This window comes from Cibotium barometz, chromosome 17 (genome assembly GCF_041138505.1).
Source record: "Cibotium barometz isolate CiBa-2024 chromosome 17, ASM4113850v1, whole genome shotgun sequence".
Lineage (NCBI taxonomy): Eukaryota > Viridiplantae > Streptophyta > Polypodiopsida > Cyatheales > Cibotiaceae > Cibotium > Cibotium barometz.
The window spans coordinates 23436200-23508288 of NC_141062.1; the positions used below are offsets into that span (position 1 = coordinate 23436200).

Here is a 72089-nt window from a genome sequence, read left to right on the forward strand (position 1 = left end):
GAGAAGGGACAAGATAGATACCTAGAAGATTCCTTTTTGCCTAGGAAAGATTCACGTAACGTGAATCTTTCCTAGGCAAAAAGGAATCTTCTAGGTATCTATCTTGTCCCTTCTCCGAACCCTATCGTGTTATATATCAATGGATAGCTTTTGAAGAGTAGAATCTAAATATGTGAGCTCCGACAAATTTGGAGTTCGTTTGCAAAAATTTTATCCAGTGCCCCTTTTTGGAGGGAATATTTCGATCAAACTTCCTTACAGGGCCCCAAACTGAGCTCAAAAATTTCCTAATGCAATGCTCACGCAATCTCAGTAATGTGCTTGTTTTTTCGCTCAGCAACTCCATTTTGCTGCGGAGTGTATCTGCATGTAAACTGTCTCTGAATACCATTCTTCTTCAAAAAATCAGAGAACTCATTGGAGAAGTACTCTCCCCCTCCATCTGACCTTAGACACTTTACATATTTTCCTGTTTGCATTTGAACCAAACTCTGAAATTCTGAAAGTGAGTGAACACCTCACTCTTCTCCTTCATGAAATATACGCACACTTTCCTTGTGTGTCATCAATGAATGTCACATAATACCTGCAGCCTCCCATAGACATGGTCTTCGTAGGACCCCATACATATGAATGCACAATATCTAGTGCATTTCTACTCACATATCTGTTACATGGAAATACATGCTTTGTTTGCTTTCCAAATTGGCATGCTTCACATATTCTTTGAATACCTTCCACTTTAAACTTTGGCAGCCTTGTCATAATTCCTTTAGTTTGCATAGACTTCATTCTCTGCACATTCACATGTCCAATTCTTGTATGCCAAATGTCTGTGTCTGCAACAATTCCTGAACCATTTGCAAACATCGCAGCACTCATTTCAGGCATGTCTACATTCAACGTAAACATTCTGCCCACTCTGTTGCCTTTTGCAACCAACCTGCACTTGTCTTTAAAGTCTTCAACATAACAACCATCAGGGTTAAACCGAACCTACAAACCCTGCTCAATCATCTGGCCAACTGAAACCAGATTCTTTGTTATGTTCAGAATGTGAAGTACATTTGCAAGGTACTTCACTTTGCCACCCTGCATAGACAATGGCACATCTCCAACATGGGCAATTGGATGAGCAGTGTCATCCCCTGTTTCCACAAAACCTGGTCTTTCAAGGTCTTTCATCTCCTTGAACCACTTCCCATGACTTGTCATGTGGTTCGAAGCACCTGAATCCACATACCATACATCATCTTTTTGTGCTGCTTCAACATTTTCAAACATGGCATTCACTAACAAACAACCTTTCATTATCCTCATTGTTTCTGCTTGAGGATGCATAGTTGTTCTGCGCTGCACTTTCCCATTTTGCATGTTAGCCTACTTCTTACAACATTCTGCCTGCACATGTCCAGGCTTACCACAATAAAAGCATTCACGTACATCATTATATTGTCTTTGTCAATTTCCACATCCTCTTTGACTCCCCCTGCCTCTGAATTTGCCTCTTCCACTTGTGTGTTGTTGATGTTGTTGTTGTGTATTCTGGGATTGTTATTGTTGCTGCTGCTGGCCATAATTTTGATTACCTGTTCGGCCACCTCCTTGATTGCGTCCACGGCCTCCTCTACCTCGTCCTCTTCCTAAACTTGTGTAGAAGGCCTGTTGCTCTGAACTGTTTTTGTTTTGTGAAGGCTGTTGGTCTTCACCCAAACTCTTCTCTTCTATAATCAGCATCTATAATCAGCATAGACACCAAATCTGTAAAGTTGGGAATGTTTTCTCGAGTCTGAATAGACATCTTGAACACCTTGTATTGTGGCCTGAGACCATATAGACAGACTTCCACCTTATCATCATCATCTACTGACACACCAAAAGATGCAAGGGATTCCACAATCCCCTTTATCTTCAATGCATAGTCATTCACAGACATGCTCTTTTTCTCCATAGTATGAAGTTCATTCTTCAACTGTATCTTACGTGCCCTGGTATTTGTTTCATAGAGTTTTACCAAGGTGTCCCACGCCTCCTTGGGGGACTTGGCATCCTGAATGTGCCAATCATGGTGTCCTGTATACTAATGGAAAGCCAATACATAACTTTCCTGGCTCCTTGGTTCTAGTCTTTAAACTCTTTCACATCTGCAGCAGTCGGATTTATGTCCGCGGATTTATGTCCGGTATCTCCGGTGCCTCTTCATGCTCACCTTCTATGTAGTCCTAATAGCCCTTTCCCATCAGGAAATTCGTCAACCTGAACCTCCAAGCATGGAAGTTGTTCTTATCAAGCTTCTCAGCCACAATCTGGGTTATGCCATCATTTGACATCTTGCCAGACACACAAATTTACCAAAAACAGCACTCTGGCTTGTCCTGTGCACAAATTGATGTATTTTCTGCAGCGGTACTGTAGTACTCTCAAATGTCACAAACCAGTGACTTCAATATGCATACATACACCCAATGGCAATTGTTGACCTCTTTGCAGCACACACAGTGTTTGCACCAGCCAATCTGTCTTCTTGCAGTTCTTAAAGCAGAGTTCTGCAGAGAATCAATGACTTACCCGTAGTGCTCGAAATCGCCTACTTTTTGAAAAACGGAGGTCCAGACGCGCCCGAAACGCGTTTTCGAGCCAAAAAATCAGTTTGACAAGACAGTATAGTTGCCTTATAGCTTTACTCCCACGAAGAAAGCTCCTCAACTAGAGATCGTTGCCGGTGCCTCCCGTAGAGCTCCCGACAAGGGTGTAGTCACCAACACAAATAGGAAAGAGTAGTTGAAGCTCTTACCCTCGTACCGCTTCCTGTGGTTCTCTTGCTTGCAGCTCAACCCTTAGCATGAACCAGGCTCTGATACCATGAAAAGATGCAGGGGGGAAGAGAGCTTGAGCTCTTGCAAGCACACACACACTCACAAAACCCTAATAGGGAACACACAAGGTGAGAGGTTGAAAATCTTCTTAGTCTTCACTCAACACTCAACACACCATATACAAGATAAGAGTACACACAATATGAAAGGTACTCAACCAAATACATACAAGGGTTCTCTATAGTGTGAACCCAACTAAATGAGCTGGCGCTATAACTATGCCAGTCTCTAGAATGGCTGTCACACAGCTTGTCATCCCACTGGTCGCATATCACCCATGATCTCACCAACCAGGCCAGTGGTGTAAGTGTGGGGCCTATCCCCTAGGCGGGTCATTAGTGTCCACCGCCTCACTAGACGAGCTTGATATCTCAACACCCAAGCCCCCTAAAGCTGGCACTTCAAGCAAACTTCAAGATAGTCACACCACTTACACACCCAATATGAAATTGCTTGTTTCACAGATTCAGCTGACTTTAAAATAATATTTTGATGAAACCATAGTATCACTGATCATAATCATTCAAAATATCTGATTGAATTCTAATTTCGAATCATTCCTTCATCAATGTACCTATGGCATCATTGGCAACTAGAACGCTCACCACCTGTTCACTCTCGGGGGCCTTTTCAATAGTTCCTAGCTCATAGTACCCGGAAATATATTCACTTATAAAAATCCAAATGGACTCTCCATTGAAGATCGGCAAGATCAACCAACAAATCCATATAAAAGAGCCATGAACTCATCCGCCGTTGAGGACCACCAAGGTCAATCAACCAGATCCATGCCTGAGTTTAGAAAACAACTCTAACACCTTGTTCCGTTTTTTTCTTCCTCGACGCACGTGTGGGTATCTTCGACGACCCAGAGCCCCAAGCACCGTATGGTCAGCACCCTCTAGGCTCCTTTGCAAAGTCACCTAGCGCTTCACTCATAGGCCACTTCCTTGGTCCCTCGTCCACCGTACCGGCGGAAGCTCACCATTTAAATCAAACCGAGTCTGGTCAATACCTCAGCCGACCTTGCTACGCGAGATGTCCTCCGTTGACTGTCCGTCAACTATTGCAAGTTTATCACTTAGGTCTCCATGACCTCATTCAAAAGATGGTCAAAATGCTTCCCCATCATTCTTGTCATAAAACAGTCATAACGAACTCTCATCTTTCCACATTGTTCCATATCATTTCTCGTTATTCCACATTCTTCTACATCAATTCACATTGCTTAATCCACATCCAATCATATGTATTCCCATCGTCCTTCATCCATTCTCATCTACTCACATCATATTACATCTCATCACATCTATCCTCATCACATCTCATTCTCATCCATTTACATCACATCACTTCCTTTCACATATCATCACATCTCAATCTCATCTCATCACATCCACATCCACATCCATTTACATCACATCACATCACATCCACATCCACATCCACATCCATTTACATCACATCACATCACATCCCATCCCATCCATTTACATCACATTCACATCTTATCACATTACATTCACATCTTATCACATCACATCACATCACATCACATCACATCACATCACATCCCATCCACATCCATTTACATCACATTCACATCTTATCACATTACATTCACATCTTATCACATCGTATTCTCATCTTGAAACATCGTATTCTCATCTTATTCACATCTATTCACATTTAGTAACATTTTTTACTTTCGATACCGATGGGACTTTTTCTGCCAATTGCTTGGCCTAGTTAAAGGTACTTTTTCTCGATGGATATTTTCATATTCTTTCTCAAATTTCTCAAGTGAAATATATTCAATATTCTTCTTTTGAGTAAAAGATTCATGGGATTTACAAAAATCAATTCTACCCATATTTTCCAATAATGCTCAAAATTCCACTTTTCATAAATACTCATAATTTGAATTATGCTAAAAATTTCTCTTTTTTTATTTAATTTCTTGGATCTCAAATATCATGAAAATTCCTCTTTTTGCATTTTAATGATTGAATTCCAAATGTCATGGGAATTCCTCTTTTATCATAAAATAAATTTATCAAAAATTACTCTTTTACCATTTAAATACTTGATTCTTAAATATCATAGGAATTCCTCTTTTTGCATAAAAATAAATTTACCAAAAATTACTCTTTTAACATTTAATTACTTGATTCTCAAATATCATGGGAATTCCTCTTTTTGCATAAAAATAAATTTACAAAAAACTCATCTTTTACCATTTAAATACTTGATTCTCAAATATCATGGGAATTCCTCTTTTTGCATAAAAATAAATTTACCAAAAATTCCTCTTTTACCATTTAAATACTTGATTCTCAAATACCATGGGAATTCCTCTTTTTGCATAAAAATAAATTTACAAAAAATTACTCTTTTCTTTAATTAATTATTTATGCATACATACTAAAATTTTGTTTCCCATGAATTTGATGATAATCATTCTTTTAGCATAAGATGTCCAATCCTAGAATATGGTAGGAAGTCCTCTTTTCACATTATGCATAAAAATGAGCTATGTATTAATTTCTAAAATTTTTGCCATAGCTTCGCTTGCTATTACTGATAATTTTTAATATTTCTAAGAATAAGACTTTGTATTACAATTATGATAGAATACTATCCTTAGACTTAAATCTAATTTATGGAATTAAATCATAAGTTTACCATAATTTTATTAGCATAAAAAAGTCATTTTCTTAACCTCTAGCTTAACAAGCTTAGAGATTGATTTTGAATTAAGAATTTATCAATGAGAAGCATTCATTTGCTAAAGAATTAGTCATAGGAATGATTGTTCTTTTAGGGAGAGAGAGATATACATAAAAACCTTCCTAATTAAGCATAAAAACTAACTTTTTACCAACTTTTTTGTGATTAATCATTAGAGTTCTTTTAGAAAGCTTGATTTGCATTGAAAACAATTAATTTGAAACTTCTTAAGCTTGAGAGGGGTTGAGAAGTGAATTCTTTTAAGAAGATTAATGAAAACCATGAGATTACTTCTTACCTCTAGATTTGGCTTGCTTCTTTATCTTAGAGGGAAGCCCCCAACCAATCAATTGGTTTAGTATGTTGAGAAGAAAGCTCCAAGGATTGTTGGAGAGAGAGAAGATCCAATCTCTCTAAAAGTAGAGGATTTTTAAGGGATAATAGAAAATATCATTATTTTAATGTAATACTGGCATGGTATAGCTCACAGATGTTTTTACAAATGACTAAGGATCTATTTATAGGTGAGGGAGCCCACTAACCAAGTCCAATTGGGTTCTAGAATTTTCGAGGTTCAGTTTGACTCAATTTGGACAAGATTTGGACCAGTTTGGCCCCCTTCTTGATTTGGTTTGATCCAGGAGGGATAAAAATATCATAATTTTTTTAAATTAAAAACTCATCCACATGTGTGAATTAGGCGCCCACCTCAAGAGTCTCGCCCTCCTTACCAAGGTGTTAAAATTTCATCATTTCTCTAAAATATCTCATTTTTTTAGTAATATCTCTTAATTTTTAACTAATAAACCTTGTACTCAGTCAACTCTTCATCTTACGTGAGTATTTACTCATTTTTGGGTATTTTATTTTATTCTTTGGATTTATCTCATCCCAGCACTTGGATTAATCCTATTGGCCCATAGGAACCTTAATTGGACCATAATCCAAAATTTTTTGAAAATCTAGACCCTTAGGCTAAGGTCCCTTATATCATTTTTGATTGATTCATAATGCACATTGGAAAGTTCATTATGAAGAGCTGTTTCAGGGGAAACCATTTCAGACACTAGGAGGACTTTTATATCCAAAGATATCTCAATTTTTTATTACCTCTCTCTAGGCCAAAACAAGGTAAAACAAGATCTTTCTCCTATTTCAGAGAGGGGAATAATTACAAGAACAGAAGGGGAGGTTCTTACACCTTTACACCTCAAAAGCTGGATGAAGGAATCTTACATGTTAAGCTCAACATGAGAAGGGGAGGTTCTTACACCTTTACACCTCAAAAGCTGGATGGAGGAATCTTACATGTCAAGCTCAACATGAGATGACACTTATGATATACTTGGGTGACCGTTTCCTCCACTTATATCACTAGTGTGTTTGGTACGATGCTCACATGATAAATCTTTGCCAGTGATTCTATAGCTAGACCACACCAACTACTAGTCCACCATTGAGTTATGGCATACTTATTTTGCCAGCTCACTCCCTTAGCGTGTTCACATTATGGACAGCATGTACATAGTACTTTAGTACGTATGTTGCATTTTCCTTATCTTTTGTTAGAAGCTTTTTGTTGAGAAGTAGACGAAGAAGAACAATTTTCAACCTCTCATCTTGTGTGTTCTCTTCTAGGGTTTGTGTGAGTGTGTGTGTGCTTGCAAGAGCTCAAGCTCTCTTCCTCCATGAATCTTTTTGTGGTATCAGAGCTTGGTTCATGCTAAGAAGCTAAGCGGCAAGCAAGAGAAGCACAGGAAGCGGTACAAGAGTAAGAGGTTCATTTACTCTTCCCCCTTTGTGTTGGCTACTACACCCCTGTCGGCGGGAGCTCTTCGGGAGGCTCTGACAAACAAACTCTGATCCACGAGTTGTCTTCACAGGAGCGGAGCTACAAGGCAACCATATTATCCTTTGGATGCCATTTTTTGGGCCAAAAATGCATCATCTTGACCTCTAGTTTTCAGTTGGCAGAGGTGTTCACGTGCACTGGGGTAAGTTTTGATTCTTTGCAGATTTCTAATTTTGAAACGACAGAAAGGAAAATTGGTTGTGCAGACATTATGTGTACTGCAAATAGGTCTTACAATTACCATTGGGTGTATATATGTAAATTAAGGTCGCTGGTTGTGACAGTTTGGGTGTAGTATAGTACCACTGCAGAGAATATAATAGTTTATGTAGGTCAAACAAGAGTGCTATTTTTGGTGAGTTTGTGTTGCACACAAGATAACGAATGATAGAATTAACTAGATTATTTCAAAAAATCTTGACAAGAACAACTTCCATGCTTGGAGGTTTATATTAACAAAAAATCTTGACAAGAACAAATTCCATTCTTGGAGGTTTATATTAACAAATTTCATGATGGGAAAAGGCTATTGGGACTACATTGAAGGTGAACATGAGGAGGCACCAGAGATTAATTCAATCGCTGCAAATGTAAAAGAATACAAGGATTGGAATCAAGAAGCAAGAAAAGTCATGTATTGGCTTTCTATTAACATACATGACACTCTAATTGGGCATATACAGGATGCCAAGCCACGCAGGGAGGCACGGAACGCCTTGGTGAAACTGTATGGAAACTAACACCAAGGCACGAAAGACTTAGTTAAACAATGAGCTTCATACTGTGGAGAAGAAAAATATATCTATGAATGATTATGCCTTGAAGATCAAGGACATTGTGGAATACATTGCATCTATTACTATTTCTATTGATGATGATAAGGTGGAAGTATGTCTATGTGGTCTTGAGCCATAATACAAGGCATTCATGATGTCTATTCAGACTCGGGAGAACATTCCCAACTTTACATATTTGGTGTCAATGATGATCGTTGAAGAAAAGAGTTTGGGAAAAGACCACTCTTGACAAAAAAGAAAAGCAATTCGGAACAACAGGCCTTCTACACAAGTACAGATAGAGGTCGGGGCCATGACCAAGGTGGTGGCCGAACAGGTAATCAAAATTATGGTCAACAACAAGAGTCCCATAAATCACAACAACAACACACACGTGGAAGAGGCCAAGGTTGTGGCCAGATAGGTAATCAAAATTATGGTCAGTAAACAATAGTCCCATGAATCACAACAACAACAAACAGGTGGAAGAGGTCAAGGTTGTGGTCGAATAGATAATCAAGAAAGAGATTATAGCAAAGTGACATAATATGGGTATAGGTCAATCCCAAATCATGCTTAATTAGCTCCAAAATTTGATTCCTAGAATCTAGCCTCCACCTCCCTTGATTTGTGGCTCATAAATGCTCATCATTGGAGACTTTGTGTGGCACCTACTTGTCCACTTGCACAACTTAAGTTACTCTAGGTAGATTTTTGGGGTAGTAAATCTTTACTTACTACCTTTTACAAGCTGATTTGACCTTTCAACCATACAGCATATCATTTATTTGATTTTCCTTTTATCTACTAAAGCATCTACTCCCCCTTTTGATGTACAAAAGTTGCACCCACATCACTTGCCCTCTTAACACTCCCTCTCAATGTGATGAGAGTATGTCACCTTACATGTATACACAAGACCTTCACTCCTAGTCATATGCTAGAGAGGTTTGTCTAAGCTATGAGCTACAAAGGTTGACACTTTACACATGGGAGGTTGGGTTGCACACAAGGTAAGAGTCATGCCCTTTTATAATGCTTAGAAGAGTTGTTTGAGGTTACGTACCTCCTAGAAAGCCTCGTTGCCATTCTCCTCCTTAACCATCATGTTGGCCTCCTTGGCCCACTTCTTATGCTAGCAGTCCTTGTCATATGTCTCCTACTTTGCCATAGTAGTGAAATGTGACCTTGCTCCTAGGTACCTGGTTGGTCCTTGGTTCTTTTGAGAAGAATGCATTCTCCTCAGCCAATGTAGCCATGGTATCCTTTCCTCAAATCCTCTTGTTTTCCTTCAATAGTGCTACTTCTACACCTTCAAGTTTTGGTTTTGGGAGGTTCTTTAAGGTAGATGCCAAAGACTAAAGCCCTCTAAGGTCATGCTATGCCATCCTCTTCTTCAATGAGTGCTCAAATGCCAAAGACTAAAGCCCTCTAAGGTCATGCTATGCCATCCTCTTCTTCAATGAGTGCTCAAATGCCACCCAACTGTTGCATTATGCTTTTCATTTTATTAAGGGGTGCATGGAGACTGATTCACTTTCCTTTATATCTAAGATAAACAATTCTATTTTAGACTTATCTTTAAATTCCTTTATTTTTCCCCAAATAGTTTGTTATCCAATACATCCCAAGCACCCTTAGATGTGTTTTCCAATGGAAGGATAATACCATCTCCCAAACCTAATGCAATTATGGCTAATTATTTCTCATCCTTACTCAACCAAAAGTTCTTTTCATCCCCATCAACTTTTGGACACCTCTCTCCTACTAACAATGGTGCATGATGACTCTCCTCATGAGCATAAACTTTATCTCCACTACCGTATATAAAACCCCTCACTATTGAATCTTTCTATGATAAATGAGGTGGTAATAATAATGATTTGAAATGATATATTCTAACTTGAAATTACAAGTTGAGAGCTCATAGAGGATCAAATACAATCGCATGTATAGTTTTGGCATAATTTAAATGTTAATAATGATTAAGAAAGAGATTAATTGATCACGCAAAACCCAAATCACTTCAAAATTGTAAACTATTGAAAACACCTTGATTTGGAGAGGTCAATTAGGGCACCAAACGAAGGGAAAAAATGAAAATGAGCATATATAAGTGTTTAGAAACTTCCCAATGGTAGAATGATTTAGGAGTTGCTCAAAATACCAAGAGTAATTAACACAAATTACTCTATTAACAGTGGTAGTTTACTATTAGGAAAGTTGAGAGAGGTTTGATTGTTGCATTTCAAATTCTTGATGAAAGGCTCTCGAGCTAAATACATATAATCCTCATTATCTTTATTAAGTGTCCATATTAAGTGTCCATATTCTTGATGAAAGGCTCTCGAGCTAAATACATATAATCCTCATTATCTTTATTAAGTGTCCATATTAAGTGTCCATAAGTTCACTTGCAGGCATAATCAAGGATTTATACAAAAAAGGGGTTGTGTTGTGAACATTGCTACCATCGGCTAGATTTGAATTTTTACCTTAATTTCGATGTTGTTGGAGAGCCTTGATAGTTGATGATCTTTAGAGCTTAGAAAAGCTCCCTATGTGCTCCATTCTTAGTTGAAGACTCCCAAAATCAAGATATAATTATGGGGATAGAAGGGAAAAAAACCAAATTATGTGCCTCATGGTTTTCATAATGTTTGACTAATACAAGGCTCAAGATTGCTAATGGACTAATCCAATTGACTAATCCAAGGCTCAAGATTGATAATGGAGGTGGGGTTGGTTCTAATACACACTTGAAATTACAAGTTGGTAGCTCATGGAGGATTAAACACAATTAGAAGGATGGTTTTAGCATAATCTAAGTGTGAATGATAATTAAGACAATAGATTAGAAAATTGACAAAGTATGGGTATAAATCAAAAGCACATATCTTGCATTAGATTGGGCCTCTTTATGTAGACCAAGTACAAATCAATTAACTCAATGGCATGTCCCAAGTCATACTTAATTAGCTTCCAAATATGATTCCTAGAATAATCTAGCCTCCACCACCCTTGATTTTGTTGAGATTCAAGCTCGATGTCAGTGTGAGCCAGCTATGCTATGTGCTGGCATGTTAGGTAGGAACATGTGTGAGACATAAATGACCGCATGTCCAGCTGGTCATAGTGTGTGGACATTAGCTAGGGTTAGATGAGTGTGGACACAACTCATAGGTGTGTTGTGTGTATTATGGATTATGGCATTATGCATTATGTGAGTAGGGAGATGGCTTCCCTCTATGGTTAGGGTTTGCAAAATACATTAGGGTTTGCTCCTGTGTGTGTGTCTCCTCCCCCTCTATCGTTCTTTCAACATGGTATCAGAGCCTTGTGCTGTTTATTAGGGTTTATGAGTGAGTGAGAGAAGAGGGAGAAGAAGCTGTGAAGAGAAGCTGTGAAGCTTGGAGCACACCAACTTTAATCACATTGGAGCTGTGAAGCTTGGAGCACACCAACTTTAATCACATCTGAGAGCTTGGCCTACCGGGTAAGGTCTTCTAAACATCCTTGAGCGGATTGCAGGTGATTCAGGCAAAAACAAAGCAAGTTAGAGCAAATCAAAGCAAAGAAAATTTTTGGTTTTTGGAAGCTTTCCACCATTAAAGCTTGGAAGCATTGATGTATGGTGGAAATACATGCAAATCTGGCAAAACAAACATGTATCTGACAAGGAGGGATGTATTGGAAACTCCTATGCAAGCCTTAAACTAATTTTGGAGCAATTTGGAAGCATTTGAATGTGTGAAAAACTCTGGTTTTTGAGCTCTCACAAAACAGAGAAAAGGAAGTCCAAAATTAATGCATTTGGAGTGTGTTTTTGGCTAAAATCCAACCATTGATTGGTTGCACACATACCCAAGTGTGTTGGGTATGTGTGCCCAACACACATACCCAAGTGTGTTGGGCACCTATATCCATCTTCAATTAACACTTAAACAACTCCCAAATCCCTCAAATGCAGGCGGCGCAGACTGCACAGAGAAAACAAAGCAAAATTTTGATATAATTGAAGCGAGGAGGTCGATTTCTACTTGGTTGCTTGATACATTTCAAAATTTCTTTAGCAATTGGTTGCTATACACATTGGAGAAGAGGGCTACATGGTTGGTTTGATCAATTATGCTTAATTGAGCTGGGAATGAGCTGATTAAATAGGCTCTCCAAAGAAGAGAAACAGAGCAATTTTAATTGAGCAATTAATCTTTAGTCTTAAACAATTGGACAAATTCCTCTTACATGGAGTTGATGGACACTATTGCTAAGCTAATGAATGCCTGGTTGCTCAATTTGGACAAATATTGAAGAAATTAGAGCCATTTTACTACTGGTTTTTTTGGTTTTTTCCAAAACAGAGAAAGGGGTTTTCAAAAATTGATATGTACACATGTCAGATGGTGTTGATACTCTACATTGAGGTTGTTTAGGTGTCAATACAAGTTGTCCATATTTGATTGCACCACTACATTGTGATTTGGAGCCGTGGAAGTGCATCAAAATAGGGTATCTCGGATTGCGTGAGCTAGTTCATTTTGGATGCATACAGGTTGATTTTCTACATCAAATTTGAAGATTGGTGGTTACTTTGGAGTATCTGGAACACTCATTGGAGTGTGGTTGAGCTGAGGAAGGCTCATTTACAGATTTGGAATTGTACGGAAGGTGTTTTGCATTGAGCAAACATGTCGGATAATCCAGTACAGATTGTTGGTGAAAAGCTGGATAGGAAGAACTTCCAAGCATGGAAGTACAGGATAAAAAGTTTCTTGAAAGGAAAAGGATTTTGGAATCTCATTACACGTGCTGAGCCTGAGCCTGAGCTACCCCGACAACCTACACAGCAGCAGGTTATTGCTCATCATAAGCAATGGTCAGAAAGAGCATTCAAAGTGCTGCATTATCTGTCTATATGTATTTCTGATGCTATGCTCATACACATACAAGATGCTGAGAATCCCAAAGATGCATGGGATACTTTGGTAAAGATGTTTGATACAGACACGAGTGCTCACAAGTCTCGGTTTTTTGCGACAGCAGATACATAATGTGAAGCGGAATAAAAGGAGCATCCATGATTATGTGCAAGAAATAAAGAAGTTTGCAGATGCATTGGCAACAATAAATGCCCCCATGCGTGATGATGATTTGGTGGATATTACCTTGCGTGGTCTTGGCAAGGAATATAAATCTTTTGATACATCTATCTCAGTGAGGAGTACAGGTTTACCGGACTTTGATGAGTTGGTTTCACTCTTACTTGTTGAGGAAATCAAACTCAGTGATTCATTTCTGGATGCATCTACTAGCCATGACGATAATGGCAGAAATCAGGCTTTCTACTCGCAGAGGTTTTAGAGGCAAGGGGAGATTCACATCACGTGGACGTGGTGGTAATGGTCATGGATGGCAGGACAAGTCACCACAACAGAATTTTCAGCCCACATATGGTGCTCGAGGTGGTCGTGGATATACACCTCAGAGAGGTAGAGGTAACCCCCGTGGTTGAGGACGTTGGCAAGGCCAACAAACATCTATGTAAGATGTTGAATGCCATTATTGTGGGAAATATGGTCATATGGCGAGAGATTGTTTCCGCAAACAGAATGATTTGAGAGGGGGTAGAGCACAACGTGGTGGTCATTATGGTGGAAATTATGCACAACATGGTGGAAACTATGCATCAAGCAGTAATGATGGCACTGCAAATCATTTGTTTGCCATGAAGCATGTTGTGGGATCAATGATGACAAATGCTGAGAATGATGACACATGGTATATGGACTCAGGAGCATCAAACCATATGACTTGTCATGGTGAATGGTTTGAGCATATGAAGCCTATGGATGTGAAAGGCTATGTGGAAACTGGAGATAATACTCAGCATGCCATTACACATGTTGGAAGTGTACCATTGGTCATGCACAATGGTCAAACAAAATCTATGTCTGATGTATTGTACGTGCCTTCTATCACAAAAAGCTTGGCCTCAGTTGGTCAAATGGTGGAACAGGGATTACAGGTTCGTTTCAACGAGCATGGTTGCTTCGTTGAGGACTTTAAACATGGATGTAGAGTCATTACTAAAGGCAAGAAAGAAGGCAGATTGTTTAAGTTGGATGCTAGAATTCCTGAGTTAAAATCAGCCATGTTTTCTAAAAGCAAGAATGTGGTATAGGACATTGATATGTGGCATAAGAGGATTAGACATGTCAATATACAGAGATTAAAGAACATGCAATCAAGAGGCATTGTCAGTGGATTGCCTAGATTCAAATATGATGGGAATATGCATGTTTGTGAAGCCTGTCAGTTTGGAAAGTAGGCAAGGTTGAGGTTTCCTAGAGAAGGAAATATGAGTAGCAGGCCACTTGAGATAGTACATAGTGATGTATGGGGTCCTGCACAAAACCCATCTATCAAAGGCAGTTTATACTATGTGACATTCATAGATGATTTCAGCAGGATGACATGGATATACTTTCTCAGAGAGAAGAGTGAAGTGTTGGAAAAGTTCATGGATTTCAAAGCTTTTGCAGAAAAGTAATATGGCTGTTGGATTAAATGTTTGAGGACAGATCGAGGTGGTGAATACACCTCAAAAACTTTTGAGCATTTCTTGAGGAAGCATGGTATAAGAAGACAATTGACTTGCAGAAATACACCTCAGCAGAATGGTGTGGCTGAGAGAAAGAATAGAGTCATATGTGAAGTGGCTAGGGTAATGCTAAATGAAAAGAGCATGCCAGATTATTATTGGGCAGAAGCATGTGCTAATGCAGTGTATATACTGAACAAAACACCTACAGCACCCATTCATGGAAGTATGCCAGAGATGCGGCTTACAGGTTATAGGCCAGACATTGGACACCTCAAAGTTTTTGGAAGCATAGCTTATGTACATGTGCCTGATGAAAGAAGAAGGAAGTTGGATCCTAAGGCAGAGAAATGTGTATTTGTTGGATATGCACAGGATCATAAGGCATACAAATGTTATAATCCACAAACTAGACAAGTGGTCATCTCACGAGATGTGGTGTTTGATGAGCTTGCTAGTTGGTACAAAGCAAAAGATGAGGGTGTCATTGAGTCACTTGAAGCAGATGTGCCTGTGAACTTGCCACAAGCAAGTTCTAGTTCTACTTCTAGGTCTGGGCCAGCACAGTAGAAGCTGAGAGTAGTACTGTACGTCCATGGTCAGGACGTTTGAGGTTGAGAGTGTGAGCGCTGGGAGTAGTGCTATGGATAAAAGCAAAAAGAAAGTCGAAGAAATTGGAAATATAGGTTATGAGTCATCTAGTTCAGAGAGTTTGGATAAGGAGCTTGGCATACCTATTTTACGCACAGCAGGATAGATATGTGCCACCACATGCTAGAGTTACAGGTGTACAGAGTGACCCGCATGCATTGCGGAGATCCTAGAGAGTCAGATATCCAGTTGACAGATTGACATATCGAGATTTTTCTATGCACTATGCATATATGACATCTACTAGGTGAAGCATGTGGAACCTACATGCTATACAGAAGCTATTGGAGAGCATGTATGGGAGAAAGCAATGGATGTTGAGATGGACGCATTGGTTCATAATGATACATGGGACTTGGTTGCATTACCAAAGGACAAGAATGTTATTGGATGTAAATGGGTTTACAAAGTGAAGTGCAAATCTGATGGTTCTATTGAGAGACATAAAGCAAGATTGGTAGCAAATGGTTATGCACACACCCAAGGTTTGGACTATGAAGAAACCTTTAGTCCAGTGGCTAAGATGGGCACAGTGAGAGCAGTCATTGCTATGGCTGCAGCTAATGGCTAGGAAATGCATCAAATGGATGTCAAGAATGCATTTCTAAATGGAGATCTACAAGAGGAAGTGTATATGGCACAACCAGAAGGGTATGTACACCCAAGATATCCCACTCATGTATGCAGATTGAAAAAGGCATTATATGGTTTGAAGCAAGCACCACGTGCTTGGAGTGATAAGATGAGCATATATCTTATCTCTCTTGGTTTTCAGATTTCTACAGCAGATTCTTCACTCTATGTGAAGAAGACAGAGCATGGGATTGTTTTACTTGTCATCTATGTGGATGACTTGATTATCACAGGTGATCATGGTGCAGATGTGATGCATGTCAAGAAAGCATTGAGTGGGCAATTTGACATGAAAGACCTTGGTGAGTTGAGATACTTTCTTGGAATTGAAGTGGTCAAAGATCATGCAGGTACATGGTTAGTACAGCGCCAATATGCATTGGATATGTTGGCAAAGTATGGCATGACAGGGTGTAAGCCTATGAGTACACCTTTGGAGCAAAATGTGAAGTTGCGGGCTGATTATGGTGATGAATTGGATGATCCATCTATGTACAGGAAGATGGTTGGTAGTCTCATATACATGACTATCACACGCCCGGATTTGAGTTATGATGTGGGTATAAATGCGTTCAACATCAGAGAGACTAGCTCAAGATTTCTGGATTATGATTTCATGGAAGAATTCATTGTATTGTATACAAGCTCCTCAATGAAGAATGATATTCTAAATGTAATTTGATGGAGAAAATGTGTTTTTATGAAAAGGTATACTAATTGTGCTTTGATATTAAATGAATGCGTGCATGACTCCAAAATATACTAGAAAAGTTTAAATCTCAAATTAGTCTCAGTATTGTTGTTTTGAATTTTATTTTCAAGTATATTGTTGAAGTTATATTGGAAGAAGCAATTTCTTGTATGGTAGCTAGAATGCTTGAATCAATTCCAATTGCATTACTTTGATCCAAATATTTATCTAAAGTGTTGGATCTTTTGATGTTTTACCACATGGTCAAATATATAGGAAGAATTTTTTTTGTATCATATAGCTACAATGCTTTTGCCAATTGCAATTGCACTACTTTGATTGAAATATTGGTATGACTCATATTATCAAGGGTGTCAAGTTGGTGTCTATTGATATTTGGCCACATGGTCGAATATTTTTCCTCTTAAAATATGTTTTTCTAAGTATGATCTACACATATGTCCTATATGCATATTAATGTGGAAGTGTTGTAGCATGTGTGTATGGAAATATATTCTAAAATGTTCATTGCAACTATATGCATTGTTGCTTCTTAATTCAATAGTCCTATAATATTGTCTTTTGTGATCTTTGGCCACATGGTCAAAAATATACTTTTATGAAGTATCTTGTGGTCATGTAGCTAGACACTTCATTAAAAAACTTTAGAATTTTACCTTCCGCAAAAATGATGTGACAAGGCAACAATACATTCATGTCTCTAACTTATACCTTGGTGTTTATAAATTCTTTCAACATTGGAGACTAGCTCAAGGTTTTTGGGTTGTGATTTCATAGAAGACTTGATTGTTTTGTGAACAAGATCATCGTGGAAGAGTGATATTCTAACTATATTTTGATGGAGAGAACAGGCTTTGATGAAAAAATATACCAACCGTGCTTTGATATTAAATGACTGCAGTATGAATGCAAAGTATACTAGATATATTAAATCTCAAATTAGTCTCATTATTGTTGTTTTGATTTTTATTTTCAAGGGTAATGTAGATATCCTTTTTCCAACTTAGAAACATTCAGCACAAATATAGACAAAAAGAATATAGTGTGCTTTGATCTCAAATAATTCTAAGTAATATTTTTTGGGATTTTCTTTTCGAGACTATTAACCACACATACATATTCTTTCCAACTTACTAGAAAGAGCTAACCAGAATTATAACCATACTATTATATTGTATGGCAACTATGCATATGTAGTCAAAGGTCAAGGGTTGGAGAGAGAGAGAGAGAGAGAGAGAGAGAGAGAGAGAATGCATTGATGTCCAAGCATGTATTAATATAAAGTGAAGTAAAGAAGAAATTCCTTAGGAAAACACACATACTCTATAGTTTTCTAGTTATTTTTTCAACATTTAATTTGCTTTATTCTCATAGATAAGGTAAACTTTGAGGTTTGGCTATAAAAATACAAATATTTCTATACAAAATGCACAAAAAATAGGCCTATTTCTCAAAGTGGGACTTAGGAAATTCCCAAATTCCCCAATATAATGTTATCAGCTGTTGCAACTTTATCAGATAGGTCTCCACGACCTCATTCACAAGACGGTCAAAATGCTTCCCCAGCATTTTTGACATAAAACAGTCATTTGAAAACAGGTCATAAATACGGTTTCTGTAACGAACTCTCGTCTTTCCACATTGTTCCACATCAATCCTCATTTATTTCATATGTATTCCCATTCTCATCACATCATTTGCCATCTCATTACATCTTTTCTCATTTATCCACATCAAATCTCATCCACTCGCATCTACCCATATCCACATCTCATCCACTCACATCTACCCATATCCACATCTCATCACATCATATTCATTCACATCACATATCACATCTATCCCAATTTACATCACATCTCATTCTCTCACATCCCGATTCATATGACATCACATCTCATTCATTCATTCACATCCCGATTCACATCACATCACATCTATTCACATCCATCGCATTCATTTACATCACATCCATTTACATCCATCACATCACATTCATTCATATCCATCACATTCATTCATTCATATCCACCACATTCATTCTCATAACCATCCCATCATATGCATTCTATCCACATTATATCACATCACTTCTATCCACATCATATCTCATTCATACACATCTTATCTCATTCATCCACATCCATCCAATCGTTCACATGTACGACTACTCACATCTATCCATACATTCATATCTATCACTTCACATCCACATATATTCATGTCACATCACATTCTTTCACATACACATCCACATCCATTCTTTCAAATACATCCACATCCATTCTTCACATACACATCCAGATCCATTCTTCACATACACATCCACATTCATTTTTTCACATACACATCCATATCCATTATTCACATACACATTCACATCCATTCTTCACATACACATCCATATCCATTGTTCACATACACATTCACATCCATTTTCATCACATACACATCCGCATCCATTTTTTTTAAATTAGTTATGAATTCCAATGAGGAATAGATAAATCATTTTATCAAAATATTTCGATCTCAATAGATTTCTTGAATTTTCTTTTTACAATCCGATAGAAAATCTCTCTTGGAGTTTTTAATTATTCATTTATCAAATACTCATAGAATTTAAACATAGAATTTAAGAGAATTCTTATTTTGATATAAAAATTCTTTATGCTGCATAAAAATCAACTTCAATGGGAATAACACTTTTATTAAAAAAATCCTTTTATGCATCTATTAATGCATAAAATCAATTTTAAGAGGAATAACACTTTTAAAATAAAAAGGATTTCTTTATGCATCTATTTATGCATAAAAATTAATTTTTATAAGAATAACGCTTTTCTAATAAAAAATTCCTTGATGCATCTTTCTATGCATAGAAATCAATTTTAATGAGAATAACACTTTTGTAATGAAAAAAATTCCTTTATGCATCTTTCTATGCATAAAAATCAAATTTAATGAGAATAACACTTCTGTAATAAAAAAATTCCTTTATGCATCTTTCTATGCATAAAAATTAAATTTAATGAGAATAACACTTTTGTAATTAAAAATATTCCTTTATGTATCTTTCTATGCATAAAAATCAAATTTAATAAGAATAACACTTTTTTATTTAAAAAAATTCTTTTATGCATCTTTCTATGCATAAAATTTAAATTTAATGAGAATAACACTTTTGTAATAAAAAATATTTCTTTTATGCATCTTTCTATGCATAGAAATCAAATTTAATGAGAATAACACTTTTGTAATAAAAAAATTCCTTTATGCATCTTTCTATGCATAGAAATCAAATTTAATGAGAATAACACTTTTGTAATAAAAAAATTCCTTTATGCATCTTTCTATGCATAGAAATCAAATTAAATGAGAATAACACTTTTGTAATTAAAAAAATTCCTTTATGCATCTTTCTATATGCATTGAAATCAAATTTAATGAGAATAACACTTTTGTAATAAGAAAATTCCTTTATGCATCTTTCTATGCATAAAAATCAAATATAATGAGAATAACATTTTTGTAATAAAAAAATTTCTTTATGCATCTTTCTATGCATAAAAATTAAATTTAATAATTAATATCAGTGATATCCATGCATATTCATAGGTGAATACGTACATGGAGTAATTAGAATATTTCTTTTAGATGCAAAAATGGTGGGAATTACTCTTTTGGAATAACATAAAAACAAACTTTCTTTTCCATAAAATTCTAGAAAATTTTACCATAACCTCCTTTCTATGGGTGACTATTTCTCATTTTTATCATTCTTTATTTAGCTTAAATTAACCCAAATTAGATTTATAGAACTCTAATCTTACATAATTTTCTAAATTCAAGAGAGTAAAAAATAAAAAGAGTACTTTAAGTAATCCTTTAGTTAATCTTTCTAGGATTGAGAAAGGTTGGAATGTAAAGAGGGGAAGGGGGTGGTCTTTTTATTAAAGGCATAGCATTTGAATTTAATTCAACATCTGCAAAACATAAACATTAAGAAAACAATAGATTCTTCATTAAACAAGCAAGAAAATTAGCTTACATGGAGCTTGTAAGCTCTTCTTTCGCTTGAGGGATTGAGGGTTCTACTCTTGTTTGAAGCAAGAGTGGCCACCAATTCACTTTGGACAGGATTAGGCCAAAAATAATTGAATTATTAAAAAATTCAATCTAGGTGGCTCAGGACAGGGGCAAAGTAATAGTGCATAAACACCATTAAGCTTTTACAAAGGGGGAGGCTTCTATTTATAGGAAAAAGTGAGCCTCTAAGCAATCAAACTGATTCTAGAATTTTCCAGATCAGTTTGGTCAATTTTTGACCATTTTTAGGTCAGTTCCGCTTACTTTTTGGATCTAGTTTTGAAATAGGAGAGAGGAGAGATAAAAATATCTCATTTTATTGATTAAAAATTGGGGATAATGATGAGAAAAAGGCACCTACTTCATGAGGGGAGATGATCACACTGAGGTGTCAAAATTTATTTTTTTAATTGTTTTCTTTGGTCCTTAGTCCACTCTTCATCTTATGTGAGCATTTACTCATTTTTGGGGTGTTTTTCTTTTATTCTTTAATTTATCTCCTCCCTACAATTGGATTAATCTTATTGGTCCATAAGAACCTTAATTGGACCATAATCTAAATTTTTTTAAAAATCTGAACCCTTAGGCTAAGATCCTTTATACCCTATTTTCAATTAAATCCAATTGCACATTGGAAAGGAAACCATTTTTGACACTAGGAGAATTTTTATATCCAAAAATATCTCAATTTTAAATTACCTCCCTCTAGACATTTTCTCTCTCCAGGCCAAAACAGGATTTTTCTTTTATTTTAGAGAGGGAAATAATTATAAGATCAGAAGGGGAGGTTCTTACACCTGCACACCTCAAAAGCTGGAGGGAGGAATAGGTAAGAGACCCTGTGGATGTTGATAATTACAAGACTATCACGATTGGCCACCCAATGGCCAAGATTTATGGCACTATGCTTGAGGAGATGATAGGCTCTAAACCAGAGAGAATAAGACAGTAGTTTTGGAGGTAGAGGCTCACATAGGCTAGACACTAGTGAACTTATCCCCCCATGGCCACTTGGCCTTGACTTTGTCTCATGAAAAACCACTATTTGTCAAGAAATTACTCTTTTAGTTGCTGGATGCACAAGCCGTACAGTTGAGAAAGGGGGTGGATGTGGCCGTACTCAACTTAGGATAGAGCCAAGCGTTATGCAAGTCAAACACATACCACGACATCATTAGTATGCATGCCATTCATCAAGAAGAAGAAGGGGAGCAAGAAGACACACCTGAGAGGGCGTGGTGCCATAGATGCATGGTGATGTCAACGTGCTACTGCGCGATGCTTCTTTCCCGTGCCTTGGTGGTGTGTTTCTTTTCTTCTTTATATATATCTATATTTGGGTTAGCTTAGGCTTTTATATATATATATATATATATATATATATTAGTGAGGTTATTATAGTACTCAATTTAATTTATCATTTATCATGCTAGTGCTTCCACTCGATTAGGACCTCTTTGGCAATATAATATAATAATATTTATATCATAGTTAAGTTAGCTTAGGTTTGCATGCTTTAGTAAGGCTTTATATATGTATGTATGTATATATATAGAGTAGTCGTGTTAGTTTAGTTAAGTTTAATATCAACTTATATTAGTTAAGCTTGCATTTAATGTGGCTAGTTAGGTTAGCTTGTGTGTGTGTGTGTGTGTGTTAGATATGAAAACAATACGAACTCTACAATATTGGAGGAATCAATTGTGTCCTTGTTAATTTTAGAAGAATGGCTAACTTAAGTATATTGGAACCATAGAACTAGAATCTATTGTTATAGTAAAACTCAATAAGTTGAGAGGGAAGAGCTATACTTGCCACCATCTGCAAAAGAAAATATGTTAGAACAAATTTTAAACTTGTGGGAAGATAGGTGTGAGCATCCTATCCCCACATGTTAATAGTCCTCCCTATGTGGAGATAGTCATGTGGAGGTTGCACGAGAGATGGCAGGGGGAAGGTAACGTGGACTTTTATGATATTAAAGTAACCAATCGATGGCTTTAGGAGACCCGAGCTGCTGACACAGACTTCTGTTGTTGAAGGGAAACGATGGGCTACACACAGAGGATGAGGACATATTGAGACACCCTTGCTCTGATACCAATTGTGAGCAAGTTGAGGCCAGGGTTCCACATGGGGCTATGGAGGCTTGTACTCCATGTTGACATGGATACATAGAGAGAGATAGTGACACATGGTACACGTATCTTCTCCACCCCCTGTAAGGGAGTGTTTACACACTACTAAGACTCTTAGCCGTTTGTAGGCGTTGTTCACACACAAGAAGATTCCAAAGTACCCAAAAGACCTTGGTGTTCAGAGGGGAATTCAAGGCTGGGCTGTAGGGGGGAAACTTGGCCATTCCACTTATGACCATGCTTAATGGGAATTTTATGTGAGGTATGCTTTGTTGGTATGGGATGCTAGAGTGTATTCTCATGTAGGATCTCTTGAGGCTTCGCGGGTTTCTTATCTGGAACACTCTATGCTTTGGCATAGTTAATCTATGGTAGCTGCGAGGAGCAGTGCTGGCCTCTGTGAGAGACAACAAGATAAGGGACTTTCTTGGTTGTATGAAAATGGCATGTTACCCCATGAGTAGACATACTCATGTCGTGGACATGGCAGGTGAGAGACAACAAGATAAGGGACTTTCTTGGTTGTATGAAAATGGCATGTTACCCCATGAGTAGACATACTCATGTCGTGGACATGGCAGGTACATGTGTGGAAGGCTTTCGAGCGGGCTGTGGTGGTATGGGACGTCGGAGTTAGACACGGGCCTATGGGATAATGTTGGAGCCCTAGCCTTGGTTCAAGAGGTCAGTGGATGTTGATTGTGGCTTTCGAGGTGAGTTAGCGTGCTACCTTGGGATTTGATTTGGACTAATATTGTGTTTGTGCAGCTCTAAGTAGGGTAAATTCTTGGAGGGACTTTATACTCCCAGGATTCACATGTGGGCTAAGGACGTTAGGAAGAAGAGGTCTAGATTGGCCCCCGTGAGCTTGTAAATAATAGCCATAGGCTAATAATACTAACTAGGAGCTATTTATGGCTAACAGCTTATAAATAAAGTAGGAAAGCTAAAAGCAGGCCACTGAGCGAGGTTATTACTATATAAGGGAAATTTGGCCACAAGAGGTTAAGTAGTCACACGGTGGCTTGGGGCTACCAAGTAAGTGTGCATGATCTCATTGCTCTGGATCTACACGTGGGTGGTTCTGTAAGCCCAACAGAGCATGCAGTGTGACAGATTCAACCACGTGTCCAAGAGATATAGATAGAGAGAGAAGGGGGAGAGAGAGATGGGTATAGGGGTTTCACATAGTACACCACGCTTAGCGGGGGAACAAGCCCTGCCCCCTTTTCAGGAAAAATCCATGGGCTCTTCTAAGTGCCAGGACCAATACAACAAGAACAAAATATCAAACAAGTGTGCCAATGTCGAGGTCGTGCTGAAGTCGATGTCGAGGCACAAGATCTCTATTGTTGAGCTCACCATGAGGATGACCCACAAGTGTCTCACACCGAGCTAGTACCGACAACCAATGTCTGAACTAAGTTTGTAGCTCTCAAATACTCACAAGTGTCTCTACAAAAACTGGACAAAGAGAATCCCAAAAGGCACACACCAGCATGGTATATGCGGATAAGATAGGAAGAGACTACGGCTCTCTATAGGCAGCAATAGTACCATGTGGGTGACGCTGAGCTGAGGGGGAGAGACAAGAACAGGCGCGCTGATAGGTGGCATGAATGGTGACCGCGGTGCTCTGAGGAGCAAGCGGTGGCAGCGCAAACCTAGCCGAATGTGTGGCGACGAAGCTAGGCTCTGGGGCTCTGGGCAACGATGGAACCGGTGGAGCTGAGCTCTAGGCAGCGGAGATGCCGGCCAAGCTCGCACTACAAGACAATGCTGCCATACACGCGTTTCATACACGCGACAAATTACGAGCACGTGTATGGTCGCGCATGTATTTGAATAGAATCGAGCGCGTGTATTTTGGCATTTAAATTCGCATGTATATTTACATTTATCAACGCGTGTATAAGCGCGTTTATATACACGCAATAATACACACATTAATACACGCTGCCATACACGCATTAATACATGCTTGGTAAAGAAAAACTGAAAAAAAATTGAATTCCTTTAAAAATTAAGAACTATTTTCTTTAAACCATCTCATAGTACATTACAGTATATATCATTACACAATCCCACTAAATGCATTTACAACAATGAAATATATTCAAAAATAAATCATGCATATGAGATGATAATTAAAAGACAACACATACAATAGAAATGTCGTCAATTTAGAATGATACAGTGACGGATTGGTTAGGGTTCGATCTCATCTTCAATAAGATCCATCCTTGCCAAACGATCAACATCAATATCCATTTGATCAATTTGTAAGGCTACGATTAAATTTATTCCACTATCGATATTCTGTACTCCATTGATAATGGTATCGATGTCCTGATCATCCTCATCAACATCACCATCATCCTCAATGGTAGGGTCATTCTCATGATCATGAGAAATGGCACGCTCATCCTCATTATCATGATCATCTCTTATTTCTTGATCATCGATCACAACATCTTCATTGGCATGTTCGAGACATCATCTTCATTGCGGCTTGTTACATCCTCCATATGTTCCATATCAGTGAATGTATTATACATCACTTTGGAACGTGGTGCAATAGGGATGACGTATCACCATTAATGTCATGCACCATTGGTATATAGATAACCTGTACTCAAATACACATAGTACAGTAATTAATTAGCATATTAAAAGTCAAGGGGTACGCGAGCTTAGATATATATGTACATGAAACACATTAGTAAAAAAATGCATACCTGCTCACATTGTTGTGGCAATACGAGCCTATCTTTCTTTGTTTGCCAAAACTTTGTAGAGTCAATAGTTACATAGCCACTTGCATGGCGTTTTATCGTTGCATCAGGCCCTTTTTCCACCACGTTCATTTACCATTTGACATCCAAAACATACACAAAGAAGCGACGAAAGTCAAGCCTAAATATGTCTTGGATTGTGCCACAATAATCATCCATTTTTCCATTAGCTCCCTCAAAGCTACTAATGACACCGCAATCTTGTGTATTCCTCTTTTCATCAATTCTGTGTTCGAAAATGCTTGCCTTCACACCATATAGCATTGAACATAGTGCACTGGACCAAAATAGAAGCAATATTTGTGTAAGCAATGTGAATAAATATTAAAAGCAAATCACTTACAACTAATGCAAAACATTAGTTTTATGTACCTTTAACATGCATCCTCGTGCATACTCCCATTCTTCCGCCGTCATATGCAGCCCCCTTGTCGCTCTCTGCTCTCTCCATCTCCTCATGCAACCAATCAACATGGATATCATTCGGAAGTGTTGCTAGATGCTTAGGGTACACCTTACGAGAGCCATGTTGCCTCCGAAAGAGAGCTCTTTCTACTTGCCTTTTTCTCTTTGCATCCTCATATCTTGTAACCCATCTGCTCATCACATCACTATTAAGGATGCAAGTGAAATTGAGATCATCAATCAATGTTCTGTCAATTACTTTACTCTGTCCTTTTCCTTGAGGCACAATAGAGGTCATCCTCAAGTCCTCTTCATTGCTCCATAGTCGTGGCAAAGAGCTGTCCACCTGACCAAGAAATTCTGAAATATATACAAGAGACTCTTGTATCAACCAACCCTCGGCCATGCTTCCTTCAGGCCTTGCACTTTGCCTCACAAAGTCTTTAAAGGTCTTCATGAAGCGCTCTAGGAAGAACATCCAACATGCATGCACAGTACCACATAAAGCGATTTCGTCCAGTAAATGCACAATGAGATGTAGTTGACTTGTGAGAATGGTTCGCGGAAAAGTCTCCTCTACCAAATAAACCACCTCCACTGCCATAACACGCGCATCATCCAACGTGGCTGGATCAATTGCTTTGGAACTAACATATCTGAAAAATAAATAAATAGTACGTTATACCTCATGCACGTTCATTTTGCAAGGTATAATGAAGGGTGATCTGACATGGGTTTTACATACCTCACAAGCTCGCCCATCTTATAAATACATTTTTTCAAACTCTTATTTGCACAATGGCATCTTCCTCAGAACTGCTTGAGGAGGTTGATGACATCCTATGTACAAACCAAAAAACACAAAATCATAATATGTTTTTAATGAAAGTATGAAAATCGCGTGTATTAATGCGGCTATTTCCTAAAAATTACGTGTATTAACGCGGCTATTTCCTAAAAATTACGTGTATTAACGCGGCTATTTTCTAAAAATCACGTGTATTAACGCGGGTAATTCCTACAAAATGCGTGTATTAACGCGAGTAATTCGTGCAAAACGCGTGTATAAACGCAGCTAAGTTATAATACACGCGAACATACACGCGTTTATAAACGGGACGAATGTTTAAACTAAAAATAGCCCGCCTTCCCCAAATAAAGATTTTGAACTAATATATCTATTCTTTTTCATTTTCGCCTCTTCCAACAGAAACGAAACCTAAGTGCAAGGAGGGAGCAAAGAGCAAAGGAGCACACACGGGAGGAAACCGACCAAGAAAGAAGACTCACTTTTTCAGAGGTGAGTCAGTTTGTCCTTTACCTTGTCTCCTTCCTCAGATTTGTTTATACTATTTTCTCTTTGCTTTTTGTGTTTGTCTCCGTTCTTTTGCTTTTGTGCACACGATTTTGGGTGAACGATTCTGACAGGGGCGACAGTGGGCCTTTTATAAGGACACATTATGGGAGGTCGATCGCTTTCAAAAAAAATTTTGCGCAAGTCATCGCGTGTAGAAACGCGTGTATAAACGCGTGTATCCTGTCTGCACAGACTGTTCACGCGGATATACACGCATTTCTGGACAGGTGTATACACGCATTTTTTGACGGGTGTATACATGCATTTCTGGACGGGTGTATACACGAGGCTGCCTTTCATGTTTCTATGGTTTGCAGGCTGATAGGTGACTTGAATGATGATATTTGTGTGAGTCAAGAGACAGCCTATGATGTACATGAGGATTATTTTTGCAGATTCTTTATGGATATTCCAGGTTCTTCATCCGATCCATTTGCGTACAACAATTAGCTGATGGAGATGCTAAATCATTTTGGGCGCCATCTTGGTCCAGTTGAGCTTACAGAGTACATGTATGCCCATCCCCCTCCTTCCATGCCTGGTGTCTATACCCCTACCGCGAGTATCCAGGGCACTCCAGTGCCGTTTATGCCTACGAGTCCGACGAGACGGCATGCAGCTTCTCCTCTTCCACGTCCACCGAGGAGACATACCTCGTCCCAGACACACTCACGCACACCCTCACAGCCACCATCACGTGCTCCCTCAGAGCCACCGTCTCACGTCAGGGCTCACAGCCACCGTCACGTAGACAATCCCCCAGTCGTCGTGACTCCACCCGCAGCAGTAGGAAGAGTGGGAGTGGAGGATGCGACGGGTGCTTTGGTGGGGGAGGTGGGGGAGGTAGTAGGGCACACGGTGAGAGAGGAGATAGAGGGAGAAGAGTTAGAGGAGACAGTTCGGAAGAGGAGAAGATGAGAGAGGTGGAGAGAGTGATCTGCTATGATGTGACGGATAGGGGCGGGATAGTGATGGATGCGAGGGGGAGGGAGGTAATGGATTACATGCGTGGGGTAGTATCAAACTTGTATAGAAATTATTTTATTAAATTTAAAGATCAAAATAGCCGATTAGTTGGGGAGGTGATAGAGGCTGTACATAGTCGGTACCCCAATCCCCCACATGCTACATTCTCGGATGTATGGGGAAGGACGCGAATAAGGGAGATCTTAAGTAATAAAAGATCTCACCTTAAAAAACTCGCGTACGATGACCGGCTAAATGTAGCTGCGGGTGGCTATCCTGCCGAGAAACCTGCCCACTGCACACAAACGCGAGTGGAAGGAGGCAAAGAAACGAGCAGAGGGTGGTGTGAAGAGCAGGCAGCATGTGGAGGCACGACAGATCCAGATGGAGACCATTGGATCTTCGCATTTTGGATCTGGCGGCGTCGAGTCATGGGAGGCAGAGTTCGTAAGTATCTTGCCACTTTATTTGATTGTTTACTTAATTCATTGATTCTATGATTGTTTTAATCTTACAAATTGTGTTGATTATGATACAGCGACGGGTTACGAGGGAGGAAGCCCATAACCCACGATACTGTGTATGCTCGCCGGCATAGCAGACGTGACACGTGGGCCATCTTCAAAGCCGAGGGACGTATTACGGACGCGCAGTTTGAGATGGCCATGAGACCATACGGTCGACAGGTACTTGAAAACTCTAAACGAATGATTTTGGTTTATTGAATTACATATATATATACTTATATACTATATATTGCTTGAACAGGCACAAGCTGCTGATGATCCACCCGCCGCCACTGTGCAGAGGGTGATGTGAGCACTACTCATCGGACATTCCGACCGATGTGAGCTCATTTGAGCATGGAGGGAGCACCGAGTCATCATCTAGGTCTGAGTAGTACTCAGACTTAAAGTATCACATTCCATATTGAGGATGTGGTTGTATATACTTTTTTGTAAACTGAAGCCATGGGCTACTTCGAGATATGGACTCCCTTGTATATATGTGTGAAATTTTGATAGTAATATTGAATCGTGAATTGATAGTATTACATTCATGTCTGTCTTGAATCGTGTATTGACAATGTATGCATTCATGTCGTTCTTGTCTTAATCTTCCTCGTGGATATTTTCTTCGTGGATGGTCTAATGCACCAAAAAAAAAAATCCAAAGAGTGTTATTGGGTACAGGAATGCTGGAACAGCATTCAGGCACCAAATAGCACTCTCTGGAACGCGTCATTGCTAAAAGTCGCGTGTATATACGCGGATAATCTGTAAAACACGCGTGTATAAACGCGTCAAACCTGAGAAATACGCGTGTATAAGCGTATCTAAAGTAACAAAACGCATGTATAAGCGTATCTAAAGTAACAAAACGCGTGTATAAGCATATCTAAAGTAACAAAACGCGTGTATAGACGCTTGTATCAACGCGTCTAAATGCATCTGAACTGACAGAACGTGTGTATACGCCCGTTTATGAGCGCGTCTAAGCAGTCCTATACACGCGCTTTTACACGCATGTCTCTGGCCGCGATGATACACGCGCTGATACACGGGCCCGCTACTTTTTTTCACAAGTCATTTTTAGCGGCTAGGAGCGCGGGTATGAGCCCGATCCCTTGTAGTGTCGGCTCTAGGTAGAGGCACTCGCAGAGGTGGTGAAACTGGGCTTTGGGTGTGACAGAGGTGGCACCAGAGGCGGTTCTGCAAAGCGCCGCTTTCATAGTGGTGGCTTTGCAATGGTGGCGGTGGCAATGTTGCAGGTAGGGCAGAGGCTAAGGGTGGAGAAGGATATATTGATGATGATGATGATGATGATCAAGCCTTCAAAGATGGATCTCCCAAAAATTTTATACTTCTCCAAGAGGGTACAAGCTTCTTATATACTTGATGGGGGTCCTTGCTTTTGCCATGCTTTGCTTTTACTTTATCTTTTTGCTTTTTCTTTTTCTCTTTTAAATATTATTACTAATAGCCAAAGTTCTTGAGTTATACTTTTTCAGCTTCAAGGCCTTACTTTTTGGCCCTAGAGGTGCTCTTTGGAAAAGTGGCTTTTAGCTTTTTGATCCAGTTGGATGTCCTCTTTCCAATGGTGTCCTCATCTTTTGGTCAACATAGTTTGACTTTTTTCTTTTTCTTGCTTTTTGACCAAGACTTGGTGCTTTGTCCAAAGTCAGCTTTAGGAACCCTGTTTGTATCCATCAACCTATCCATGTGTCTAGGCATGAGTTCCATCATGTGAGAAGAGCTTGGAGGACCAAATAGTTACATTCCCTCCCTCTTATATCACAGTTGTCCTCAACTGTGGGGTACAAATATTTGATATGATGGTCTTTCCTCATGTATGTGGTTCCTTCTACTGATCTCACATCTTCATGTATTTTTTTGACCGATGTCCTTGTTCTTGATGGTCAATGTTATTCATAACCTATTACATGTTTTAGATATAATAAATACATATACTCACCTTCTGCAAAAACTAGACACAAGCTCGTCAACAAACAAGTATGCACAATTCGCATCTATTGGGTATTCCAAGTACTAGTCAGGTAGTCTAGAGCCCAGCGGATTATCACATGCCATAAATCCAAGCATTGTCCATATATCAAAAACAACACAAAAGTCAAAGAAATTCAAACATACATCGGTATGCAACGCACATGTAATGATCCTCCTGTTCATGGATTGTCCTATCTAGTTTCATTGAAATCGTGCTGAGCCAGCTAGCCACTAGGACTGCTCAAACTATCCTCAAGGCCATCTGGTCACTAGGACAGCCTGATAATTCTTCCATAGTCATATGGGCCATCTGGTCACAATGATTGCCCGACTGCAAAATCCAATACAGTCATATGGGCTATTTGGTTGTAATGATCGCCTGAATGCAAAATCCAATACAGTCATTTGGACCATCTGGTCGCAATGACCACCCAACTCTGCAAAGTCCAATACAATCATCTAGGCCATCTAGTCACAACAATGACCACCGGACTACGAAGTCCAATATATCTGGCATCATTGCTATCCAATAGGTCATTTGGCATCGTTGCCTTCCATATATAAATCTCATTCTGGCATTATTGCCGTCAATGGGTCATCTGGCACCATTGCTTCACATATACAAATCTTGCTCCTTGGGCTATCGAGCATCGTTTGCCACCCAACTAGAGCATGTCCAAGTAACCATTATAATCAAAATAATGATCAGTTCTAGTTCAATATATATAGACAATGAAGAGGGCTAGAGGTACAATCTCTCCCTCTTGAATCTTTCTTGATCACAAGACATCCATATCCGTACTTCAAATATGTCTGCCCCTACCACTTCCTCATAAGCTCAAAGTATATGTGGATAGTCTTTGAAGTACTTTTCTGGAATCCATTTTGCATTCAATAGCAAATAATTCTCGAATTCCAAGAGGAACTTTTTGACCACTGTCTTTCTTTTTTTTCTAATAGAATGAAAAATAATTTGTTATGGCTCTTCCACCCCTTGTGGATCCTTCAAAACAGGCTCCTCAGGGGGAGGTAAATACATGGTTTCCATAAACTGTCATGGCTCGAGCATAAATCTTAATGTTCTTTCTGCTAGGTCGATAGTAATAGGTTCTCCCAAGCTTGAGTTGTAGACACTTTTGGTCTTCAAGTCCTTTTTTACGCGTAAATAGGTTTACTTTCTTGATGAGAAAAAAAAGTCACAAAATTTCCATTCTAAAATCTCTTCCAATATAATCCTAGAAATCCTCATCTAAGTCTTTCATAGGCCACAAGATGGCCCTCATGGTACAGGACTGCTCCAATGCAGTCTCCTTTTGACAAACTTCCTGGCAATATGTCAATCTAATGATCTTATGGTCTTGTGAGCTTCTTGTTATGGTAGGTTGGGACAATTTTTAGCCAAGGGTCCCTTCTTTCCACATTGGAAACACTTCCCTTCTTTGGTATATTCCTCAACTTGCTTGAGGGACAATCTTCTTTGAAAGAGTGGGGGTTTCTCCCCACTCCTATCCTTCTTTTCTTGAGACTCGGCTCTTGATGGGGATTCATCTTTAAGCTTCTTCCTTTGAGGTGAATCCCAATTGTCGTTCTTTGTCTTGCCGTCCATCCAAGGCATGTACAAGGCCTTGGCTTGTAAAGCCTTGTCCTGGGCTATTTCCAATGTTTCTAGTCCAGCCATATAAAGTGCTTGCATAAGCTTATGTTGCAATCCATTCACAAACTTTCGCATCACCATTAGTGGTGGAATGGGAGTATATGGAGTAAACTTCAAAGAAACTATTAAAATTTTAAGGTAAGATGCCACATTCTCACCAACTTTTTGCTTTACCTCATCCCATTCCTTCTGCACATATGCTTCAAAGTTTACAGGTAGACACTTCTTGTTGAACAAAGTCTTGAAGTCAGTCCATGTCTTTGGCTCGGTCCCTTCTTGTACTACTTTTAGCCACCAATTCAAAGCATCCTTCAAATGCATACAAAGCTTTGACTCTTCGGAGTAGTCATCACCTCCAAAAGCAACATTAAATTTCTGGACAATACAACAAATGAATACAATATCAAACAAGTGTGCCGATATCGAGGCCGGGCTGAAGTCGATGTTGAGGCACAAGATCCGTGATGCTGAGCTCATCACGAGGATGACCTACAAGTGTCTCACACCGGGCTAGTACCAATAACCAATGTGTGAACCAAGTCTGTAGCTCTCAAATACTCACAAGTGTCTTTACCAAAACTGGACAAAGAGAATCCCAAAAGACACACACTAAGGTGGTATATGCGGATAGGATAGGAAGCGATGGCGGCTCTCTATAAGCAGTAGCAGTACACTATGGGCGTCGCTCAGTTGAGGGGGAGAGACAAGAACAGGCGGCACGAATGGCGACGGTGACACAAACCTGACAAACAGGCAACAACGGAGTTGGGCTCTGGGTGGCGGAGGAACCAGCGAAGCTGAGCTTTGGGCGACAGAGGCAGCAGCGATGAAGCTGGGCTCTGGGCGACGAAGGTGCCAACAGAGGTGGCGGCGACGGTTTTGCAATGGCAACACTTCCACAATGATGGCTCTGCAACGACGGCACTGGCCATGCTCAGGCAAGGCAGAGGCTGAGGGTGGAGAAGGAGATATTGATGATGATGATGATGATCAAGCCTTCAAAGGTGGATCTCCCAAGATGGCTCCCCCAAAATTTTTATGCTTCTCCACCAACAACAGGGTACAAGCTTCTTATATACTTGATGGGGGTCCCTGCTTTTGCTATGCTTTGTTGTTGCTTTATCTTTCTGGTTTTGCATTTTCTCTTTAAATATTATTAATAATAGCCAAAGTTCTTGATTTGTTCTTTTACAGCTTCAAGGCCTTGCTTTTTGGCCTTGGAACTGCTTTTTGGAAAAGTGGCTTTTAGCCTTTTGATCTAGTTCGATGTCCTCTTCCCAATGGTGCCCTCAGTTTTTGGTCAATATAGTTTGACTTTTTGCTTTTTTCTACTTTTTGACCAAGACTTGATGCTTTGTCCAATGTCAGCTTTGGGAAACCTGTTCCTATGTATCCATCAACCTATCCATGTGTCCTGGCATGAGTTCCACCATGTGAAAAAAGCTTGGAGGGCCAAATAGTTACACGTTTAGCCTGGTAGTATAAGAAGCAAACTGTCACTAGGAGCCTAAAATGTTAGCCAATGGGTCAGATGTTGGATCGAAGTCGTGCTGCCATCGTGGCCTGTGCCATACCCAATGCAAGGGGACTCACCTGCATGACTCGGTCTGATGCTGATAGCGAGTCGAACTCCACCTGGTAGTATCCGCGCCGCAAAGGTGAATATCAGTGATCTTTATAGGTTCGCTAATGAGGCTCGCTTGAAAAAGATCCCTGATCTATCCACGTGCAAGGCGGCGCCTTTCCATATGCGAGAGCCAATGATTGTTGCCTTTCGAGGGAGTTGGACAACCTTTGGGGTTTCACGGCGCCCACCGACAATTTTGCACACCAGGGTGGAGGCCTCAAGTGAGGCAACAATAGTGGCAAGAACCTATAGATCCGATTTACAGAAGGAAATGCAAGCAACAGCGGCTTCGGCCGGGATGATGGAGTGGCTGCCATGGAATCCAAGAGTGAAGACCAAAATAGGCCGAAGCTTGCAGAATAAAGTTGTAAACCTCAGAAGCTAGGAATCACCAACGTGCACGGAAGGGGAGAGAGGAGAGGGACAGGGAGGATAGGGGCGGCTCGGAGAAAAAAGGGGGGGATGGGGGGTCTACAAACGAAAGAAGAGAGGGGAGGGGGAGGTACTGAACAGTGCAGAGAGGGAAGGGGGGCGGGGGGGGCGGGCAAAAGAACGGACAGGGGGAGAAAGAGGAGAAGGATCGCACAGAGAGGGGGGGGGGCGCACAAGGCAACGCCAAGCGGGGGGGCGGGGGGGGAGCTTGCGTACGAGCCAACGAGATCACCGAACTTCCTCAAGCTTTCTCTCTGAGAGTCCACGGGCTTTTCATCGAGGCTTTTGATGCCAAAAGCTGAGGGTTGTCTGGACTATTCTGAAGGCTTTGGGAATGACGACTAAATACAATGAGGACTTCAAAGCGCCTTGGACGGACTGAAGACCGGAGACTGACCTTGGCTCGTTGGTTCCAGGTATTTATCACATGTTATCCTTGTTTCTCTTTGCTTGGTATGGTGTGACAAAGGGTGCACCCCGTGAAGCTGTGTGTGGCACAAGGGTGGTGCAAACTCCACTGTGCTAGACACCGAGAGCTAGGGCATGGGCACCGCTCCACCTACTGCGTAGAGAGATTGGGAGTGTGATGGGGAAGTGTAACTTCCCTGAGCCACTGTTTTACATGATTGGAAACTTTCAAGTTCTTGCTTGAGATCTGGCGACCCTTCGGGATATCCCAGTGCTTGTACATTGAACCCCCGAGTAATATATATATTACCAAAGGGGGCGGGACGAGGGTTAGTGTTGTATCCTATTTGATATTTCTTGTGTTTTTCATGTGAATGTTTGAATGGTAAAATAAACTGCTATTTTGCTTTGATATCTTGTTAAACAGTTAAGTTCCTTAAACACCCTACCCGGGTTACATTGGTATCACAGCCAAGCTCCTTTCACTTTGTGATTGGAAGACGGTCCAAAAGGGAATTTTTTCTTCACTATTTTCTAAGAGTTAAGCATTATGGCTAGCCATTTGCCTCACATGTGGTAGGAACACCTCGCGTACAAGCAACCTATCGTGAGGATATGATTGGTGTTTTGGAGGCTTTGCAAAAAGAATTACGAGAGAAAGATCAAATTTTGTAGTCTTCAAACCGATCCAGATGGTAAGAGGCTTTTGGAGGAAAAGCTCATCATAGGGAAGAGGAAAATTTCAGGGATCAAGCTAAGGAACTGGGGTATGATCCTCACTCTCTAGCTAAGATGGGTGAGATCTCCAAGGATAGGGCTGGTGGTTATCTTTTCAAGAAGCCAATACGATCTACTCCTTCAGAAATCCCAAGAGAGGTTTAGATTTGTAGTCTATCGAGAGGAGATCCCTGGAGTTTCCTGTCATGAGTCCTCTGTTCCGGAGTCTCGTTACAGATCTAAGGACCTCTTATGATCGAGATGACTTCCGAGAACCATCCTATAAGTATTCAGGTAGAGACTCCCACCGTTCTCGTGGGGAAAAGTGGAAGACAGATAAAGAGGTCAATTCATCCAAGAAGAAGTCCAAAGAGTTCAAATCTGGAGAGAAGACGATTCGATTTGAGAATTTCATGGGTGAGATTTACACTAACAAAGTTTTGTCATTGACAATTCAGGAGGAGAAAGCCATAGATCTGTCCATCAGTCTTCCTTCACCAACACACATCCTCCGTGGAGGCAAGGTCCAGCAAGCACCGATTCTTGTACGAGAGAAACTCCATCACACCATACTCCCTAAGAACAGAAGTAACCTGAAACTTCCATGATTGAAAGTAACCACCATCCAACTTGGCAGACTCAAAGAACATGTGAAGCACAGTCAAAGCAGTCATCATTATAACTCAGGCTCAATCCTCACAGGAAAAAACACACAACTCAGAAGAAGCAAGTGTCCATCACAAGTACCAACCTGCCACAAAGCTACAATCCACACAAGACCCCCTCTGCAAGTGATGTGTATCCACTGGTGAAGAAAACACTGGCTTTGTACCAACCTGCCACAAAGCCACAATCCACACAAGACCCCCTCTACAAGTGATGTGTATCCACTGGTGAAGAAAACACAGCCAACAAGGGGGCTGCAAACCTGAAAATACAGGTCGACCAGCTTCCACACCTCAGATGAGGAGAAACGCTGAAGAGAAGGTACCTTCAGGCTAAAAACGATGATGCCCAAGTGAAGGTAGAGCGACCAGCAGCTTCTGTCTAGAAAATGCAGCAACTAGATGGCTGCAACCTGAAAAATGCAGAGAAGGTCTGTAGGCATGGCTGAAAATATGGTAGCAGAAAAAACGCTAAAGCCTAGACCAATGATACCATGCTAGAGTATGCACAGAGCGGAAACAAAGGGAGCACAAAGGTGTTGAACTGAGAGTGCAAGAGGAGAGAGATGGAGAGCCCAATAGGCTGAATATATTGCAATGATTACAATCCCGAGCAGGAGACCTTATAGACTCATAAGGGATACAAGAGGGCTAGTGTGTCTACAGAAGAACCACATGAAAGCTGAGAAAATATTTATGAAGGAGGCCAGCCCACACTTATATAGGACATGGGGCTGGCTGTCTTGGCCGCCAACATGTGTTTAACTAGCCGACCAGGTCAAGTAGTACCCGACCATGGAAAAAATGCCAGAAAAATAGGGAAAAAATAGGGGTGGCCAGCCCACAACCAAAGATCCAGAAAACGATCAAATATGGGACCAAAACTAGGACAGCAGATAGGGTGAAATGCTAACATGCCCTTGCTGCCTTAGCAATACCCATACCCATCCCTATAGTAGTCGCTTTGTTATACAAAGGCCTCTCCTAGCATGTCAATTGCCCTTAATTGTGTTTTGAAGCAACTCTTACAATGGTCCCTGCAGACCTTGTTGTCACTACCAAAAGGATGCCCTGAGCCTTCACGAGCCTATGAGACCATAAGTAGTACAATGGTACCATGGATGTCTAGTGCAATGGAAGAACCAGAAAGAACATAACCAACAAATTACCATCTTGGTGGAAGATGGTATTCTGGTGAAGGTATGTCGAATCTCTAGAGAATGCCCTATATCCTTGTCATAGTTGTTATGAGGCGCGCCTCTAATCGTTAGAGGTTGGAGGCGTAAAAGTCTTCCGAGGTGTTCCAGGCTTTGTTTGAGACGTCTCGGCATAGTTGATTTCTTTTTTGGACCATTTCTGGTTTTGTCGGTTTCTACCCGTTTTCGTCCGTTTGAGTCTCTAGACGGGGGCTATAAGGGCCCCTCTAGCCTCTCAAGACTCATACACACTCTCTGTCTCTCTCGTCTCTCCTCTCTCATACACACTCTCTCTCCCTTCCTTAAGGCTTAAACCTTGCTCAAGGCATCCCCTCTCACACACACTCTCTCACTCTCTCTCACACTTACTCTCTCCCCCTCTCATACACACCCTCTCTCTCTCTCTCTCTCTCTCTCTCTCTAATAATCTATCTATCTATCACTGTCTATATGTATATCTATCATTATATATATATATATATATATATATATATATATATATATATATAGACGCCTCTAACGTCTCTAAAAAATACGAGTCTTTTGAGGCGCATACCATACCTGCCTTATACCAAACGCCTCTGATGCCTCTAACAACCCTGATCCTTGTCTAGGTTCCTTGATGCTTTGGGTCTAGGCAATTGGACCATGAAATGGCATCGCTGCTCTCACTCAAGATTCTTGTGGGGCACACATATAGCCTCTGTGTGTGACTGGTTTGTGGTGATATCAAGGTTCTTTTGTAGGTTCGTGTTATTGATGTAGACTCTCGTGCAATGAAGAAGTCAGTGATGGACCCTTTGCACACCATCTTGAGAGAGAAAGATGTATTGAAACCCTAACTGACTGCAGCACAACTCTTTTACACAGACGCTTGACCACACTGGAAAGACGCTGCACAAGTATAGAAAAGGGAATGTCTGTATGACTTAAGTGAAGTACAAAAGATGTTTTAGTTGCTTCTTTTGGATTAAAAAAATGGAATTCCCTTGGGCAAGTGGCGGAACGCTCCACTAAAAGGCAAAGCTTTGCTGAAATCCTCCATTTCATCTGTCTTGTTGTCTGTGGGGACTTGAGGCTTGTCCTGGGTCTGTGGAATCTGTTGGTTTTGGTTCTGCCGGGTCCACTGCTCTGGGGAGATTGAGTCTACGGGATCTGTGGTGTGAGGAAGAACAATTCCCCCACTGGGACGAGACTCTCGTGGAGGATCGATGCCCAACTCTGCAGGGCTGATGCTAGATATCGGGCTGCTGGCTGATGTGGTGCCTATGTGGCACACGTGCCACGGTGGCAGTCAACAGCCGATTGCATGGTATTACTGAGCGTGAAAAAAAAAATCAATCTTCTTAAAATAGAAGCGCCAAATTTGCATGCGGTGGAAAAGCTGCGCTGTTGGAGGAGAAGGGGAAACCCCACGCTTTTCAAACTGAACCTGCTGCTCGGCCGCCTCATCTCTCTCGTCCTACTGCAAACGTGCCGCTGCCATATGTGCATGCGGTGGCAAAGCTGCGCTGTTGGAGGAGAAGGGGAAACCTCACGCTTTTCAAACTGAACCTGCTGCTCGGCCGCCTCATCTCTCTCGTCCTGCTCTGCTGCAAGCGTGCTGCTGCGTGGAGCCCTGCCAGGTAGTCTCTTATCTATTCGATATCTAGCATCAGCTGCTCGGCCGCCTCATCTCTCTCGTCCTGCTGCAAGCATGCTGCTGCGTGGAGCCCTGCCAGGTAGTCTCTTATCTATCTCTCTCTCTCTCTCAATTGGAATATAATTTATATTTGGCTTATGCTTAATTAAAGTGATTTTTAATTAAAGTGATTTGATGCATTGTGTAATTGATGAATCTTTGGCTGCTATTGTGTATGCATGCATGTATGTATTAATTTAGAGGAAAGTATTGTGTATGCATGCATGTATGCTTAATTAAAGTTAGTTTTTACTTAAAGTTATCTTGATGCATGCATGCTTAAAGAATCTTTAACATTTAAATAGGTTAGAGAAAAGTATTGTGTGTGTGTGTGTGTGTGTGTGTGTAACGTCTCATTCTATGTGTGTGTGTGTATGTAACAAAAAGAAACTATTGATAATACAACAATGCATACAAGCTTAATGAAACTTTAACATTTACAGGAAAGTATTGTGTGTGTGTGTAATGTTTAATTCTATATGTGTGTGTGTGTGTGTATGTAACAAAAAAAATATATAAATAACACAACAGACTAGTTTAGAGGAAAGTATTGTATGTGTAACATTAGAGGAAAGTATAGCTTGATGCATCCATGTGTTTAATCCATGTTGTAGTTGTATGCATGCATGTGTACTAATCTTTGTGTGTCCATGCATGCACAACAGATTGCAAATGTAAGTAAGTTAGTCAAATCATGGGCATTCAAGTGTCATATATTACACATATCATGGCCTTATGTTACTTTCATTTTTTATATTTAGCATAAATGACAACTTATATCATTTCAAGCTCCATAAACAATGTGAACTCTCCATCCGTGTTGGGAGCTTTAGAGACGCCAATTAGTGCACCTCATGTTTATCCAAAGCGAGAGGGTACTCCTCCAGTGGGAATAGACGTGCCGACATACAAGAAGCCCACCCATTTCTTTGTGGATGCGAAACGGACGAGGTGCGCTTTGAAGCTCTTGCATGTATTTAGAAGTTTTTAGTCTTTAGTCTCTAATGATTTTCAATATGTTTGAAAGCTTGCGGATTGCCTTAATTTTGTTCTTTTGCATGTTCAAACAATGTATTCACATGTTCAAACCATGTATATTCACATGTTCAAACTTATTTGTTCACAGGTTCAAACAATGTAGAGGGTAGGGATATTTTATACATTCTCATGCTCTTATTGTTTGCTCATAATGCTCATGTTCAAACTCGTGTACAATCAATGATGTTTCTTCAAGATATTCATTTGATTGGACGTATATATGCATGATTGTACTTATTACGCCTTTATGCGTGCAGTTCGTTGAGCATGTTCATGAGGGGGCAAATATTCGACAATTTTTTTGTAAGATTGTTGATTGTCACCATGCAAGGAAACCTTTTCCCTCTAAAGTGCGTATGGAGGCACATCTTCTCAACTGCCATGACATACGTCTTGAAATACCAGACGTACGTAAGGTAATGAAGAAGATGAAGCTCTCTAAAATGCCTGGCCGTGTAGAAGAAGTTTTAAAGCACGAGGCTGGCTACATGCATCGAGCCAACGAGGGGAAGTTTGGTTACTCCAAAAGAGAAGGTATGGGATCATCATGTGTAGCATGATTGTTAAGCTAACACATTTACATTATTGGGTTATATCAAAACTAATTGGTCATGGATGACATGATCTAATTTTGCAGGTTGCTATGAGCAACCCATTGACCTGTGCACCCCAACACCTAAGAAAGCAAGTGAAGGTGAGCAGGAAGAAAATGTAGACGTGGAGGATACAATTGAAGGTGAGGAGAAAGAAAATGTAAACGTGGAGGATACAATTGAAGGTGAGGAGGAGGATACAACTGAAGGTGAGGAGGCCCGATGTTGCAAATGCAGATGTTGACAATACGCATGACATGAGCACACAAGTGATACGTAATGATAGGTTTTGTTTTACACCTTAAGCTAGCATTTGTTGATGGTGATGAATTGAATTGACGCTTTATTTTTTGTTTGTAACAGATCGAAGAGAGTGAGCCTCAGGAAAGGCATGTTCATGGAGTGAAACAACATGCTCCCCTTCGACGTTCTTCGCGTTTGATGGCCAAGAACAACATAGCTTAGCGATATTGTTTTTGGATTTAGTCATGTCAAAGCCTATGTAGCTTCTTTTATGTCCCCTTTTTTGTATGAGTTTACATACACTCTATGTAATAGCCATTGTGGGCAAAAACACTATCATTTTTGATATGGTACATTTGGAATGGTTTCATGACATTCAGCCTCTCTCTCATCTTGTTTTAAATGAAGCTCTTTCTTACAGACATGTTGAATGTTGAATGTTGTTTTAAATGAATGCAGAATTTTGTACACGCTATACACGCTATTGCAAACACGCTATTTCAAAGCTCTGTTGAAGTGTGTTTTTCAATTTTTATATCTGATTTTTGTAAAGACAACCAAGTTTCCATAGCTAAAATTTGAATGTGTAATGTTGAATGTTATTTTAAATGAAGCTCTCTCTCTCTCTCTCTCTCTCTCTCTCTTCTCATACACGCTATTGTGAAGCTCTCTCACACACACACACAATCTTATACACACCAACTGTCTCTCTTACACACGGCAACACACGAACAAAATACGGCTCAAGACGCACAATAATTGGTTGAAGAGTATGAATCAAAAAGCCAATGAAGCATTGGAGAGTTCATTACATAAATTCAAAAGGCTACTTTGAAGCTTTGTCGTCAAGCCTTTTTTGCATTGACACTTTGGTTTTCTTTGCATGGGTCTTGAAGGGGGAGCCAATGGGTGACTCTTTGATGATGTTGATTTCTTCTTGTTGCCCTTCTCAAAGAATGGTTTTGCCCGCTTAAAGGAGTTGCCGAATCCATCTTCCAAGACTTGAAAATTAGCTTGTGTGCTTGTTCTCTCATCCATTCTTGCCTTCATTGTCTTCACATGGCCCAATGTTCTCCTCAATTCATTGCAAGCCTCCTCAATCAAAGCCCGGTCCTGTCCTACAAAACAAGACAACTCTTGCCACAAGCATTGAACTGTCTTCACATTTCCTTCTTGCTCAAGTGCTTCACTATATACATGGTCCCCCCCTAATGCGGCAACATCATCACCATTTGGTTCAAGCACATCAATAGTAGAAACATGTGAGTGAAGTTCGACAGTAGACCTAGAAGCATCTCCCCATGCTTCATACATATGTTGGCATTGCTCCATAAGTGAAGCATGTGAAGCACCCCGCAACAACATCACCTTAATTTGGTGCTTACAAATATTTCCAAGCTCTGCCCATGCACATGTACAACATGCCCATTGGCAATCGAAATTGTAGACTGTGTAAAATGAAGCTTTTGTGTGCATGCTCTCCACTATAGCAACACTACCAACCTGGAATGAGACATTATCATCTGGTATATGAAGTGCTCGTTCATAAGAATTCTCCACTACTCTTTCAATGGCGTTGTTTCTCATAAAACCATTGTTCTTCAACTGTTGAACATACCAATAATATGGCAAGCATGAAGATGTTAACTTGTATAAGAGCCAATCCACCCGCCTCGAACTCATCCTTTTGGAAGAGCCCAAGAACTTATATTTAAGCTACCCATGATATAACTCTATTGCTCCATTAGTGTCTTGTCCTGAATGTGGAAGCAATCAGGAAGCACGCACCCACATTTCTGCACATAAAACAAATGAAGTTAGAAGAGCAAGAAATGAAGTACGAACAAGAAGGAGAGCAAGTGTGCATTATTTTACCTATAAGAAGAGTATGTATAAAGTTTAAAATTCAACCTTACCTAGTTTAGCCTCCCAATAGGTTTTGAAATACTCAATAAAACTCCCCTCATCTCTAAAGTTGGAGTAGAAGGTAGAGATCATAGCCTTTGCATCCTCTTTGATTATATGGTCAGTAGAATTTGCTAACCCTTGCATGTTCATGATATTTCCCAAAGACCAAAACATAGAAGCTCTTTTGGGCCATTCCTTCACCTTCTTAATAAGGTGTCGGAGCCAACAACGTTTGACATGCCACAAGCATAGAAAAATGGGTTGATTGAACACCACCCTACGAAAAATAGAAAGCACACGTCACATAGAACCCAAACACACGGTTCTCATTAGTTTGCACTCAACACATATTAACATATGGTCCTAACCTGAGGGAATTAATCTCCGTTTCGGCATCATCAACCATAAAGGCTCCGGGCTCCCATGATTTATGAAAGTCAAGCATATTATCTCTAAACTTGGTTAACCAAGTGAAAGTACACTCAAATGTAGCTGAAGATGTAAGTACCCAAGCAATGGGCACGCCATTGCGATGACCATCAAAAACAAGGATTGTATATAAATGAAACTGTTCATGTGTTTTAAAGGTAAGTGAGAATGTGAACAAGAAGTTAAAAATGATCATTTATTATAACTTAAGAGAATGTGAACAAGAAGTAAAAATGATAATTCATTATACCACATACCTTATATTTGTTTGTGCCAAAGATAGCATCCATCGCAAGAAGGTTCCCATTTCCGAACTTCTTGCACATCTCCCTTTGCCATGGTGATTGTATTCCAAGGATAAATTCCTTGGAATGTTCCATATCTTGCTCCTGGTAGATAAAGGTGCTTGATTGATTCTTGTGACACCATCTCTTGGTGCTTTCCGCATCATCTGTGTGTAGCTGCTAGATATATTCATGATGTCACGAATAGACAAAAAGTCATCCCTAACCATAGTAAATGTAGGGTCATGACTTTGGCTTGAATGCAATGCTTGGACATGCATTTCCAACACATGATGTGGTGAGAAACCACGATATAGCATGCTTGAAACCCATAGTTTCTTTTGCATTGAGATCCATGGAGAGAACTTCAAAGAGGGATCAACAAATCTTATACCATGACAAACCTCATCATTTGCATTTGTGTGGTATGGATGTATATAAGAGATTATGGCCACCCCTGGATCTTGTGCGAGCCTCTTGACACTAAAATGACATTTACATCCACGCTTTTGCTTGCCCTTTGTGATGGGAGGGCGCCTTTTCTTACATGGCTTCTTTGCACTTGGCTGTGGCAACTCTTTTGTTTCACTACGCTCCTCCATCTCACCATCTTCACGATTTGACTCGTCACTACTATTCTCCTCAACCTCATCATCATCTTCGCTACTAGTGTCATTGCATTCATTGAGCTGGGTAGTTTCGACATCTTTGCCATCCGCAATGTTAGATTGCATTGGTGCTTTAGTGCCAGCAGGACCAAAACCACACCAAAAACTAAACAAAAAAAAGAAGTAATGATAAACATTTAATTGTATGTGTGTGATGATTAATGAATGGATTAGACAAACTAAAACAAATACACACTTACACTATCTTCTCAGTCCATGATTCATGTGCAATCTTTGTAAGATTGGAGGCATCTCGGTGATGGTGGCTATATTTTTTGAAAGATGTCGGAAACTTTGCATTGTCGGCTTCTCCTTTTACAAAATCGGCAACACGGTTCCAAGGGATGTTAGCTTCGCGTACAAATTTGTATTTTGAATGACTGTCATATGAGTGCACCCAACACAATGCTGTCGAATCAAAGACACCGATGGGGGGCATTTGAGAACTCATGGCATTCTCTAAGCTTTAGTTTTGGAGAGACATGATTAACCAATTAAAAAACTGTCATCCTGTACAATTAAAAAACTGTCATCGTGTATTTAGATAGAGAGAGAGATTGCGCCTTGAGAGGGAGGAAGAGAGAGAGAGAGAGTCTCATTCCCTACTAGAGCTTTGGGGAGAGCTTGCTGAACCTGAACCTGCTGCCTGTGAGAGAGAGAGAGAGTCTCATTCCCTACTAGAGCTTTGGGGAGAGCTTGCTAAACCTGAACCTGCTGCGAGAGAGAGAGAGAGAAAGTCTCATTCCCTGCTAGAGCTTTGGGGAGAGCTTGTTGAACCTGAACCTGCTGCTCGGCCGCCTCATCTCTGTCGTCCTGCTGTGCTGCTGCGAGCGTGCTGCTGCGTAGAGAAAAAGATGGTGACGTGTAGGGCTGGAGCGTGTAGCCGTGGAAATAGCATGTGTGTTAATGGCAGCTCGGTGGAAGGAATCGGGTGAAAAACCCTGGGGTGAAAAGGTCCGGCCTCTTGACTGCCACCATGGCACGTGTGCCACATAGGCGCCACATCAGCCAGCAGCCCGATATCTAGTTGGAGCCGAACTGCGGCTTTGTCTGTTTTTTCTGTTGACTCACCAGCAGCGGGGTCTGTTGCTGACTATCCATCAACGGGGCCTGCTTCTGTGGGTTCTGCTGCTGTGACTAACCATCAACGAGTTCTGCTTCTTCAAGTTCTGCACGACCGGTTGACGGGGAGAACACGGAGCCTGTTGGTACAGTGCATCTCATCCAAAATCTCAGATCTCTCGTCCAACAAAATGGCTCGTTGCTTCCCAAAACCATAGGCCGGGTCTGATCGAAGAAGCTTCTTCACCTCTTGATAACATGCCTCCAAGTCGGCGAGCTTTTGCTCATCAACCTCTGTGAGTGTCATTGCCATTAATGAAAAATAATTCTCCAAAATCTGAGATTCTGCTGTCAAAACCAACCACAACTGGCCAAAGCATAAGCTGAGGTGAAAGTAGCTAGGGTGAAGATAGGAGTCCTTCTGATGCGCGATGAAGATTGAGTGGGAGTGGCTAATAGGACCAGACTTAACGTTAGTACGGGGTAGGGAGTTTATATATTCCTGGGTACCACACAACAGTCCGGGATAGGGAGTTTCTATATTCTTGGGTACCACACTGCGAAAGAAAAGTTATTGGAAGACTGCTTCTGCGTTCTGTAATTCTACGCTCTGATACCAAATGAAAACCTAACTGACTGCAGCACAACACTTTTACACAGATGCTGGACCACACTTGAAAGACACTGCACAAGTATAGAAAAGGGGATGTCTGTATAACTGAAGTGAATGATATGATGATTACTGACGATTTGCGACCCACGTATCTATATGAACCACACGTGCAGGTCAGTCAGGTCTGATGCTGCTCATTCGATTGCCACGTCCGCAGCCACGTGTCACTGCCACATCAGCATGCCATGTGTCATCCTGGGTCGGTCTATGCTGCGTCGGATCTGTATTTTGGTTACATGTATTAACGTCTACGACAAAACCAAAGGGCCTATGAGACCCAGTGGTACCATGGTTGTCTAAAGCCATGGAAGAATAGAAAAGGAACATAAACATTAAAAGAGTACAAGATCAAAATATTTTTTATACATCTCTGACTAGTAGATGTTTAGTCCTCTAGGTCTAGGACATTTAGCTTGTAAAATGACATCAACTCTCTCACTCAAGACCCTGTGGAGCGTGCATATTCCCTTCGTGTATGACTAGTATTTGCTGACGTGAGGGTTCGTATGTTGTTACGCATGGCTGTGAAGAAGTTAGTGATGGACCTCGGTGCCACATCCTAAGGCTAGCCTTGATTCCATCTCTGTGTCGCTTGAGCTCCACCAAGTACATCCAAAGGCATCTTTGGTCCTCATACTGCATAGTGGTTTGAACCCCTTAGAAAGAGGCAATGAAATTTGGCAAATGAATCTCCTCTTTCACATCACTTGTGTAAGAACCAGAGTCCCCTACACATTCACAAAGAAGTCTTGCTTCAAGACTCTAAAAATTTATCCTAGGAAACGCACAAATAGACAATCTGCACCCCAAGGATAGGAGTATGGAACGCCAGCCCAAAAGAGAGCCCACACCGCCTCTAGACCATAGACCAGAAATGAAGCAAAGCAAAAAGTAACCCAATCTAGACTAATCCACCAGTTTGTGGGGCCATGCCCACCATTGAAATGGCCAACTCAAACCAAGACCATAGGCCAATGCTAAACCTAGGTCAGGAACCACCTCTCCATGGGCCTGAAATGTCCTATTGAGGAGAGAGAGAGCCTACCCGGCCCAATCATATCAACCTATTGCACCAATGTACCAACAGTACTCACCTCGCGGGACATACCTTAGAGACCATATGGAACCTTATGAAGCATAAACCGATCCTCCCTTGAGACAAGAACCCTGATGCTATATTATCCACCCAGCCCTCGTCTGTCTTACCCCCACTCATTCATGTATCCAATACAAGAAGAAAGCTAAGTTAATGCATACACAAGCTCAAAGCATACTTCATTCTCAAGCTCTTACTTCCCTAGCATGCACACTAAAGAATAGAAATGAGAAGAGAGAAAAACCTCATATCATTGCATGGAATTAGAAGAGCATTGCTCATACAATAATGTAGATGGGGAGAGAGAAGAGCTTGCACCTCTATGAATAAGAGGGAGAGCTAGTCTCAAGAGAGCTCAAGCATAAGTTTAGCCCAATGTGTCCCTAAGCTCTCAAATGAGCCACTTTTTATACTAAAACTCCTAAAACTCCCAAAACTTCCCATGTGGGATTATTCTTAAGCCCACTCCCACACTCATCTACAACTTGGAACTCTTTACAAGAGCCCTAAATAAGAATGTCCAGTCTCTTGTTTTCCTGCTTGCATCTTTGTGTTGCATCCTTGCATTGGTCATGCAACACTTGCCACATCAGCCATACCCCCTAGTTTCACTTTTTAAAGGGAATATTCTCATACTCTCTCTCTTACTTTTTGACTTTTCTCATACTATCTCTCTTACTTTTTGAATTGTATATCTTCACTCTCCACAAATTGAATCTTTCTTGTCAGTTTGAAATCTCCTTTCTCATTAACTGCAACCATATCTCCCTTCCACATCAGCAAAAACATTCTCGTATTTAGGTGGGCCTCAAAAAGTGAAAAATTTTTATTTACATTTTGAGGTGGAAAAAACACCACCCAGCCAATATATATGATGAAAATAAATTTTTTCCTCCAAAAAGCTTGTAATTCAAGGGTCACGTCAGAAGCCTATTAGGAGCCAGTACATCCATAACTAACTGTCAGGTCCCCACAACCCCATAAATATAACTAACTGCAGGAACCACTACATCCATGAGATCTCGAAATTGTGGGGACCCCAAAAATTATTATTTTTTAATTTTTCTCATAAATGTAATTTATTGATGAAAAAATCCATCACTGGATTGGCCTTTCCTGGAAGGTACTCAATCATACCACCGAACTGCTGGAATATCTGACTCCAACGGTGTTGTTGATGATCACTCCACTGTGCACTTGGCATCGTCTGAATCCAGCGTAATGCATGATGGTCAGTGCGAACCTCGAAGTCAAGGCCATAGAGGAAATGTTTCCAATGTTTCAAGACCTGTATAACTACTAGGAGTTCACGATCATAGACTGAGTAGTTCTTCTCGGTGGGCAATAACTTACGAGACATGTAAGGTACTGGATGACCATTATCTTGTTGCAATACACCTCCAACAGCCATGTCACTCGCATTGGTGATCACCTGAAATGGGTCGTCCCACAAGGCAAGTGCTAAACAAGGTGCTTCTGATAAAGCCACCTTGAGGTTCTAGAATGCCTCCAACGCTCGTGGAGTCATTTGAATCTTTTTCCTTCTCATCTTCACTCCCTTTAGCAGATCGGTGAGATCTGCCGCCCGCCGAGAGTTCATAAAACTTGTTGATATGGGTGGAGTATGCCTGGTATATATCCACAAAGGATCTAATGTCGTAGTAGACTGTCTGAGGTACTTCCCAGTTGTTGACAATCTTGCCCACTTTAGCCGGATCAAGTTGAATGCCTTTAGCACTAATTATATATCCCAAGTAATGCACCTCGAACAGATAAAATTCCGACTTCTTTTCATTGACGTAGAGCTCGTTGCTTTCCAGCAACTTAAGGACTTTCTCCACAGCAATGTCATGCTCTTGAATCGTAGCTGAAAATACGAGTATGTAGTCTAGAAATATGAACACACACTTTCCAATCAAATCCTGAAAAACACGCATTATCATGCGGTTAAATGTAGCTCGGGCATTTGTCAAGCCAAATGGCATGACCACAAATTCATAGTGGGCCCGTTCTGTACGGAAGGCTGTCTTGGGGATGTCCCCCTCCACAACCCGCACTTGGTCTGGTATCCACTCTTTAAATCCAGTTTTGAGAGCACCTTTGCTCCATTTAGCCTCTCGAGAATATAGTCAATTCGAGGCATTGGGAATCTTTTCTTGATACTGAGCTTGTTGAGTGCACGATAATTGACACACAAACGGGAAGACCCATCTTGCTTCTTGATGACAAATAAGATTGGGGCTGCAAAATGGCGACACGCTGGGGCAGATGAAGCCAGATTGCAACAATTCTTGGAGTTGGAGGTCCAACTCCGATTCCATTGCCTTGGAAAGGTGATACAGAAACTTGCTCGGGGGTTTCGACCCTGGGAGGAGGTCAATCCTGTGATCCCCTGTGGTCTGGACAGGGGGAGCTGGGGAGGGAGGCTATCCCGAAGAAAAATCCTTTGGAACTTTTCGTGGAGAATCGAGTACTTCTCGGAAGCACTCGCCACCGTCTGGGTTGTCTGGATGTATAAAGTCACGCACAAACTCTATGCCCCGAATCACTAACTTAGCACCTAGAGCTTCATACTTGATGCTCGTTATTATACCTGTGCTAAAACCCTCAACCTGTTTGTCCACTGACTTCAGCTCGAAACGGGCACACCTAGCGGCCTATTCCGTGACCACATCTTCCGTGCTGCCACTGTCAAACAAGACAACAAATCTCTGGCCACCCATGTAGCCAAAGGACTTGAGCAATTCATTGCGCTCATACTCTTGGTCATGGGCGCCCTTCTGCTTATCTTCGAGCTCCCGGCTAATAATTGCTCCAACTGAAGCATTGGGGTTTGAAGAACTAGGGGTAGCCAACTGGGGTCTTTGTGGGAGTTGAGCTCACCAACCACGGAAGCTGTGGAGGAGGTGGCGGGTCGGCAGGCTTTGGGGGCTTCTTTGAACGATTCCAAGAAGTATGTCCTTTTGTATGACAAAAGAAAAATCTACCCTCCTTCTTGTACTGAGAAAGCTCCTCAGCACTCAACTTGCCACATGTCTTGCCTGCCTCCGCTTTTTGGTTTGGAGTCAGCTTTGACGCATTGTTTGAGTTCTTGGAGCTAGAGGCTCCAAGAACTCTATGCTAGGGAAGACCCCGTCTGGTTCTAGCTTTTGCTCCCCGAGGCGTTAGCCCTGGGGAAGCTGGCTGGGAAGTCTTGGGCTTGCCACCATTATGTTTAATTTCTGCACTCTGCGTAAGCGAGAGTGCATCCTTAAAGGTGGCTGACCTAAACATACGCACCTTCCATTGGATTTGCGTGTCTAGGCCATACAAAAACTACCCTTTCTTGTCTGTATCAGATAAGCCTAATTGCAGACATAATGTCAAATTTTTTTTGGCAAACTGAAGAACTGGTTGCGCATTCTGACGCACTCCCCTAAACTCGTCTTTGAGTCGCTTAAGGTAGTGGGGCGGTAGAAACCACTGCTTAAGGTCACGGACAAACTCGTCCCACACATAAGCTGCCATACCTGCTCTGAGGTGGGCATGAGCCCACTGAGTCCACTAAGGAATGGCCTCACCTTCCAAGTACCAACTGGCTAAGATCACTATGTCAGTATCTATTTTCATAACTGCGGCAAAGTAAGCTTCAAATTGATGTAACCCCATGAATAAAGAGTTGTGGGATCGAGTTTACCATTATACTTACTAAAGTTCATTTTCTCGGGAAAATGATTCGAGGGTGCTGTCGGTGTCAATCTGGCATCCAAGGCTCTGAGGTAACGCTCGTGTTCCACGCGTCGCATGGCTTCGTCTTTTCATTGTCTGATATCCAATACACGCATCTGCAACTCAAGCAAAGAGCTTGCTGCGGCGGCTGACCCTGTGCAAGAGGGTCCCTTTGTCGAGGATCTGGTATGTGGGATACGGAAGGAGAGAGAGGAGGAGATGGAAAACGCGATGTTGGAGAGCGGGTATGCTCCTCCAGAGCCAAGATCCGTGCCTTCTACTCATCCAACTTGGCTGTCTGTTCTGTGGTGATTGCTCGCATCATCTGCTGGAACATGTGTGACACTCAAGCCTGGTGCCCTAGCTAGGCTGCCTGGTGCACTTTGGTCCCATGGTTCTTGGTCTCTCTCGTCGTCGAAGCTCGCCATAGTAGGAAAATGCAATTCCTTTTCGAAACGCAATCTGACCATCCACTATCTGTGTGGGAGACTTCTGGAGGCTAAAAACCAACCGTCCTTCGAGGGACAAGAGTGACTCCGAAAGGGGTAGTCCATCGGCATCTAAAAACCAACCACACGAGCGAGAAAAAATTTTGGTTTCTTTGTTGAATCTTTGTACTTGAAGTAGGCTCTGATACCACTGTAATATGCGGAAGCTTCGGAGAAGAATCGGTAACTTCAATACTCAAAATTTAGCACTCTTTTCGGACGAAAATTAACGCACAAACTGAAAGGAGAAGTGCAGAAAATAAAGAGAGAGAGGGAGAGGTGGAGAGGACACAGTATTGGGTCCCAATTACCCTCTATAGGGCCTCCACCACGGATGGTGTATTTGCTTTATTAGAATGATGAGAAATCTGAAAGAAAATACAGCAATCTCAGACCTTTTCTTGGTTGGGAATACCCTGCCCTTGACCTGAATCCTTCACCCCTTTGCTTAGCACCCTCTTCGCTTTGTCTAGCCTCTTATGCTTGAGCTCTTGGTGGAGAATGAGATGAATGAATGGGATTTTGGGCTCTCCCTTATATAGTACTCCTACTGCAGGAGTCGGCCAGCACAAAGCCACACGGCCAGCATTTAATGTCCCATGATTGTGAATATTCAACAAATAAATGCTGAATAAAATCCCATAAAATGCTACGTTTTTCCCTATCAAGATGAAAGGTGATGCGCCTTCTTCTAGAGGGCTGGGCACAGCTTTTGCCCACAATCCAAGGGCTGGGCAGCCTGTATGGGCTGCCCCATACTTGCCCTACACCCATGTAAAGGCTCTAATCTCCTGGAATCTGCCTTATTCTTGCCCTAGGGCTGTCCTATAGCCCCTCCATGGCTGGTGGGTTCATCTTGGGCCTTCCTGGCCCTCATGGAGGTGGTTCTACACCATTCCCATGCCCACACTAAGATCCGAGGTAGCCCTATGGGCTGGCCCCTTGTCCTAACCACTATCTACTCAGTGATCTGGCATCCGGTACCAACCAGATACACAGAACCACTGACATCATTCTAGAGGGAGAATCACAGCATGGACTAGCACTGTTTCATGTGCAGGATAGTGCACACCTAACCTTGGACTCATGTGCAAGATAATGCACACCTAACCTTGGACGACTGAGATGGATCCTTGGCTAACTCGTCCTGGACTGGACTCACCTGGGACCAGTTCACCATCCCAGGTGTCCTGCACCTGCTGTGGGCATCCAAGTGCGGGATGCATGTGACACGCAGCATCATGTCCATGGACCTTGGCCTGGTCTCTGCTGCTGCCGCCTCTCCCAGCAAATGCGTCAATTTCAACCGCCCTCTGCAATTAAAGGAAAAATTAAAATATTTTCCTATACATAATTACAAATGTTTCTAGGTTGTAAAAGGTCGATTATTCCCTCTTGCGCAATGTATTCTTTTGCCAAAGTGCTGGTGGGGGCAGAGAGGTCAATCAAGGATTTAGCCTCATTCTTTTTTGGTGCTTTGGTCTCCTCCATCACTCTAGCAGCAAGGGTATCCTTTTCAGCCTCTAGCTTGTCTTGTAAGGTTGTGAATTCCTCCTCTGGGAACTAGGGCTTGCTCCGCGGTCTCAACCACAGTTTCCTTGACCAAAGCAACTCTCTGCGATAGATTCTCCAAGGGGTAATATAGCACTATCTAGGTGAGGACCGAGGTTAGATGTATCAAGGTCCACCTCACATCGCATGCATATAATGCCCAAACTCATCCATTCTCAAGCCAGCTGCCTTTTCAAGGTCATGAAAAAGTAAGTATTCTTCACCTTCCCAATGGTGCTCAAGAAATTGATCTCAAGCTCTGGCAGCACCTTGCTCTCCTCGTGTGGGAAAATGGCCCCGCATCTTCTACTATAGTGGGCTGTTCGTGGGCTGTTCAGCCTACAGATTGTGTACCCTCTGTAAAGTGCTCTCATGCAAGCTGCTCTTCCACACCAGCACTCGTTCCTACTGCCTTCACTTCCTTGTAATTTCTCAAATACCCTGCCAACAACTGCAATGCATGCATCTCTACCTCCTCATCAGAATCCTCATCGAAATCCTCATTTCGCTGATGAGGAATGCAAAAGTGGCGAGCCACGAGAGGAACCTAGTTCCTAAATTGCCCTTCCCCAACCTCCTCACCTCCTGCTTATTGAAGGTACAGTAAGCTCCTGTGGGGATGCAGATGTCGATGAAGCGTTCAAGGCGTTGTTGGATGTAGGGGAGGGCATATTGTTGAATGTACTTAAGTAGCTCAACAGGCACCCATCGATCATTGGGGCAATGGGGAAAGGAGATGGAGTGGGGAGCCAAGTATTGCTTCATGTATGCAATCTACGTCTCATAATGTTGGGATGCAAGGGCGAGAGACTTTTCAAAGTCAACTTCACGAGAGAACATGACAAAGAGCTCGCTCTTGCCCGCCCATGGGGTGGTGGAGAGGAACTCACAGAAATTGTCAAAGTGGGTAGCCATGTGAATGCAAAGAGATAGTGTGAGCTCGTGCTTAGTTTCTATTGCGTGAAAATGAGAAAGAAGGCACCTTTGGCTATTTATAGTTAAAATTTAAAGTTTGGCCTTTTACAAAAAAATTACAGTTTAAAAAAATATTAAGATTTCAATTAAATAAAGATTGGTGCATGCCATCTAATCTAAAATTGTTATAATGTCTTCATTTTTGGCCCCTCTTGTGATATTTACTTCATGTTGATCTCCATCTCCTTGTTGACTTGAAAGCTTGTCATTGCCTTCACCTCGATCCTGAAACTCTTGCCCCTCACGTGCATCAAAACAAAGGCTATTTTCCCATATACTCAGTTCATCTTCAAGCTCTTCCATATGCCTACTATGTGTTGGTAGGGCTATGCACCTTGCTGCTGAAAATTCAAGGTCCCCCATTTGCCATGATTCTGAGACCATGGTTATCCCCTCCTTACGCTTCCCAATCTGTAAAAATATAGAAAGTGGCACAATAACCAGAAAGTATAAGGGTTAATTCTAGACGTAGTGGAATCAGATATACCTTTCTTCTCATCAACTTGAAACTTGACTCTTCCACATTGTCAAAGCCCATGATGCTAAAGTATTGACGTAGGTCTGCTAGGCTCCAATGCTTGCTTGCTACCACTCGCTCAATCCATCCATTTTACATCATCACAGCTACCTGAATAGGCATAATTTCTTCTTATGAGGCTTGAAGTGGGATCCATGTCCCGTGCTTTTGCATCCATCTTTGGTAGTGCAGACGCATGTACAAAATAGAGCGTGCCTTCAAGAACCTGAAAGACACTGTAGAATCTACTACATTGCACTTGTACACATCACCTTGATGTGACCCCTCATTAACCTCCCAACCCTCTCCTAGTAATCCTTGAATGAGGTCAGACCGTACCTCCTTACAAATATACATTGTTTTTGTTTGGTGCATTGGCATGGAATTGAACATGTGCACAAAAACATGTAAAGGACAAAACCAATTTAGCCCTACTGACCTAGATGCCTTTGAAAACTTGAGTGATGTATTGATATCACTTACCATCTTAAACTTTAAGCATAAGATGGTCCAAGCATTAGGTGTGGGCCATTCGGGATTGTTAAGAGGGGGGTTGGGGATCTCTTCTAGCTTGCCAAATAAACCTAGTTTTTTATCTACAAAATATGAGTGAGAAAAGAAAAAGATATTGTTTTGTACAAGATCACTTGGGCTTTGAGATACAAACATTGCCTCTCCAATGAATGCATGCAATGTATAGAAAACTCCAGTGAGGCTTTGGAGTGGTTGTTCCTCAACATAACTAGAGGGAAAAATATCTGCAGAGAGACATAAGAACATGGAGAATCATAAGAAAATTTGAAATAAAAAATCAAATATTAGCATGTTGTTAAAGCTTTGTTTATGTTACACTGACAATTTGAAGGAAACCTTGGTCGTTGGCCTTGAATGTACAGGTCTCCAAGGGTATACACATGTTGCACTATGGCAACCAGTCCTTCCTTCTTAGTATGCTTGAAACCTTGTAGCCGCCCCTTCCAATGATGTAGCATATTCCCCAGTTGACGCACTCAATGTGGTTCCTTAGAGCTTGGTTGCATGTAGACTGAAGCCCCAACCCTGAATCTTGTTGGAGCCCAAACTCCATTCTCATCTCTTGTGTTATGCAGCACAAGCTCTTCCATCTTCTCCCTAGGTCTTCTCACATTACTGGAAGAGGCTATGGTGGGGTAAGAAAAGAGAAGAAGGGAAAAGAAAAGCTTGTTTTACAACAGAGGAGTGGAAAGGAGAGAAAGTTCAGGGTTTTCAGTGCAGCAATGGAAAGCTTAAAAGAGGGTTAGAGTTTGAGAATAGGCTTCCTGAACCTAGAGTAGACTAAAGAGGGATAGAGTTTCTGCAGCAATAGAGAGGGAGCTTGAGAGAGAGAGAGAGAGGGAGATGGAGAGGGAGGGAGCTTGAGAAGGAGGGAGAGCTTGAGAGGGATGGAGTTTCTGCAGCAATGGAGAGCTTAGAAGAGGAAGAAAGAGGGAGAGGGAGCTTGACAAGGAGGGAGAGCTTGAGAGGTATGGAGTTTCTGTACAGCAATGGAGAGCTTAGAAGAGGAAGAAAGAGGTTCAAAATGAGCTTTGCAAACCTAGAGTATGGAGTTTCTGTACAGCAATGGAGAGCTTAGAAGAGGAAGAAAGAGGTTCAAAATGAGCTTTGCAAACCTAGAGTATGTTGGGGGGAAGTTTGAGAGGGAAAACACACTTTTGGGAAAAAATTAAAAATTTTCAATTTTTAGGGTTTTTAATTTGCGCAATTCTAGGTGGGGGGACCTCTAAGTTTGGGCCCAAGAGGTAGGGGGACAAGAGTAGTAATTAGGCCCCATTAGCAAACAAAAACCTAGGCCCCCTAGGGTCAAAGAAGTCAAAAATGTGCACCCAGCCCTCTTCCTATTGGTCGTAATTAAAAGTTAATCCAAGGGGCCCTCTTTGGGTCCAAAAAATTCCTAATGGAAAATAGTGCTGCAAAAAACAGGTGTGAAGTGGGTTCTTTTAGAGGTCAAACCGATGAAGGAAGACCGTGGATGGAAGTCTATATCCACCGGATCCCAAAACAGGAAGGTATCCTTCTTTTCACACACCACATGATTTGATTAGATTTGTTGGTGATGGGGAGGATGGCTTACTTGGTTATAGTTCAAGACTATCTCAATCACATATTAATTATGCAGAATATACTACATATCTTCAAAATACTTCATCTTTGAATGCAACAAAAATTTTAGAACTTGAAAACAAAATAGTGTCTTTGAAACAAGAAAATGATCAATTGAAAACCTTAAAAGAAACTCCAATAGGATTAAGAGCACGAGTAAAACGAATGCGGGATGTAGTTAACTTAACAGAGAGATCTGGACAAAGAAAAAAAAGGTTAAAACTTGTAAGAGATCATGTTACTAACCTTCTAGGATTTGACATGTCTAATGCTCAGGAAAGGGTAAGATTTTTGAATGAGCTTATGAATAGGTCGGATATCTTGAAACTCTTAGAACTTCCTGAAAATCAAACTAAAAAAAAACTGGTCTTTCAACATCTATTAAAAGATATGGACTTATTAGTCCAGCCTTCCCAAATGCAAGAAGTTTGTGACACAGTGGGAGTGAGTAGAAAGGGATACAGAGCCATCTCTAAAACCTGGTTCAGGGTCCTTAAGTATTACAAAATCAAAGCTTTTGGGTTGCCTAGACCTCACAATGTTGGAAAATATAGAACTCTGTTAAATGAGGAAATTTCTAAACATTTCGGAGAGTATTTCCATATTGAGGGAACAATGCCATATGAGGGACAAAAAAAAAATCATCTTTTGAATACAACGTTTATAATAATATTTGGATGAACATTAGAAAAGTCCAATCTTTTATGGTGAGATATTACAACATAAGAGAAATAGATTGTGAAGGAAAACTTGTATTTGTTTTAATATTAGATGAAGCTCAAATCCAAAAATGTCAAAAAATGGAAAGAATATCTATATCCCTAATGAATAAAGCATTGGACTATAGTCAAGGTAAGCTTGATTCTCCATACCACAAAACTCAATCAGAAATGGAGCTATGGTGGATTGGATCAGCTCAGGTACCAGTAGAGAGTCATGAAACATTAAAGTGGCTCTTCTCAAAAACAGACATTCCTTCAGTTATTCAGAGCCAAAATACAGGTGAACACCTTCATGTTGACGACATAGGTGATTTCATTGTGGAATGGCATTTGAGTGCCGACCTCAAGGCGTTGAAGTGTATGTTTGGTGTATGTGGAGGAGCAAATACCAAATATCCATGTCTTTATTGCATGGCAAGCACAGGGACAAAAGAATGGCTTACAGAAAATGAGATTGGAAAACCACCATCCAGAAATAATGTGAATGTTGTCGATTATCCAACTTCTATTAAAATATGGGATCCAATTCTACCAATACATTTGAAAAATGTGCATATATGTACACTGCATGCAGAGATAAGAATCTTGGACAAATTGCTCAGACTTCATCTGGACTATGCATATTCTATTAAGCCGACTAAACTTGCAGATGAGTGCATAGAAAAGTGCGAAGCCTTGCTCTCTCAAATGGGTTTTCATGGTGGGGAAGTGCATCTTAAAAAAGATCCTGTTCTTTCTGGAGGTACAGGTGATGTTCTGCAAGATGTTTCAATGGGAGGAGCAAAAGCGAGAAGATTTTTGAGCAACCATGACACCAAACAAGTCAACGCAATGTGGAACTGTTGGAAACAGCTATGTGTCATCACCACAAATGTCAAAAGTAGAAAAGATGTAGCCAACAAACGTATGGAAGTTTGGAAAAAACTCGACAATTTTTTCAAAGTCCTTAGACGACAAGTTGGTTCAAATACTTATGCAGATGATTTCAAAAACGCAATAAAGCTTTTGATCAAAGCTATCATAGATGCCTGGGGAGAAAAAGACATAACTTATTACTTGGTGAGTATTCAGACTTATCAAAACAGTTATAAATTGGTGTGTCCAGACTTATTACTTGTAATTTCTTAAATGTACTAACAAAAATTGTCTTTGTAGCATATTCTTTACTTGCATGGACCATATTTTGCTACAGAAGGACCACTTGCAACATGGAATACACAAGGAATGGAAAAGTCTCATTATCAAGCGAGAACTTCCTTTTTTAGATGTACTCGAAGAGAGGAGGAGGTGGACAAAGAAGAAGCAATGCACTAAACGAATTATTCAATTGGTTCTACAGGAGGTAATTACAAAGGATGAGATCAAAGACCCAGCAATATGAAACTACACCAACACCTCAAGAAAGTGACTAATGATTACTAACACATTTGTACATCTAACAAAAAATTTTGCTGAAATAAAATCGGTCCTTGCAAAATATTGTGTACATTAGTATTTGATTCTCTTGGGACTACTTGGCATGTCACCTCTGTATCTCAAAAATTTTCTCCTTCTATAACCTCCAAGAAGATTGATATCTGACACCTCAGCTGCAGCTGCATAGCTAGAGTAGCAAAGAAAGTATCCTGCTCTTGAGGCATTGAAACCTGCAGCATATCCAAAGATTCTAAGAGCAGCAGCTCTCTCCAGAAGCAAAACCTTGTTAGCATTTATTTGAAGGGGAGTATATCCCATGAACCTTGACAACACCTTCAAGGCAAATATTGGCAACTCAGCATCTTCAGAGAAGTTCATGTGGAATGCACAGAACACAGCCTTATCCAATGTAGGCAAGTAGTGCATGAGAGCAGATGAAGGCCTTCTTGACCTAGTTTCTGTAGATTTCACTCTGCTGCCTCTAGCTCTTCCCAGAAAATCATCCTTATCAAGCAATTCAATCTGCAAGACAAAAACCTCAATTAAAAAAAATTACAATCACAATAACATTTAACAAAAGATTTAATGGAAGCTACCTTCTGCAACTCATCCTCAATTACTACTTTGTCTTTCATCAAGTTGCATGAGCCAACCCTTTCCACTTTATCAGAATCTGCCTGAAGCTTGAAATCTCTGCCAAAAGACTCAATACCTAACTCAATAAGCCTGTTCTCAAAATCCTCATCACTCAAGGAAGGTTTCCCCTCTTCCATTTTTTTGAGGCACAAGGCAAGTGCATCATTAGCAGGGATAAATGAGTTGTCAGATGTTTGCAAATCAAGTGCCAAAAACTCTTCCTTTGGCTCTACTTCTGTATCAATAAAGTCCTTGGCCACTTCACAAGCTTCTGAAATTGCTGCAATACAGTAGTCTTCTCTGATATTGAAGAGACATTGAAGATAGGAAAGAGGAATAAAATCTTTCTCATTGATATAAAAGAAAGGAAGGTTTGGAAGAGTAACAAAGGATTCAGATATGCTTGCTTCCTCTGAAGGCTCTTCAGTAATAGTGGAAGCTCTAAATTCTGCAACATCAAGATTGGCACTTTCTCTCTCCTCAGCTTGAACATCAATTTCTTCCTCTTCTAAAACTTCACATTTCTCTAACTTTGAAACTGTGGTGACATTTAAGTTTTCTTCCTCATTCTCTGCATCAATTTCTGGTTGTTGCTCTTTATCATGTATTTCTGCTTTCAAAAATAGGAAGAAAAGAAAGGAGACATCCTTGGGGACAAGGTTGCAATGCTTTTTATGGATTGGACAAGAAATAAATGAAGGGCATGTGAAAGAGGTTCTATTTGAAAATCTACTGAACCTCTTTGTTACTTTGGCTTTCTCCACAGATAGCTGTGTAAAATCTGTAAGGTGACAAAAATCATGGTCTCCGATACGAAAACAATGAGCTTGAATTGACATTTCAAATTGCTTGTACTCATCTTCAAGAATGTCCTTTAGCTTCAACAAAACATCTGAAAGAGAAAACCTTGGATTGAAAATCTCCACTGCATCAACGTATATCTTCATATCATGACCATCTTGCAAAATAGCATTCAAGAGTTTCTCACTTGGGCTTTCTTCAACAAGTTCATGTCGACCCGCAACACCTTTACTCATTGAGATATTTGAGAAAAATGCCTGAAAAATTCTGATGAGCCAGAACGAAGCGAAAATGAAAGGTCCAAAAAAATTGGAATGCCTCTATCGCTTGGTGCGGGCTTTGACAATTCCAAGGTCTCGAAATAAATTTCGAGTTTTGCAAAATAGGGCTAGGAAGAGAATACGGTGCACAGCTTGATCTGACGCAAATAAGAAGTCCAAAACTGGGGGAAAAAATTGAAAGTGAGTTTTGAAAAATATATGTTGTGTGATTAAAAGACATTAAATAGTGACCGTTTATGCCACGTGGCAATAATGATTACATGCCACGTGTACCCAACGATACTTTGTACGACATATCCGAGGTATAAAAAGTTAATATTGTTGAAAATATTCATATTTTTCTCCGACACTGTATCAAGCGAAAGCAGGCTACCTTTTATTTCCCAAACCTACTTTTCCCATATCAAGCGATTTCAAAATTCCCTGGCCGAATCAAGCGATTACGCTCATCCGAGATCCTTGGATTCTCCTCATCGCTTCGTTCGGGACTTCTAGTTTTCTTTATTTCCTGCCCGAATCAAGCGATTACACTGATCCGATTCTCTTGGATTCTCCTCATCGCTTCGTTCGGGACTTCTACTTTTTTTTTATTTCGTGCCCGAATCAAGCGATTATCACTTTCCATAATCTTTGGATTCGCTCTATCGCTTCGTTTGGGCTACCTCATTTCTTTGTCCTATTATACAAATCGCTTCATCTAGTCTCTTTTTTAAGCTTCAATGGCAAGGACAAAGCAGACTGCAAGGAAAGTCTACCCACCATTGGAGACTGAAAAAGCTGAAGACAAGCCAGGACCTTCCGAACAAGAAAAGCCTCATCCAAAGCCTCGTGCGAGGGCGACAGCAAGAAAGAGATTGAATTATCAGGTGAAGTCCTTAAGAGAGATAAGAGCAGCACAGAAATCTACAAGTCTTCTCATCCCTCGACTGCCATTTACTCGGGTTGTCAGGGATATATCAGAAAGGTTAGTTGGCAAAATGAGAAACACATATCTTCAGAAAGTTCGATGGGAGACCCAGGCCCTCATGTGTCTTCAAGAGGCTGCTGAAGATTTTTTAATCGACTTTATGAATGATGGCTACATTGCTGCTGCATTTGCTCATAGGATCACTCTTATGAGCAAAGATTTTGTGCTGGTGTCCAGACTTAGATATAAGTTTGACAAAGCTTTGGAGCCTATTTCAAGTCAAGATATGAGAGCTTTTGAAATTCTTAATATCCCTCTAGCAAGGCAACCCAAGCAATCTATTGTTATTGAAGATATTTCTCATCCTTATGATACAAGAAAAGCTCAGGATATCAAAGAAGAAGTTGAAAAAGAGAGAGAGCAGGAGAAAATTTCAGAGGATGCCATTCTTTCTCAGCAAGCTGAAATTCTCCATTCATCCAATTCAGAGCTTTATCAGAATGTGACAGGTCAAATGATAGTAGATGTGTCCATGCCTGGAGAGGATGAGGTGTATTGTGACATTCACTACAAGAGGTTGAGGACATACCGACGCCAAAATACCGACGCAAATGTCGAACGTCGGTATGTCCGTCGTCATGTTGGAGGAGACAAGTATGGCGGGATTTTTTTAAATTTTCATTTCCCGTCGCATATACCGACGCCTATACCGACGCTTATTCCGACGCCGATACCGACGCATATTTCGTAGCATATACCGACGAATATTCCGACACATATTCCGTCGCATATACCGGCGCTCGTAAGTTTTTCACAGCCGAGAGCCTATTTTCTGGTTTTTCGCAGAAGATGCGCAAGTAAACACGCGAAAGAGGTGCTTTCTCTCCCTCTTCTCTTTCCCTCTCTCTCCTCTTTTTTCCTCTCTCCTCTTTTCTCCTTCATTCTTCTTTTCTCCTCTTCTCCTTCTCCTAACATGTTATTGCAATTGCTTTTAGTTTTTAATTGAAAAATTAGGACGTTTAGGGTTTTGTGTTTTTTTGGCTCTCTATGCATGTTGAGATCTAGAGCTCTCTATGTATGCATAGATCTCCTAATGCATGCATAGAGATTTTAGGGTTTTGTATTAGTTCTTTTTCTTGTGTTTAATTTACTAATTAATTTGTTTAATATTTTGTTTTGCAGCTCTTTCACCTCACCAATCTTTCACCAATCCTCGAGCTCTCCTTCAGCTTTGCAAAAAAGAGGTAGATCCTCTTTTGATTTTTCTTGTTTATGCTATTTTCTATGAATTTTTGCATCCTTGTTTTATGATTTAGGGTTAGTTTTGGGTTCTTGTAAGCTTACAACAAATAGGATTAATTTAATATCTATGCATAAAACCTATAATAAGCTTGCAATCTCTATTATCCATGTACGTAAAACAAGATCATGTTTATTACACCATTGGGTGATGGGATTAAGGGTTAGCATAGTGCATAAGGCATATAGCATAGAGCTTATGCATAGAGCTTATGCATAAGTCTTGCATAGAGCGTATGCAAGAGACTTATGCATAGAGCGTATGCATAAGACTTATGCATATGACTTATGCATAGAGTTTATGCATATGGCTTATGCATAGAGCGTACGCATAAGACTTATGCATATGGCTTATGCATAGAGCTTATGCATAAGGCTTATGCATAGAGCGTGTGCATAAGGCTTATGCATGGAGCGTAATTGCATAAAGCGTGTGCATAAGGCTTATGTGAAAGGGATTAAGGGTTAGCATAATAGTGCATAAGGCATATAGCATAGAGCTTATGCATAAGTCTTGCATAGAGCGTATGCATAAGACTTATGCATAGAGCGTATGCATAAGACTTATGCATATGACTTATGCATATGGCTTATGCATAGAGCGTACGCAGGTAGGCTTATGCATAGAGCTTATGCATAAGGCTTATGCATAGAGCGTGTGCATAAGGCTTATGCATAGAGCGTAATTGCATAGAGCGTGTGCATAAGGCTTATGTGAAAGGGATTAAGGGTTAGCATAATAGTGCATAAGGCATATAGCATAGAGCTTATGCATAGAGCTTATGCATAAGTCTTGCATAGAGCGTATGCATAAGACTTATGCATAGAGCGTATGCATAAGGCTTATGCATATGACTTATGCATATGGCTTATGCATAGAGCGTACGCAGGTAGACTTATGCATATGGCTTATATGAAAGGGATTGTTAAAATGCAATTGCAAATGCCTTGATTGTGGTTAACAAATGCTTATGCAAATGCCATGGTGAGGGCATTGTGAATTGTTGGTTTGTGTTGGAGCTTTTGGATGATGGATTGAGGCATGAGTCCATGCTTTATTGCTGAGTTCTAAATTGTAAAAGGGCATGAGTCATGCTCAATACTTGTAAGCCAACAAACTTGTTCTATCATTTGATATTATCCACATCATTTTGTACCTACACTCACCATTGCAACCACTTCAAGTTTCTATAGAATCTAGCAATGTGTGAGGGTACCTTGGCATTGGTTGGAGAGGCCAAGGGGAGAATGGCTTGAACTCTTTGTGCCGTGATTGCTTGGTAAAGCGGTACGAAGGGGGATTAGGTACACCGGTGTGAAGAAATGGCCTCAACCTTCACCTTGGAGGAAAACTCGGTGAAGGGGTGAGAAGAGCTTGGCCGGGAGATCGGCAAGCTTCAACGCGCGTCCTCAACAATCCTCACCATCGACTTTGTGGATGCATTTGGGCAATGGGGCCCCTTTTCTGTCATATTGTGTGGATATTGCAAATGCATATGATCTTTCATGACATTGTGGGATGCAAAGAGTATTGCGTACAAGTTTTAAGAAGTTGCATTTTCATTTGAGATTTGGTTCCAATTACAAAGGAGACTGGCGGAATTTACAAAACCGTAATTCAGTCCTAGGGTTTTTGGGATTAGGTCCGAGCTTATGGCTTATGCATAAGACTTGTGCATAGAGCGTATGCATATAGCTTATGCATAAGACTTATGCATATGGCTTATGCATAGAGCTTATGCATAAGACTTATGCATAAGGCTTATGCATAGAGCTTATGCATAAGTCTTGCAGCCTTATTATGCAAGCTTATACTTATAATATGCATTTAGATTATTGCATAAGGCCTTTATAAACAGCTATTTATGAATAGAGATAGCTTCTCTCTCCATCCTTGTGCAAATTCTATTTAATTTTGTATGGAGAGGAGATAAACTGATTTGTGTTTAACGAGCTGCATATACATGTTATCCTGCTAGATGGAGCCTCTCAATCTTGAAGAGAGAATAGCGTGTCCATGCATGCAATGTAAGTACCAAATCTTTCGAAAACGAAGGATTTGCAACGAGCATGTTCATGACGCTGGAATATTTCCAATGGAGCGCTTGCAAAATTTACGGTTTCAATCGTACAACCAAGCAAGTGTGCAGCCGCATCTTGATAACATTGCGCCTGTGAATTCTCGTCCCCAACAAAGGATGAGGATATCGCAGGAGGGAGTGACAGATGGAGCTCAATTAACAGCACCCGAGGGAATGAAAGAAGGTCAGGAAATGGAAGAAGGTCCAATGGAAGAAATGTTGGATGCCTTCATTGAGCAACAAGAAGCTCTCTTCGAGGAGCATGAACATGAAGATCATCAACCACGACATTCTCAACGGTTGTATGCATTGCTTGAAAAGTGCATTTACAAAGGATGATGATCTTAGTGGTCTCAAGAGTCATGATTGGCACAAGTTTCTACAATTTGTGCTACCCATAGCACTAAAAGATTGCCTCACTGAAGACATTAGAGCTACTATCTATAAGATTGGCACATTGGTGCGCTGGATTTCTTCAAAAGAGATAAAGAGAGACACTTTGGAGACAGCGCGTTTAAACTCCATAGAGGCAGTCTGCATGGTAGAGAAGTTTTTCCCTACAAGTTTATTAACAATCCAGATGCATCTGCTAGTTCATGTTGTAGATGAGGTTGCAGTTGCTGGAACAGTCCATTCAAGATGGATGTTCTTTTTGGAGAGGTTTATGAAGACATTAAAGGGATTTGTTCGCCAAATGGCTCGCCCAGAGGGTAGTATGTCAGAAGGGTGGCTGATACAAGAGTCCCTTGTTTACATCACTGAATATTTAAGTTCCTCAGATCCAGAGATACCTCGACTATGGTCTCAAGAGTCCAACAGGCGAGTCATTGGTGAGGAACCTCAAGGCCAAGGCATTAAGAGAAAGATGGATAACACTTTGAGAGAAAAAATCAACAAATTTTGCATCTTGAACTCTCATGTAATGGAGAAGTGGATTGAGACATATGAAGCTCTCAAGCGACAGCGAGTACAAGATCGTTTAAGTTTCAGAAGGAATCGCACTACAAGAAATCTCCCATATCCAGAAGGTATGCAAGCTCTTCCGGACTTTCCCACAGGTAGATGTCTAGAAGCTACAATTTTAGAAGCCAAACGTGCTGGTTTACCTATAACAGAGGAGGAGGAGGAGCTTACAAAAGGATGCGATTGGCATGTAAGTGTTTAAGTTCTACATGTCTCTCATTTTTTTCTCTACATGTCTCTGTGTTTGATTCTCCATCAACAAACTTTTTGTGCTATTTGTAGTATCACAAATATGGGGCGTTTTGGTCACATGGACGTCATTTTCGAGTAGAACGAATAGACCAAAGAAGAGCAACCTTTGATTGTGGTGTCACAGCACAGTTTGTTCAAGAAAGTCGTGCAAGTGCAAGTGATGATAACACAATTACTGGAATGCTTGATTACTTTGGAACCATTCAAGATATATTGAAGGTTGGCTTCAGAAGTTTTGAGTTGTTTATCTTTGATGTGAAGTGGTTCAAGGTAATCATGAATGGGCCACATGCAACTGTACGTAGAGACAAGAGTGGCCTCATCCAAGTGGACTCCACAAAGGTATGGACCGATCAGCAAGATACTTTTGTGCGCCCAGAGCATTGTGAGCAGGTTGTCTTTAAAGCGGATCCAAAAGATCCACGCTGGCTGTTTGTGGTTCAAGTCGCCCCCCGCAGTAAGCAAATTTTTGAAGAATTTGAGCTACAACAAGGTGATGTGGATGCACAGGGTAATGGAGAGCAGCAAGAACAAGCCGATATCAACAATGAAGAGGAGCAAGCAAATGAAGAGAAGGAACTAGAGCAAGATCCAAATGAAGAGGTGCAAACCAAGGAAGCTGAAAAACAAGTTGAGGAAGAAGACATAGATGATGAAGACATCCTTCATCAAGGGACTTTTAATGACGAGGATGCTGAAATGTACATAGACATAGATCTCTTTGGGGCTACTGATCTTAATGAGGATGATAGAATAGATAATGATTTATAAAATGATGTATCTTAATGATTATGCAAATAGTTATGACATATTTGTAATGGTTTTATGACATTGAAGGTCCATTCATTGTTTACCATTGTTAATGTTTACCATCATAATCACTACTGTAGGAGCAAGTTGATATAGTTTTACCAATGTTGTTTATCATTGTTAATGTTTATCTTATGGTTCTTTCATTCATTGTTTACCGTGTAATTTTCATTCCGTACAAGTTTGTCATATGGTTTTTTGTCCAACAGGCCATGGGTGACTCACCGCCCTACGACTACAGTCCAGATTTCTCATTTAATCCTACACTGCAGGGCATGAGTCCCCAGCAGTTATATGGTTTTCTTTCGTCCATGACTCCAGAGCAGAGAGCCATGGCTCAGAGTTATTGGGGTTCTGGAGCAGGGACATCTGCCTCACCATCTGGATTCCCGACGCCAGTTTCCACACCCGTGGGTACGACAGCAGCTCCCACACCTCATACCACACAGCCTTCCACTCCTGTTACAGCTCGATCTACCACCTCTTCACATAGACGGCGCTCACGTAGTAGGTCTTCAGGGGGAGGTTGTTGTGGTGGTAGTGCCACAGATGCTGTGACACCACCACCACGTGAGCGTCGTCCTTCGCTCTCATCTGTTGATAGCACACCCATAGGGTCACCTTCCACTCCCTGGGGTGCACATGACCATGACAACAGCAAGATTTACACAATTAGGGATGGGGCACCAATAATGGATAGTGCAGGGAAGGCAATGAAGACACGCATTCGACAATTGTGCACTATACAGTTTCATGACTCTGTCATGACTAAATGGGATCAGCAAGACAAGGGGAAGAAAAATTATATAAACACAAAGATAAAGCAAGAGTTCCAGCCATCTGACCCTATGAATGTCGTCTCTAATGAGTGGATACAGTATACAGCTCGCATTTTGATGGGGCATCGTAGGTCAGAGGCGAGGGACGCATTCAGAGAGGGGAAGGAGAAACCTGTTTGGCTAGATGACAGGGAGTGGGCAACCATTGCTCAGGAGCTCACCGAGACACCAGACAGGTTTCAACAACAAAGAGAGGCGGCAAGGGCAAGACTCCAAACAGTAGGGGCTTCTCATCTCGGGAGTGGTGGTTACGAAACCATGCGCCATGAATTCGTAAGTGTTTGTAGCAATTTTATTTATTTAAATGTATGTATGTGGGCTAAATGTTGATTTTTTAAAAGTTATAATTGTTAATCGTGTGTGCAGGAGTTGGCCATGAATCGCCCACCAAGCAGGCGAGAGGAGAAGTACGCTCACAAACATGGCCTTGTGGCCTTGTTTGAGATGCTTGAAGAAGAAGGAGAGACCGTCAATTGGGAGGCATTACCATGATGTAAGATGACCTTCAAACTAATGGAATATGATCAAAACATTCTTGAGTATTAATGTTTAATTTAATTTCTTGTTTGTCGATCAGGAAAATATGCAAACGAGCACGGTTGTTTTTGTGCTCTATTGTAGACAGAATGGTGCTGTCTGTTTGCTGTTGTTGATCCTGCTCATTGCAGGCAGCTAGGCAATAGCCAGGCAGCACTATTCTGCCCAAAAAAAATTTTCTGCTACAGCGTCGGTATATGCCCTGGTATCAGCGTCGGTATATACATTGGTATAGATGTCGGTTTAGACCTCGGTATATAATTCGGTATAGAGGCCGGTTTATCCGTCGGTATATGAATCGGTATAGAGGCCGGTTTAAGCGTCGGTATTACCCCCGGTCAGCGTCGGTATAGGCGCAGTTATATGCGCCGGTACTAATACCCGACAGTTATATCGACGCTGCAATACCGACGAGGCTTTTTTAGACCCCGTTAAATAGCGCCGGTACAAGCCCCGGTATTAGGCTAATATGTAGTAGTGATTGCCCCTGAGCATGCTTGTGAATCCTAATATTGAGATATCTGACACAGTCCTCTTCATCTGTCTGAGGTTTGTGTGGATTTGCTTTTGTTTTCTTGATGAATTTCTCAGAAACCATATTTTGTTGACATGTTTTGTTTGTGTCTCCAGATGTCTTATGAGGGATCTTCATGAATCAATGGCTGTGCAAGTGACATTTCTTGATCCCCTTGTTACACAGTGCCTTTTCAATAGGCAAGGGGATCTTGCAAGTTTTCTCAAAAACTTTGATATGCTTACCTGCAATTACATTGTGTACCCTTATGTTGAAGTGTAAGACTCATACTCAATTACCTTTTGCCTATTATAGACATGACAGTATTCATAACTAATTTCAGTACTCATATTATCACAGAGGCCATTGGAGTCTTATTATCATCAATCTATTGGATAGAGATGTGATCTTTATGAACTCTTTGGCATCCATCCATGGGAGAAGTAAAATGTAAGAATCAACTTTTCCATGTGTTGACCCTCAAATTTCTTGCATGATTTCAATTATTTGGTTGACCCTCAAAATTTTATGTTTGCAGTGCTGCCAAACTTATCTTGAGTTTTCTAGCTTCTACCTATGTAGACTACAAACTTGAAGATTTTAAGTACTTCAATCAGGAAGTTCCCTTGCAGAAAGACTCAACATCTTGTGGATGGATGGTTCTTGCTAATGCTTGGAGATTTCTTGAGTCAAGATTTAGAATGACAACACTTCCTGTAAGTTCATGAATGAAAACCATTGATTGATTTAGTGAATACATTTAGTGACCTGTTTTCTTACTTTCTTATTTTCTTTTGTCTTAGTTGCATGAGTATCCAGATTCTTGGGTAAGTTGGGTAAGGGAGAAGGCAGTGTCCATGGTTTTGAGCAGATCCATCAATCCATATGATCCTGATTCTCCCTTTCCACCTAATAAAGGAGCCAAGGATACAACTTCAAAGAAAAGGAAAAGGGAGAAGAAGGAAAGCAAAGACAAGGATGACTCATTCAAGAAGGAAAAGACCTCTGCCAAAGAGAAGAAGAAGAGAAAGAAGAGCCCTTCCAAGAGCAGATCTTCCAAGGGGAAAAAGAGCCATTCTAAAGAGAAGAGCCATTCTAAAGTAAAGATCCCTCAGGCTACAGAGAAGATCCCTACCCCTCCTGTTAAAGAGAAGAGCCCTAGCCCACTTGCTAAAGAGAAGACCCCTAGCCCTCCTGCCAAAGAGACGAGCTCTTCACCAGCTCAAGGGAAGACACCTATCAAAGAGAAGATCCCTAGTCCTCCTACCAAAGAGAAGAGCTCTTCTCCAGCTCAAGAGAAGACACCTATCAAAGAGAAGACCCCTGTCAAAGAGAGGAGTGCTGCTAAAGGTCTTCCTTTTCACTCACCAGTGAAATTTAAAATTCAGAAGCGTCGTTTGTCCAACAAAGGTAGTAAGAGGGCAAATGTTGGCTCTCCATTAAATTTCTTGTTCATGTTCCCCAAGAAGACTGCCAAGTCTCCAAGGCCAACCTCCAAAGAACCTTCTCCAAAACCAGACTCCACTGCCAAATCTCCCTCGCCAACACGTGAAGGTCTCAGAGAGGAGCCCAACTTACCACCATTAGGGGAATTCACTCTAAAGTCTTCCTCTCCAACACCTCAAGTGCTGAAAACTCCAGAACTTGAACCTCAATCAGCAAAATTTGATCGAAGCAAACAGAAGAGAGAGATTCTCTAAAGATGCAGGGTCATCTCATGCCAAAAGGAAAGTTGATTTTGTAGAGTGATTCCACATATTGGATTTTGTTTTGTTCATTTTGTCCATATGAACACACCCTTTTTGGGACAATTTTCTGTACTTAAATTCAGTATCAATAATTTGATATTCAACTGTTAAACCTTGTTTTGTGTCGCGAACAATTTGTTAACCAATTTTGTGAAGAAGTCAAGACGAAATCTAGCAGAATATATTGATTACATTATTGGAGAAATCCTTTTCAACTATACAAACTTGCCCTTGCAAGTGGCTCAAATACAACTTTTTTTGGGGGGAGACATGTGATGCATGAGGTTACACTCTTCATCCTTGTACGGATAACAATATCATCTACTTTGAATCTATATTCAGGTGATATTTCATCCAGAAACTCAAGCGACTCTCTAACATGTTGTAGTCGCCAGTTTGATGTTACTATGAGTTTCCTGGGATCTATGAATGGATGGACTATGATGTTAAATTCAAACTCTGGACAATTCTCTTCAGAATCCAAAGGGACCCAACTACCAAGCTTGCTTTTCCATCTCCTATAGTCATAGCCCAAAACTAGGGATTGGCGACACAGTTGGTATGAGATGGACAAAGAATTTGGGCTTACTCTACAACTGATATTGTCCCCCATATGAAAAGTTTCCTTGGTACTCCATCCTTCTCCAAGTACAGTGTCCAGATCAGTCAGAGATAGTCTTCTATTAAGCCACATCGTTCTTGTCCTCTCCAATTCCATTGTTTTGAAACATGCCACAAAGACATGTATAGGCAAGAACCATTGAAGTTTAATCCTTCTTGAAATCCTTCCAGGAGACATTGCTTTAAGAATATCATCTTTGATTTTGGATTTGAATCTTGTTATGGTATTTGGATCAGGAACTTCCCATTCTAGTGACATTATTGTGGGAATAGGTATGTCATACAATTCTCCATGAACACCTTCTCTTGATGGAACCCTGTATTCTGCAAAATACACAAATAAATCCACTGATTTGTAAAATGAAGGTGGTTTGTCTGCGTACATGACATCTGCAATCCCCTTGTGAATTGCTTTGAATGTGCCACTTAAGCTCTCAACAGGCTGCCACTCCACAGCTGTTGACGGAAAGATAACTGAAATGAAACAAACAACAAATATATCAGAAAGAGAAATATTGTGTTGTATCAAATAGATAAAGGTTTGTTGAATTACAGTAAGAATGGAGAATTGGATGTTCATCCAAGTTCAACACCATGTCTTTGGCCATGTAGACATGTTGAACTTTTGCAAGCCAGCCATTGTCGGTCACTTTGAATGCAAGAACACGACTTTCCAATGGGATTTCACTTCATTTCGCTTGGTTCTTTTCACCTTGTGGGCACCTTTGCAAGAAGGAAGCATTGTTACCCAATCATTCACACGAAAAGACATGGGTTTCCAAACACCATCTTCTCTCGTGTTATGAAAATCACAAGAAGTTATAT

General features: G+C 40.8%; 2 protein-coding genes across 4 annotated transcripts; one reads left to right on the forward strand and one right to left on the reverse strand.

The window, feature by feature from the left end:
• The first annotated feature begins 38389 nt into the window (after positions 1–38389).
• LOC147629801 (uncharacterized) lies at positions 38390–41698 on the forward strand. 3 transcript variants are annotated; one of them, XM_086810851.1, is made up of 4 exons: positions 38390–40416; positions 40761–41037; positions 41141–41382; positions 41460–41698. In XM_086810851.1, the coding sequence occupies exons 2-3, from the start codon at positions 40860–40862 to the stop codon at positions 41338–41340; spliced, it is 378 nt and encodes a 125-aa protein (XP_086666977.1). In that variant the 5' UTR covers positions 38390–40416; positions 40761–40859; the 3' UTR covers positions 41341–41382; positions 41460–41698. The 3 variants fall into 3 exon arrangements, with proteins under 3 accessions (XP_086666977.1, XP_086666979.1, XP_086666978.1); XM_086810853.1 differs by having other exon boundaries at positions 41141–41305; XM_086810852.1 differs by lacking the exon at positions 38390–40416 and having other exon boundaries at positions 40743–41037.
• A 1374-nt stretch (positions 41699–43072) lies between these two features.
• Positions 43073–45079, reverse strand: LOC147629802 (uncharacterized). The gene is made up of 4 exons (XM_086810994.1): positions 44829–45079; positions 44365–44734; positions 43934–44137; positions 43073–43135 (listed from the first exon to the last, which is right to left on the reverse strand). The coding sequence occupies exons 1-4, from the start codon at positions 45077–45079 to the stop codon at positions 43073–43075; spliced, it is 888 nt and encodes a 295-aa protein (XP_086667120.1).
• Positions 45080–72089: the final 27010 nt, after the last annotated feature.

Coding starts and splice junctions, on each gene's coding strand:
- LOC147629802 (XM_086810994.1), bottom strand. CDS start 45,079: ATGAGTTCTCAAATGCCCCCCATCGGTGTCTTTGATTCGACAGCATTG. Junction 44,735..44,828: donor TCATGGACTGAGAAGATAGT/GTAAGTGTGTAT, acceptor TTTTTTGTTTAG/TTTTTGGTGTGGTTTTGGTC. Junction 43,136..43,933: donor TTGGCACAAACAAATATAAG/GTATGTGGTATA, acceptor TTTTATGTGCAG/AAATGTGGGTGCGTGCTTCC.
- LOC147629801 (XM_086810851.1), top strand. CDS start 40,860: ATGGAGGCACATCTTCTCAACTGCCATGACATACGTCTTGAAATACCA. Junction 41,038..41,140: donor TGGTTACTCCAAAAGAGAAG/GTATGGGATCAT, acceptor CTAATTTTGCAG/GTTGCTATGAGCAACCCATT.